Source organism: Camelus bactrianus, chromosome 26, assembly GCF_048773025.1.
Source record: "Camelus bactrianus isolate YW-2024 breed Bactrian camel chromosome 26, ASM4877302v1, whole genome shotgun sequence".
NCBI lineage: Eukaryota > Metazoa > Chordata > Mammalia > Artiodactyla > Camelidae > Camelus > Camelus bactrianus.
In genome coordinates, this window is record NC_133564.1 from 7,991,144 (window position 1) to 8,063,232 (window position 72,089).

Genomic DNA, 72,089 nt, shown 5'->3' on the forward strand with positions numbered 1-72,089 from the left:
GTTCTCACATTGAATGTTGTCAGTCTGGTCCGTGGAGGGGCTGGCTGTGCTTCCAGAGCCCACATTAGTCTGCTTCAGTGTGGGTTGTGCTGGGCAATTCTGGTGCTTTACAGCCTTTCTTGTTGTTGCTCAGAATGTTGCTAATTGTCTGAAACTTGTCCTATACAACTTTTAAATACTTTGAATATTATTCTTGCTTTTGAGCCTAAATATTACGCAGTGGGTAAAACTTCCCCAGCATTACATTAACTCTTCAGTTATATACACAGATGGAGGTGACACTGTCCCTGCTCAGACATAGGGATGATTTATGAGAATAATAATGCAAAAACAGATAAGAGCCCGCCAATGTCACCACGGTGGAATTTTCAGACTCTTAATAGTTCTCATCCAGCTGTGTAGAAAATGTTTTGTTTTGTTTTGTTTAAAGTTCTTTTTTTCACTCCAATGTATTCCCACTAAACTCTGTAAAAAACCCATAACATTGAAGTACAATTACCGTAAACCTCAATATAATACTGGCTAACTGTACCAACTGGCAGTTGCTGGGTGGCACTTCAGCATCTACAGAGCAAATGATGGTTTTCTCTGTCTTTGGAGGCCACAGAAAAGTTTGGCTCCTTTGAGAACCAGGGGAGTTCCATTTAATAAGCAGATTCAGCAAAGTTGCTGTACAAAATCAACACTCAGAAATCCCTTGTGTCTGTACTTGAACAGTGACCAATCTGAAAGGGAAATTAAGATGATAGTCCCACGCTCAATGCCGTCAAAAAGAACAAAATGCGTAGGAACAAATTTAACCAGGGCAGTAAAGATCTATACACCAAATCTATAAAATAGAGCAGAAAACGTTAAAGATGACAGTAAATAGAAGGACATCCCCTGTTCGTGAACTGGGAGACTTAATATTGCTCCGATGTCAGATCTACCCAAGACAGGTTTCAGACGCCATGCGATCTCTGTCAAGATTGCAGAGATTTTTTTTTTTTTTTAGAATAGAAGAATCATCCTAAAATTCACAAGGAATCTCAAAGGACCCCAAATAGCCAAATGGTCTTGTAAAAGAAGAAAGTTGGAGGCCTCACAGTTCCTGATTCTGAGACATATTACAAAGCTACGGTAGTTAAGACAGTGTGGTGCTGGCACAGGCAGACATAGGTGGAACAGAGCAGAGAGCCTGGAATGAACTCCTATGTAGACGATCAAATGAGTGTGATGTGTCAGGACTACACAATGGGGAGGAGACATTCTTTGCAATAGTACTGAGAAAACTGAATATTCACGTTTAAAAAAAATGAAATTGGAACTTTACCTTACATCATGTACAAAAATTACCTCACTGGAAAAGGAAAGCATAAATATCAGAGCTAAAACTCTTAAAAGAAATTATGGGGGAAAGCTTTAAGACATTGGTTTTGGCAATAATTTCTTGGATATGACACCTAAAGCACAGATAATAGAAAAATATATATAAGTTGGAATCCATCCAAATTAAAAACTTTTGTAAATCAAAGGACCCTGTCAATACAGTGAAATGCAACCCATGGGTTGGAAGAAAATAGTTTCAAATCATACATCTAATAAGAGGTTATGATTAGAATGTATAAATAACTCCTAAACTCAGTAATAGCAACAGCAAAATAAAGTTTAAATTGGCAAAGGACTTCAATAGACATTTTTCCAAACAAGATACACAAATGATCAATAATCACATGAAAAGATGCCCAAGAGAACAGGTCATTAGGGAATTTCAACTCAAAACCACAATGAGATACCGCTTCACACACACCGAGTATCTTATCAAAAACAAACAACCAAGAAACAACAAGTGCTGGAAAGGACATGGAGAAATTGGAAACCTCTGGTTGCTGGTAGAAATGCAAAATGGTGCTGCTGCTGTGGAAAATGGTATTGAAATTCCACAAAAAGTTAAACATAGAATTGCCATATGGTCCAGGAATTCCACTTCTGGTTATGCACCCAAGAAACTGAAAGCAGAAGCTTGAAGAAACATGCATGGCCACCCTGTTCACAGAAGCATATTCAGAGTGTTCATCAGCAGATGAGTGGGTCAACAAAAGGTGGTCCATACGTGCAATAGAATATTATTCACCTTATAAAGGAGTATCATTCATGCTTTAAAAGCATGACGCATGCTACAGTGGATGAACCTTGAGGGCACACGTTGTGCTAAGTGAAACAAGCCAGGCACAATAGGACAAACACTGTGATTCCGCTGGTGTTGAAGTCCCCACAGGAGTCAGATCCATAGAGACAGAAGGTAGCAGGTGGGTGCCGGGGCTGGGACTGACGGTGGGGAGTTAGTGCTTTGTGGGGACAGGGTGTTGTTTGGGGAAGATAAGAAAGTTCTGGAGATGGATGGTGGTAATTCAGAGGCATCAGAATCACTTCAAATATGATTATTTACCAAATTCTGAAAATACTACTAGCAGAAAATTGGGACACATTAAATTATTTTTAAAATAGAAATTTAATATTTCAGTCAAATTTAAAAAGATAAGACATTAGAGAATAGGAAAGGATGATTTGGAAAGTAATTAATTTAATAATGTCAGGAGTTAAGGATCATTGTGTTAAAATGAAATAAAAATTCTTTAAATGGGTAGCTAATTTTAAGTTATAAAATTGTCCCCTCCCAAAAAAAGGAGAAGAGAGATGAAAAAAGAAAAATACAAGAGCATTCAAAGAGAAATATTTAAAAGTAATGTGTTAGAAATCACTGAATGTATAGTTCTCTGAACAGTGGGGAGAAAGACACCCTGTCGTCTTTAACCAAAGAAAATCTGAAGTAGAAACGTGATTCTTTGGATACAGAAGTGAATATTATTGGGATGTTAATTAGGGGTGGGAGAGGAGATAAGAATAAACATGTAAAGAGAAAATCATAAATTTGGAAAGATTCTTTGAAAATATTTAAGTATTTATTTTCATACAGAGTATTCAGAATATGGAAATAAATCATATTTAGCATTTGGAGCATGGACATAAAACAGCATCTAAAAGGTGGAAATGATGGACAGAGATTCTCAGCAGACGTACCATTACCTACTAGGGGTCATGGCTGGAAACCAGTCAGCCTGCTGCCTAGGATTTTATGGAAAAGTGAGATGATCACAATACCAGGCTTCTACAGCAGGACCCTGCAGCTAGTTAGTGGGGTGGGGGGCAGTAACAGCAGGACCCCGCAGCTAGTTAGTGGGCCAGTGTGCGGGGGGGTGGGCAGTAACAGCAGGACCCCGCAGGTAGTTAGTGGGCCAGTGTGCGGGGGGCAGTAAAGATGATGAATAGTGATGAGCCGCCGGGTTAAGAGGAGGACATTGGTTAAGTAGCAGCCAAGTGCCGAGAGTGGTGGTTCCCAGGCAGTGAAGAGGCGGTTGAAGGTGCAGTCAGTGGAATCAGATAGCAGTGACTCAGGTGAAATCACGAGGCAGTCAGACGCAGTCAGGCTGCAGATGAACGGGCAGTCAGGAGAGCAGTAGGTAGCAGGCCTGGGCAGTCAGCCAGAGGAATCCAAATCAGGGCACGGTCGTGGGGAGCTGTCAGGTGTCCTCCCGCGGAGCAGGAAAGCACCAGGGGTCTGAGGGGTCACCTGGACACCCATCCCTGTGGTGCCTGAGGGCAGAGGGGACGCTTTGATGTTTCTTTCAGAGAGGACGTGACAAATGGTTTTTAAGGCACTAAGTACTTCTTTCTATTGATAGGACAGGTTTTTATGTAAGGAAAGATACCATTTTGCTTATTACGTTTTGATCCATAGCAACGAGTATTTCCTGAGATCTTTGTCAGCGTGAAGCACAGTCCAGGAATTTGCAAGCCTCTCTCAGGCCTTCCTCTCAGTAAGCGTACGAGGCAGGTACCGTCGTTGTTTCCACTTCTTGTTTGTGGACATTAAGACGGAGTTTAAGTAATTTTTTTGTAACTGTTCTGTGTATGGGTAAAGAGCTTTGTTCATTCCCAATGAAAGGCTTTTTGTTGAAAAAGAGCCTGTAATGCTACCACAATAAAATTTTTTAAATTTTAATTTTTTAAAAATATTTTTAGATCGAAATTGTTAGTATTTTAGTTGAGTGATTTCTAAACATGATTTAGAGCCAGAAACTATATATCTACATGCGTATTTATTAAACATAACTTTAATCAAAAAGATTTTTATAAAAATGAAATCTTAACATGAACAATCTATTTTTACCAATCTATTATATAAAGTAAAAAATCAGTTACATAAGTATGTTAAGTATTAATAAGAATATTTTAAAAATAATAGGTAAAAGCAAAAAAGCAAAGCAAATCAAGATGAAATAGTAATACATAATGATGGAGATTGGTGGTTGGCCATCCTCACTGTTTATATATGACGGTCGGAATAAAGACATTCATGATCTTTTCAGCGGGAGTTTAAGTTGCCACTGGAGGACAGACTGATGGTGATTTCTTTTTAAGTTAAGCTTTTTGTTTTGAGATACCTTAGAATCATTTACAGTTGTAAGAAATAATACATTGAGTTTCTGTATGTTCTTTACCTGTTTTCCCCCAGTGGTAACATCTGGCAGATCCAGGTACAGCAGCGTCACAACTAGGCAATTAACAGTGGCACAGCGTTCCCATCACCTTCTCTTTCTTCCCCTACTCCCCCAACTCCTGAACTCCTAGCAGCCACCAACCAGGTCTGTTCTTCATTTCCAGAATCTTGTCACACAAGAATGCTAATGGAATCAGAAGGCCTGTGACATTTGGGAATTGGGGTTTTTTTTCGTTTATTTTTGTTGTTTTTTTCACTCAGGTCAGTTTTCTGAGGATTCGCCCATGTTGCAGGTACCAACAGTTCATTCCTTTATATTGCTCGGTAGTGCCATTGAAAGACACCTGGATTGTTTCCAGGTTTGGGCTGTTGTGAGCAAAGCTGCCATGAATATTTGTGTAGAGCTTCTGTGGGAACGGAAGTCTTCGTTTCTTTGAGGGAAAGAAACACCCTAGGTACATTTGCTGGGCCATGTGGTAATTGCATGATTTGTGTTTAAAAACTGCCAGACCGTTGTCCAGAGTGGCTGTGTCAGTTGTGCTGCTGTGCAGGTGTGTCTGTGCCCTGGACTCTCTGCGTGCTCACCAGCATTTGGTGGTGTCGCTGTTTCACTGCAGCCATGCTGAAAGGTGTGTAGTGGTTTCTCGTGATGATTTAATTCGGATTTCCCCGATGGTGGATGATGTTGAACATATTTTCATGTAATTATTTGTCCTCTGTATAGCAGTCTTGGTGAAATGCCTTTTTGTGTCTGTTACTCATTTTCCAACTGGATTTTTTTTTTTACTGTGGAACTTTGAGATTCTTTGTAGGGTTTGGAAATTTTTTCTCCAGCTTTGTAACTTGTCTTTTAATCTTAACAGAGTCTTGCAGGGCAAAAATGTTTAATTTTGATGAAGTACAATCAATCAGTATTGTCGGCGTTGATTGTTTTTCAGTCAGTTCTAAGAACTCTGCCTCTCCCCTAGATTCCAAATGTTTTCTTCTGTGCCATTTTTTCCTAAAAGTTCTGTGATTTTACATTTTACATTTAAGGCTCTGTCTGTTTCATGTTACCTTTTGTAGAAGATGTAAAACATTTTTTTGGTTATAGATATTTAATTAATTGTTTAACACTGTTGTTAAAAAGACAGTCTTTCTTTCATTGAATTGCTTTTATATTTTTGTCAGAACCCAGCTCAGGACACGTTGTTGTGGGTCCGTTTCTGTTCAGTCCCTCTGTGTGCCCGCCCCTGCAGCAGCACCGCGCAGTCTGCATCACTGCGCTCTTATAACAAGCCTTGGAAATGGATGAACCGAGCTCCCTCTCTTTATTCTTTTTCAAAAGTGTTTTACCCATTCTACTTCCGTTGCCTTTCCATAAAGTTGTTAAAATAGTCTTGCCTGCGTGTAAAGAAAACATCTTTCTGGGATTTTCCCAGGAATTGCCTTGAACCTGTGGAAAATTAATCTTGATACCATGTTGAAACTTCCAGCCTATGAACATTTTCCAGTCCTCCATTTATTTAGATTTTCTTTGATCTCTTTTATCAGCGCTGCAGAATTTTCATCATACAACTCCTGTACGTCATGTTTTGTTAGCTTTACACCTAAGTATTTAGGGTTTTCTTAGAGCGATTATAAGTGGAATTGCATTTGTAGCTCTACGTGCTCACTGCCCGCGGAGAGAAGGGCCGTTGGTGTGTGCTCACGCTTTTCCTCGCAGCCTTGTTGAATTCACTTACTAGTCATAGGAGTTTTGTTTTGTTTTTATTTTTGTTTGTGTATTCCCTAGGAATATATTATAGACAATCTTCTACATACACACATCGGAAAATTTTCTATTTATTCTTCATTAGAATTTTCTATCCCTAATTTTTAATTGGAATTTGCTGTGTAGACATATTTGCACGCAGTGACAGTCTTATTGCTTCCTTTCTGGTACGTATGTGTTTGCTTCCTTGCTGGAAGTTCCGCGCTGGCTGGAACTTCCCAGACTAAGCAGATGGAAGGTGTGGGAACGCACACCGTTTCCTTCCTCCCGACCTGAAGGGGAAAGCAGCTAGTCTTTCAGACTCAACTGTAGTTAGCTGTGGGTTTCATAGAGGCTTTTTTGCAAGTTAGGAAATTTCCCTCTTTTCTTACTTTTTTCCTGAGAATTTTTATCATAAGTGAGTGTTAAATTCATCAAATGTTTTTTTCTGCATTAATTGATATGATCACGTGACTCTTCTTCTTTAACCTGTTAATTTAGTGGATGACACCGCATGTTTTAAATCTATGTCCAGCTTCGCATCTCTGACGTAAACCACACTTGGTCAAGGTGCATAATTCTTTTTATATATTACTGAATTTTAGTTGTTAATATTTAAAATATGTGTGCATGCATATCTATGAGGAATATTAGTCTGTTAGTTTTATTTTTTGTACTCTGTCTGGGTTTGGTATCAGGGCAACTTCAGCTCATAAAAGGAAATGGGAGCCCCCTCTTCTGTTACATGGATGAGATTATATAGAATTAATGTTAATTTTTCTTTTTATTTTTGGTATCATTTTCTGCTGAAATCATCTAGCTCTGTAGATTTATTGCCTTCTTAAAATTACAAATTAATTTTTTAAATATTTGTAGGGCTGTTTATCTATTTCATATTAGATCAGTTGGGATGATTTGTAATTTTCAAAGATGTGGCCCATTTCACCTAAGCTGACAAATTTATTTGTGTAGAGTTGATCATAGAATATATTCCATTATTATCCTTTGGAATTCCTTTGTAGGAGTAATGTTTCTTCTCTCTTTTTTTCCTTCTGTGCCTTCCTAGAGGTTCATTCCATTCATTGAAAAAAAATTCATTCTTAAAAAAAATAACTATTTGATTTTTCTCTATTGTTTTTCTTTTATCAACTTCACTGATGAATGTTTTTATCTTTATTTCCCCTTTACGGCTGCTTTGAGCTTATTTTGCTCTTCTTCCCAAAGTGGTGTAATTGATTTGAGACTTTTCCGCTCTTCTAGTGTTCATATTTGATCCTGCATTTAGTGCCATACAGATTCCTCTCAGGACTGTTTATCTGCATTTCACAAATTTTATTATGTTGCATTTTTAAAATTTTCACTTAGTTCAATATATTTTTAAATTTATCTTGAGACTTCCTCTTTGGCCCATGGATTAGTGAATTCTGATGAGAAATTTATTGTCATTTGAATTGTTTTTCACTAGCAGGATAGATGTGATATTTCTCTGGTTGCTTTCAAAATTGTTTGTTTTTCTTTAGTTTACAGAAATTTAATTCTGATGTTGGCATGGTGTGGATTTCCTGGGTCCATCCTGTTTGGGGTTTGCTCATCTCTTGAATCTGTAGGTTTGTGTGTCTTGTCACATTTGGGAGGTTTTCAGCCACTGTTGTCTCAAGTACTTCTTGAGGCCTGTCCCCCACTTCCTCTCCTCCTGGGACTTCAGTGATGTGGGTGTTAGATCATGGGGCTCTGTGCTGTCACTGCTCTGTCTGTTTTCTCTCTGTTGTTCAGATTGGGCTATTTCTGCTCTGTGTCCTGGGTCGCTGGTTCTCTCCTCTGTCCATTTGGTTCTGATCTTCAGCTCATCGACTGTACTCTTTATTTTGTTATTCTAGTTTCCACTTCTCAACTTCCCATTTGGTGCTTCTTTATGTTTCCTTTGTTGAGACCTTCTATTTCTTACCCGAAGCTTTCTATTTTTCATTTGTTTCAAATTTTTTTATAGCAGCTAATTGAAGCATTTTCATGGCCACTTTAAGGTCTCTGTTAGGTAATTCCAACACTCCTCTTATGGTGTTGTTATCTATTAATTGTCTCCTTTACAATTCAGTTTGAGAGCTTCCTGGTTCTTTGTATAAAGATTTTTAATTGAATCTTGGACACTTAAAGATGGTGTTAGGAGGCCCTGGATCTTATTCAAATCTGTTTCAGCTGTCTTCCTCTGACACTGCTCTGGCAGGAATGGGGACAGCCCCTCATTACTGTCTGATGGAGGTGGAAGACAGGTCCCCCCTCAGCTTCCACTGACCCCCAGGAGGCACGTGCCTCATTGCTGCTGGGGGTGGGGGTCTGGACATTGCGGCTGCCAGATGGTTCCCTCAGAACTGCAGTGGGCTGCTCTTGTTTCTGCTGGGTAATGACGAGCCCTGCGTGTCCACGGAGCCGCTTCAGTGGGAGGCGGAGTAGCTCCTTGTTGCTGCCAGCTGGGCTGCAGCCCCAGTGCCCGTCTGCGCGCCCTGACCCCACGGCGGTGGGGGCGTTTCCAGCTGGCGGGGGTGAGACTCCCAGCGCCCGCGGCGTTCTGCGGCACTGCCCTGGGGGGGCGTCCGGGCTCCTCAGCAGCTGTGCCGGTGTGGCCGTCTCGGCGTCCTGTGAGGTTTCTGCAGCGTGGGTGTGGGCACAGATTCTTTTCTGTGCTGTTTGGCTGGGGTAGGGCCATTGATGCCTGATGTTTTCCGTTTTTCTCAGATGCCCTTTTCCTTGCCTTGGCTTAGAGAGGCCAGGCTTTGGTTGAGCATTTTTGTCTGTACGCATCAGCACTTCTGGGCTCCAGCTTCTTCAGCTCCAATTCCTGGATACAAGAGGCAAAAAGAAATCACACAGAACTCACTACCACGTCACTCTTTGGTCCTGAGGCTCTTAGCTGGTCTGCCTTCTCTTCACCGTGCAGTCTGCTTGTATTTGTTTTCTATGTAATGCTCAGGGTTTTAGTTGAACTTTGTGGGAGAAATTGAAAAAGCACATCTACGCCACCTTCCTGGAGGTGGAAGTGGAGAGTAGTTACTTACAAACAGAAATGTTCAAACATTTTTGACCCAATGGCTCCAGTTCCTGAAATGTAACATCTGATACATGTGCAAAAATTTCACAAAGACTTTATTTTAATGATGGTGAAAGGTAGACATAAACAGTTACCAGTAGTAGGAGATTGATAACGTACGTACAGCAGAGTACAGTGCAACTGCATAAAGTAGTGCTGTCGCTCTAGCTTTCTTCACATCACACAGAAATACATTCAAGATGTGTTATTGACTGACTACAAAGTTATCACACTAGGACGATGTGATGCGTATATGTATGCACATTAGCAGTTTTGCATTTACTTATGCAAGGGATCCTCCTTAATCCAGTTCCCCATCCATTCCTTGGCTACAGCTGAGCAGAAGCTAAACTTGACTGAAGTCAAATCCGACTTGTCCTGAGCCTGTGTACTGAGCGCATATTCTGAGCGCCTGCAGAGGCCGCGTCCCTCACTGGGCTCCTGGGGTTGCCTGGCTGTCTCATTATTTACCCTGATCCTCGTAGTCATTCATTCCTCTTTAAAATGAAGATCTGAACAGTTTCCTCCTCTTCACTCTCTGCAGTTGACTTTGCTTCCAAGCTGCTCAGAGCAGGAAGCTCCCCATCGTCAGGTCTGCCCACGGCGTCGGCCCTCTTCTCACAGTGAGCTGTACCTTCTTCTCCGTCAGCTGGACTTTATCGCAGGACCCCGTGCTCTCTCATCTGCTCCAGACTCTTCCAGAAGTTGCCCATTTTTCTCACACGTTAGTCTCCTTCTCTGTAGTGAAGCCGTTCCCTCCAGACTTGATGGGTCTGTCTCTAAAATCCTCCTTCTGCCAGACCCTCAGGAGTCGTCCACCTCTGTCTCCCTGTCTTCACTTTCCATTTTTTCTCGCTGCTTTTCCAATCACACTTTCATCTGCATCGACACCATCACACATTTGCAGCCAGCGATACAGGTATCTCCACACATCATGTCAGCAACTCTCCCGCTGGCCCTCAAGTCCGCATCACACCGGTGATCGTCCACCTCCCAGCGCCCCGTCCTCATACTCATCCTGACTTTGGCTTTCAGGGAGGTGCACATCCTGGTTTTCCTCTTTCTGCATTTCTCACTCCTTTTCAGTGGGTGTTCACGAATTCAGCCTTTTTTCTCAATTCTGGGATGGTGGCCTATCCCAGGGACCATTCCTCAGAACTCTTCTCTGTGCCTTCACTAGCTTCTGGAAGACCCCTTTGGGTCCTGAGTCGTTCTTCCGGATCCAAGGTCCTAGACTGTAAGAGGATGAAATTACCCAGGCACGTGAGGTTCGACCCCACTGGGGTGCAGGGAAAACTCAGTTACCCAGGTGCGCCCTCCCGAGCGTTGGTCGGTGACATCGTGTGTACTGAAGTGAGAGTTAACACACTTCTGCCCGTCTCCGCACTTCTGTTTGTGAAACTGTGGTTCCTGCTTCATTCCACAGAGATACAGACAGCTAAACTCAGGGGGGCCTGATCCCTAAGCAAACCTTGGTTTGCATTCAGAACTTAGAATTTTTCATAAACCCCTGAACTAGAAAGCCCATGTGTGGTGTACAGTTTTATTTCAGAGAATAACACCTGTTTCAGTCTTCAGTAAAATCTGCTTCTCAGTGTATAGCATCTCTGTTCTTTTCATTTCAAATTTTTAATCTTTATGAGTCAAACTGAATTATTCCTAATTTTTAAAACAACATGATGCTTGAACATATTTGTTGTCATTTAAAGCAGCAATTTAGATGGAAAGAAAGCACTTCTCTTTATTCTTCATTTTAGCATACAAGTGCGCAATCAGTCTCGGTCTGGATTTTTATGACTGTTCAGTAGTGACACTTTCCCATCCAGTTACATGTTTAACTCAACACGCATTCTGTAATTTGTACTTTTACTTTTTTTTGTTAGAAATTTAGCCCTTGGGCAAAATAGGGGAAGTAATTACTTTTCGTCAGCATGTTGTAATACCGTAGCTCTGGGTTACAGAGGAGACACCCCAGGCCTGTGTGTCTTCGGTTCCTCCCATCTTTTTACTTGTCCCAAGAGCCCTTAGGAGATGGAGCTTGTTAATGGACCACCATTATATGCCTAGTCTTAACAGAAGGTTTGGATATATGGTGTTGCAAATGAGATACTTTATTTGAAAAAATACACAAGTGAAAAATCTCTGTAAACTCTCTCCTTGGTTATATTGTTGTTTAAACGGCTAATTTTATTAATGCGCAGAGGGACCATGGCCATACACATCTGACCATTAGTAACGGTACCTCTTAACTCAGCACAATGGAAATCCTGGCTTTAATGCGAAAACAGCCTTTTTAAAGCGTCTCTTCAGAAAGAGACTCGAAGTACGCTCATGCATTTCGATTTCTCTGCGGATGTAAGTCTGTATATCCTGGAGCTCAGGCTTCACCTTTCTACCATTTACCAGAGCTGGAAAGTGGAGGATGTGTTCCTACAGAAATTTAGACAAGTAATTTTGTCATGAGTTTTTCATAGTGTGACTTAGCATGTATTTATACTGTAGTGAAAATTACCTAGTCCCTGTGTAAAAGTCATCCAGAGCTCAAATTAATGAACTACGAAGCTTTCGTATGAAGAAGAATGTGACAGCAGTTAAAAATAATGTTACCACTGTCAATATTGATAATAACTAAAGAATCCACCGTGGTAGAAATTTTGCTTGAGCCAAGTTGAGACAAGACTGGATTGAAATAGGCCAAGGTGTGAAACAAGAGCTAGTCACAGGCACTGAAGAGCTTCCTCCTGCTCTGCTAGACTCTTCCTACATGCTTTTGGTACCTATTGTCTTCATTAGCAAAAAACCACATTTTTTTCAAGTGTCAGAGTTTGAAGTCCCAGGAATAAGCCTCTGACAAAGATGTTGTCAAAAAGCATGTACTTTTGTGTCAGTTCATGTGGAAGGGAGAGGGTGGAGCAGAATTGGGCAGAGGAGAAGTCGGGCTGCAGTCCAGGCTGACCGTCTCCAAGGGGGTCCAGGGTAGCTGACCCTTCAGAGGTGGCCCAGCCTGGTCGTTCTGGATCCCCGTTGACCTGTTGTGATACAAGGCTGCCCAGGGAGGAGCACATTCTTGGGAGAGGCCATTGTTTTCAGCTGAGGCGGTATCTGGGAAGATTTGTGAAGCCCCAAAAGATCTTGCTCTAAAGACCTTCAGCTGATGGGATGAGACCCATCCCCAGTACAGAAGGTAGTCAGCGCCACTCAGCCTACTGACTGTAAATGTCAGCCATTCCCAGGAGCATGGAGACTGCTGTGAGACCAAGCTGGTCCCCGTGGCCCGCCCACCCTGGTACCTAGAATAACCGTCACGGGCGTTGTTGCACCTGCTTGTGGTGAGGGCGCAGGGTCGGTCTCCCACCGTGTGCAGCCCATCTGTCGCACTGTGCCCTCCAGATGTGCATGCATCTGTCAGCACGACTCCCCCAATTTAGTGGGTTCACATGGTTCTCAGGAGGGTGTTCAGAAAAGTCATCTCCCTGGACGACATTACGGCAGAGGGTTGGATATTACACCTAGCCCTGGAGCAAAATTCTAAACGTGTTCTGTTGTGTTACTCATGTGGCTATAAACCTGCACTGGCCCTTTTCCTGATCACATCACAGCATCTGTTTAACCTGCTTTAGCAAAGATACAGCAACAGGCGTGGCAGCGGCTGCCCGGCTAGGTGTGCAGCGGTCCCCTGCCGCGCTCCAGGCCCACGTTCCTGTAGGACACTGGCCGGCATCACCGCCCTAACCCTTTACATCTGTCGGAGTGGCGCTGATTTTCACCGTCTCCAGGGGAAGAACTCTCCTGTTGATTTACAGTCTTGGCCACACGGGGGTGGAGGGAGGGCAAGTTCTAGAGGCTTCTACTTGGTCTTCTACATATGATGGCTTCTTTTTAAGTTGAAGTATAGTTGCTGTGCAATATTATATAAGTCACAGGTGTACAGTCTAGTGACCCACAATTTTAAAGGTTATGCTCCATTTATAGTTATTATAAAATATTGGCATATTCCCCGTGCTGCACACTGCATCCTTATTACTTGTTTTATAACTAACAGTTTGGACCTCTCAGTCCCCCATGCCCATATTGTGCCGCCTCCCCCTCCCCTCTCCCCGCCCGTAACCACTAGTCTGTTCTCTGTATCTGTGAGTCGGCTTCTTTTTTGTTATTTTCACTGGTTTGTTGTATTTTTTAGATTCCACATACAGGAGGTATCATACAGTGCTTGTCTTTCTCTGACTTATTTCACTTAGCACAGTGCCCTCCGAGTCCATCCATGATGCTGCAAATGGCAAAATTTTGATCTTTTAATGGCTGAGTGGTATTCCATTGTGTGCGTATGTACACACACCACATAATCTTTGCCCACACATCTGCTGATGGACCCTTAGGTTGCTTTATGTATGATAGTTTTTCAGCCACCAGGTAAAGACTCAACATGGAAAGGATGACATATTCAAAACATAGCTATTGTGTTTATTCATTTAGGAACTGAAGAAGTAGCCATTGGTTGGGTCTGTTGGCTGAGGGGGCCTGTGGCAGGTGGGGCTTGGCCAGGACTTTATCTGTTGTCTGGCCCCCATGTGCCCCCAGGTTAAAAGGGAGGCGTGGGGATGTTTCAGGTCTCCAAGCACGAGCCCGACACAGACCCACGTGTCCAGTTGTGCCCTCAGGTAATTGCCGGCTGCCCCCTTCTCCCCAGAGCTGGTAGCGTTTGCCTATGCAATTTCTCCCTGTCTTTCAAGAAATAATTTTAATCCTAAACTGTGCATGAATTTTGAAAATTCCTAGTGTATCTGAATCTTAGTTTCTTATCAGGTAGACGTGAACATTAGAGCAAGAAAACAGCTAGATTCCTTAGGCCTCTAACGCTCTAACCAACATTTTTGCACTGCCATCCTGTAGCTAGGTTAGTGCCGAGCACAGAGAACGCATCTGATAAATGTGTGATATTTTAAGAGCTTAGATTGTTAGGAGGTGCATTTAACTAGGTCGTCAACTTGAAAGATACAAATATTCCTCAAAATAATATAGTAAATGCTTAAAATCCTCATGAAATAGCACAGTACTTAGGGTTAAAGCATTCGTATAAGACAAGATTTGTCTCAATACCAGAAAAAAAAAAAAAGGAAAGGAAAGAAAATCTCTCTTCTGTGAATTTCCCAGTGATGGGGAAACAAATCCTCAGATACGCGGTTCATCTGCATTTAAGTTCCCCAGGTCAAAGCATGCAGTTCTGAAGATGTGGACACTTGTATATCATTTTCCCCTGAAACTAGCAGATCGTCCCCTAACAAATAAAGTATAAAAATGTAAAATTTATTCCCACTGGAAAAATAATGGGGGTGGGTGTGTAGAACCCCGTATTCCAAAAAGATGCCTTCAAACTACATTTTAAAAACCAAATTAACTTTGTAGAGCCTGGCAACCCTCTATTTACTACTCTTTGGGGGAACAGAATTTGTAATTTTTCGTACAAAGCCTCACAATTCATGTCAAGTTGGCTGTCATTCCAAAGTGCCAGATTTAATGGCAGATTCCACATTAGAGGAATTTCCTTACTTTAGAATAAATATTTCTGCTTTATTTTTTTCTCATAGATCCAGCAACAAATGTATTTTATGAAATCAAGTTACAATTCAGCAATATTTTTAGTTTATATAAAAACATTAAAACAATACTCCTTTCGCTCGAAGCTTGGGTTGTAAGTTATCAAGAATCCTTGTGACATTAAAGTATTCTTACATATACTGTGAAATCTAATCTTTTCTTGGAAACAGTGTCTGCGGTTTTGTAGGGCATCTCCAGTGATGGTTAATAGAAACAAATGCGGAAGGTTGGGTGATCCAGGTCCTCAGTATCATGAGTGACTTTACAAACACAAAGTCTTCTTTATTTTTTCAGGTGTGTATCTCAGTGCTTTCTTTCAGGAGTACCGGAGCCCAATGACACTCATAAGGATTATTGTAAATTTACCGTTGGATGCAGAGTGAAAAGCTGGCAGCATTTAGAAGGGTTGAGGCAGTATTTTTAACCTAGGATTTTCTACTTTTCCTTGAATATGGGTCCCAAAGGAAAATACACATGTCAAAACAGGCAGGTGGAAGCAAGGGAATTCACACACAAAGATTTTATTGCAGGGCAATTTGACACTGCCTCCAGACGTGTTCACAATGAGAGGATTGATGATGATGGGGTAAGAAACGGGCAAGAAGTGTTTGATGTGGTTCAAGGAGCAATAAAAGACTTGGAGAGAAACCTGCCTCAGCTCAGCAGAGGGGAGCAACTTATTTACCTACATGAATCTTCATACATTGCTATGTAAAGATTACAAGATCCCAGACAGAACACAGCACAGGAGAGGGGAGAAAATCAAACCAGAAGGAGCGATATGAGGTCACAGGGGCCTCCCGTGTGCTGACGTCCGGGCGCCTGCTGGGTGATGGTGCGCACGGCGTGGACTCCGTCCAGCGGCTGAACTGTGTTTGTCACTGACGCGCACACCCTTCGGTTCAGACATTTTCTAAATCTGCAACTTGAGATACACTTAGGCGTTAATCGAAAGCTGCAGTCCTTCTGCTGTATGATTGATCTTCAGATTTCTGAAACTGACTCACAAACGTTCCTTTCTCCTTCCTCGGCTTCTTCTGGAAGCGACACATCTCTAAGTGCTTACACCATCCTTCAGAGGTCATGATGTGGTCCGACCCGTGATAGTCCGCGTGGGCTCCTCGTCCACAGGGACTTGATGCTGGTGCTGGGAGCGCACCCCGTCAGATAGCTCCCCAAGGCTGTGGTCCCTCCCTCCCAGGGCTCCGCCCCACCCCCCAGCATTTCACATCTGCTCCTCATCAGTATGGAAATATAAAGGCTTGGCCGTCCTCCAGCCCTGGGCACTTCTGAAAGGCCGTTGGAATTCCAGAACTTCCGCTGGGTTTGCTTCAGGTTATTATTGGACCTGAATCACAGCCTGTCCTCTGCTGCTGCAGCTGGGGCCCTGAGCCAGGAGGAGTTGGGGGGTGGTAATAAAACGTGGTGTCCCTAGGACACATAAATGGGCCAGAAACAAGGGTATTACTACATTTGTTAAATTTGTTCCATCAAAAAAAAAAAAAAAAAGAAGAAGAAAAATCAATGATAGATGATCAAGAAGCTAATGGCAGTCCCCAAATTAAAATCAGGCCAGCCAACTACCACAAAATATATGAACACCAAGACACTGGATGCCAGGCAGTGAGGGGCAGTGATCCCTGAGAGATGGGCATAAATCAGGTGGACTGCACGGTTGCCCCAGGAGCCGTCTCAAGTGAGTCTCCAGTCTGTAGCACAGGGAGGGAGGAACCAGGCAGAGCTACAGGTCCAGAGGGAGCAAGGCAGCTAAAATTCACAGGACAGAGCAAAGGAGGGAGAGAGAAATATGAATTTCTGCAGACGGTCCTCTGGAGTGTCCATCCGGAGGCCGTGGAGCACAGGCATGTGAGTAAAGTGTGGGCCAGCGCCCACCACCACCGCTGTCCTCTCCATCTGTAGTGAAAGGACATCCAAAAATTTGCTCGGCACGGAACTTACAACAAAGCTGATGTTTTAAGCCGTCCCTCTGAGCGTTCAGCCCATGGAACCGATCCCCAATCCCTGAGACACACAGGAATGGGACTGCTGCTTCCGGGGGACCGTCCTTAATGGGAGAGGGCCCTTCCTCCCTCCACTTCTCTTCTCTTGCCGTTGGCATTGGAAGTGACGGCTGGAGCTGGAACACACACCTCAGACCATGAAGTCCCTTGATAATGAACGTCACACACAAAGAGGCCAAACACAAAAGACTAGAATCCTTGACCACGTGCTGCCATGCTCACCCAGGGCACGAAAGCCCGTGTTATTATCGGCGTCTTTTTCTTGTAACTCACTGCGGTCCTGATCAGTAGACCAAGACGAGGCATTTGTGATTTTTCCTTCAAGCAACAGGGAGCCGTTAAATCATTTCATTCAGAGAAACAGCAGAGACATATGTGTGTCTTAGCAAAATCACACTGAGCCGTGGAGGTCTGAGCAACTCAGTGGTCGGGCTCGCCCTCAGGAGGCGTTTGCAGCCATGCAGATGAGGGAGGTTGAGAGAAAGCTGAAGGAGGGGCTCGCGTGTGAACGTCCTGAGCTTAGGGACCTGTGGGTCCTTCTAACGGATCTTGTCACTGCGCACGCGAAGCTGCTTACTAGCATATTAGCCAGAGGTCAGAATAGGGGTGCGTGAAGGGGAAGAAATGGTGGAGATTGTGTCTGAAAACTGTAAGTAGCAATGAAATGCCCAAGCGTGTCCATTTTAAGTGATGGGCAAAAACAACAAAACACAGCAATTAAATGGCTGGGAAAGAAGCACAAAGCCTAGAAAACCGAGAAAGGCTGTGTTGAGTAAGTGAGGAGACGCAGGTAGTGGGAGAAAAAGAAGCGGGATATTCCAGTAGATGACGTCAACATGTCAGGTGTGATAGGAAGTTTGGTAACAAACAGAAACATATGCTGCTTGATTCTGGCAACGTGGAGACCGTGAGGGTGCCGCAGCAGAAGAACAGTTTCAGCATACTGGTGGCATAGAAGCCAGAAATTAGTAACTTCTTAGGCATTATAGTGTAACTGAGGGACCCGGGCAGGAAAAACACTGCTATCCACTAAAGTAAAGGTGACACTTTGAAGATGAGCTTTAAATTTTCCATCTTGGTGAAAGGTAGGTGGATCTTTCTATCATCTTTCTTGATGATAGATTTTATAAAACCACACATTTAATAATACAGGTGGTACTGCTGGTGACCAATGATTCGAAACGTACCTGAGAGCCTGGCAGAGGTCAGTATCGCACTAATACTGCTGGAGATGCAGGGGCTGAGACCATCAGGGTGGGCTGTGAAGAGAAGGGGGGCAGCCGTTTTCCTGGCCTCCTTCCCAGTGGGGGCAGGTTCCCCAGGAGTGGCAGGGCTGGCCTCTCACTGTGCCCCTCCCCATGGAGAACCAGGAGGGTGTTGGAAGCCAGGATACAGGTTGGCCCATGTCCGTCCAGTATCACAACCAGCCTCCTAAAGGACCGTGAGCACTGGGAGTTGTTGCCTTTCCTTCCTCTGTCCCAGAGCAGCCTGAGGAGACAGTCCTGATGAGCATGTCTGTTCTGCAGATTCACAGGTTTCCCTCTGTGTGCTCTCTGTGTGGCCTCCTGTAGGACGGGAGGAGGGGGGAGGGAGGAACATGAGCACAGATATCCGTGTTAATGACCGTGGATGGAACACTGACTCTGCTGGTCCTGAGCCCTGATCTCAGGGGTTTCCTGAGCAGAACGAGGAGCCGATGAGCAGGCAGGCGATGACAGCACCACGTGGGCAGCTCTGAGAGAGGGCGGCTGTTGACTGCGGTGCATGTCAGTCATGCTCTCTGCTTGAGCAGGACCTCTGAGCACCTGTAATATCTTGAGAGGATTTTCATCTTGATGAGTCCCAGCAGCCTCAGGTAGAACCTTGAGAACCTGCTCCTTCAGCCTTCTGAAAAATCAGGACTCGGGCCTTCATTCTGAGTTCCACCAATCCGAACAGTGATTACAAGGACCCAGTTGGAAGTGAGCAGCTTGAGGGGGAGTCTGTGTGGGGTTCACTGTGCAAGTGTGGACAGCAGTGGTGACCTCGCACACTCAGGTGTGGCAGCGGTTTCAAGGGAGCCTTCACAATCTGGACCTGAAGTCAGCGGGGGCAGAAGTGGTGGAGCAGTGGAGGCGGGTGTGTGGTCAGCACAAGGAACAGCGTCCAGTTTTCAAGGCAGCAGCCACAGCAACGGCGGTCTCTTCATCAGGCCATTTCTGTAGTGCTCTTCGGAGCCCTTTTCTTGGAAGCATGACCTTGAACCTGTTTCTCCACTCTCCAAATGAGGCCAAAAACATCTGTTGCTTAAAATAAAGGGTACTTACCGGCACAAAGTGTGTCACATCCAGGTGTTGGGGCTGAAAGTGACCTTCCTGGACGAAGTAGCAGCTAAGCTGAAAGCTGAGTTGAAACTTAAGCAAATGGCAGAGGTAAGAGGAACGTGCCTGCAGGCAGGGAACACGGGCTGTGAAGGCCAAGAAGCCAGAAAGACGCGACGGCCTCCTCAGAGTGGAAGGCTGTCAGTGTCATGAGGGGGAAGGGAGTAAGACTGGACGGTGAAAGCAGGTAAACCTTGTAAGCCACAATGACGGTATTTATAAAGGGAAGGTAAATGTGAACCCACCAAAGAGTGTTACCAATAGTGACATGCTGAGATGCTTAAAAAGATCTCCAGAACCCTTGGGAAGAGCATTGCTGAAGAAGCAGAAGGTGGGTAAGAGAATGTAGTTGCAGTTTAATCAAGAAAAGAAGGCAGCACGAGCTGGGCCATGGAAGTGGGTACAGAAGTGGGTTGATTTAGGAGCTTTTTGGAGCTCATAGGAAACAGGTGTCGGTGATTGGTTAGGTGTGTTGAAGGAGAGAAAGGATATAAAACAGGTCCCCAAGATATCAGCAGGGATTATTGGGTGGTTACGTGGTGGGTACTGACATTTTTAACGTTGCAGGAGGGAATGGATCACGTTTGGAAAGGAAATGACAATTTAATTATGTGATATGCAAGCCTCTGTGATATCCAAGTGAGGGTGGGCATGTGAGCACCAGAGAGGTCTAGACCTGCATTATAGTCTTTGTTTCTGTCTTCCTATAAATAGCAACAGAAGGCATCACAGTTTCATGGAAAATGAGGACGTTATAAAGGGGCAAAACTCTGAGGAGCATATATCCTTAATACATGACAAACGGGAGGGGATTTCAGAACATAGGCGAAAGAGGTGACTGGAGAAGGTGGAGGCAGCCAGGAAGTTGGTGGTCCCAGAAGCCAAGGGAGGGAACTGCTTTAAGAAAGCTGGTGATGCAGGGAGATGAGCAACGGCCAGCCAGTGAAAGCAGCCTCTGTGGGGTGCTGGGGACAGCGCTGGGCTGCAGTTTGTGCACAGCTGTGGGAAGTGAGTGCATGGGAACACTGGTCGCTGACAGGTTTTAAGAAATTTGGCTGTTGGGATGAAGGTAGAGACAGCTTTTGGAGTGGCAGTGTGGAACTGAATGTAGTACTGAAAAGGGTTCTATTTTTTCCCCATTCTTTTTTTTCAAGAATGAGATAGAATTAAATCTATTTAAAACCTGATTGAAAGGATTCATGTAAAGGGAAAGAGAAAAAGTAGAAATTAAAGAAGAGAATAGGGCATGATAAATTACTGTCTGCGTTATAAAACACTCTGTAACCTACTTTCAACTACTGTGATTGGCACTACAGACCACATAGTCTGTAAATGTGGAGTTTCTTACAAGAAAAGCTTAACAATTAAGTGTGTTTGTCTTTCTTAAAATCCCATAGAAATGTCCTAAAGCATAAAAGAGTCAAATTATTTATATATGCAATCTTGTGATATAAAATATGAACTAAGTTGTAAAATGACAATAGTGAAGAATTATGTTAAATTGTCAGTCTTCAGTGGAGTAGCATAAAGAAACAATATATAGTTTAAGGCTGTAATTAAAATTTCATGACATCCAGTTGGGGCCTGAAACAACTAAGACAGTGTAGAATTTTTTTTTTAAGTCCAAAATCTCACAGGTATCCTCTAAATTTCCAAAGGAGATAGAATATTTCTTAGCCAGAGAATATAATTTTCAACAGGAACACTGGGACCAAGTCTGCAGCCTACTGATAAGGACAATGAGTGCAGTACAGCTGAAAGCGGTTCCAGGGAATGTGAACTCCTTAAATTGAACACAGTGTAAAATCTCAGACTATGTCAGCACATCATAAGAAAATTACTTTAGAATGTATATGCAGAGGAGCTTAGGAAATAAGGTTGATGTAGTAGGGGAACTAACAGAATTCAGAAGTGTAGAATAAGGTTCGAGTATCTTAAAGTGACGCTTCTATTGTCCAAATATTGTCATTGAAGTGAAATAACTTGAAGCAGTAATGTGACTGTGAAATTGGAAATGAAATCAAGTCTTTCCCTTCTATAAAGTAAATGCATTCAGAAAGGTATATTTAACAACATGAGGAGTGAGTCCCTGGGAAAAGTAAGATGTTTGGGTTAAATAGATGATGGTGTCATCAGAATCATTCTAGTTTTGAAATGCAGTTACTCAGCCAGCATATGTTATCTACATTTATTCACAGCTTCTTTGGTGGAAGTTTAAAGTAAAATGTAATCTTGAACTATTTCAATGTCCAATACAGCTAATAGTTGAGAGATGCTTTAACTAAGTCTCAGAAATTTTACCTGGATAACTATGCTTCTAAAATGTAGACAGTTCCAGAAATAAAGTGAGTTTCATGAGGAAGGTGGCTAATTATTTATCATCAGGAGAAAATCTGTCCCTTATTTCCCTATTCCTCACATTTGTGTTCAAATTTAGGAACCCATATGAAATGCTACTCTATTTTATATCTGAAACTGCTGGTTTCAAGAGCTAATTTGTGAACACAAATATATAAATTTTACTTGTTAAGTGATGTCATCAGGAATGGTGGGGTAAAGACCTATAAAAATTACCTCCTTCACAGAAGACTGGAGGGTACTGGCAAAACTTGACAAAACCAATGTTTTCAGGTATCTGGAAATTAACCAAAGGATAATCTGGAGAATTACTTATTTCAGAAGAACAACTGAGTCACTGTAAAAACTTGAGTTTTGCAGCATTTTAACTTGCTTTATTTCCATCCCCTCCTCTAGTAAGATGATATCCTTAAAAATAAATTTTCTCTAATTATTGTGCAGACTAGGAACCGAATTGCCTTTAGAGCAGTAAAAACAAAGTTGAATGCCTTTCAAAATCCCATTCTGAGAGCACTGCTGTTACCTGACCTGTCTGATAGTTCCCTGGAAGATCTACTTTCAAGGCTTGTCAGTTACTTGGCCTGACTTAGCTTTTACCCCATAGAATAGCCTTTTCCTCCAGGGCATTGCTCAAAACAGTTAGCAGCAGTGGTTTAGCACTGCAGCTGCCTGACACTGAGGTAACAGTGGGAGCAAAAAATAAGCTAACCATTAAACTTAAAAGTAGAAGCTAGGGAATGAGCTGTCCGTAAGAGCTTTGAAAAGTTCTGACATATACCTGGACATCTAGAAGGCTTTGTCCATGCCAGATGCCACGTGCATGTGCAGGGATGTGCACATGCTCAAGAAAGACCTGAGAGTGCCCTGGCCCCTCAACTGTGGCTGAACACAAAGCTCTGTACAAGCAGACAGTAAAGACCAGGGCAGAGTGGTAAGCTGCCTGAGTGTCGGAGGTGCCCCACCACGCACACGAGACTCCGTGGCACAGATGGGGAGGCTTTATGGTTCCAGGTGTGCGAGGAACACAGCCACTAGCTGACTAGTAAGCTAACCACGGAGAGTCTTCAGCGGTCAAACACACAAAGAATTCAAACTTCCCAGAATTAGTCTCGAAGCTCACTGAACTAACAGAACAACAAATCCTGGGGAGAGAGGTGAATCTAATTTCTTAAGTGGCCACATTATATTATTAAAATGTCTAGTTTTCAACAAAAAAATTATGAGACATGCAAAGAAAATGAGTTATACACACACACACACACACACACACACACAAATAATCTGTAGAAATTGTCCTCAAGGAAGCCCATACCTTAGACCTGTGCCTTTTTAAAGCTGCTATTTTCAGTATCTTTATATAAATAAAGGAAACCATACCTGAAGTATATCAATAAAGAAATGGAGATTTAATGACGAAAGATCCAAATAGAAATTGTAGACTTAAAATGCAATATCTGAAATTTAAAAAAATCATCAGAAGGACTTGATAGCAAATTTGAGCAGGTAGAAGAAAAAAAATAATGAACTCAAAGATAGGTCAATTGATATTCTCTAATTTGAAGAACAGAAAAAAAGAATAAAATGAGAAACATAGGCCTAATAGGAGTCCCACAGAGAGGGGAGAGAGAGAAAAGGGCAGAGCAAATATTCGAAGGAAAGTGTCCAAAATGTATCCAGATTTGATGAAAAACATTAATATTACATGTAAGAAGCACAGTGATCTCGAGGTGGATAAACTTAAAGAGATCCACACCTAACACATCATAGTCAAACTGTCAAAACACTAAAAGACTCTTAAAAGTAGCAAGCAACAACTCATCATGTATGAAGGGTATTCAAAAGATTAATAGCTGACTTCTCACCAGGAACTGCGGAGGCCAAAAGGCAGTGGGATGATATGTTCAAAGAGCCAAAAGAATAACACTAGTCAACCAGGAATTCTGTGCCCAGCAGAACAGCCCTTCACAAATGAAGGAGAAATAAGGACATTCATTGTATGGATCCAGGAAGATACTGACATTCTCAGATAAACAGAACTGAGAGGATTTGTCACTAGCATATCCACCCTACAAGAAATACTAAATGCAGCCCTTCAGACGTAAATGAAAGGGCACTGACAGTAATGCCAATCCACATGAGGAAATAAAGAGCAATTACGAAGGAAGCTGCATAGTTAGAATTTTTTTTTTTTTTGGTTTGTATTACTTTTTCCCCTCTTTTCTGACTTAAGAACTAATGCATAAAACAATAATTAGAAACTGTAACAGTGTGCACTTAATGTATAAGGGTGTAATTTGTAAGGCAGTAACAGCACAAAGAAAGGGAAAGGAAACAGAGCTATATGGGAGAAGAATTTTTGTAAACCACTCAAATTTATTTGGTATTAACTCAAATTGAATATTTATAAATTAAAATTTTACGTATAAACCCGAAGTGACCAGTAAGAAAATAACTCCAAAAATATAATAAAAGTAAAGCAAGAATATTAAATCAGCATATGAGGAAAAAAGAACATTCAGCACAACAGGCAGCAATGAAGGAGCAGAGAATCACAAGGACACAGAAGAAATAGAAGCCAAATAACATAACGACAGATGTAAACTCTGCCTTATCGGAAGTGGCACTAAATGCAAATGAGCTCAACACCGCATCAAAGGACAGATAAGCAGACGGATAAAAAGCATGACTATAAGCTGTTTACAAGAGACATATCTTAGTTTCAAAGTGACAGGTCTGTAGAAAGAATGAAGACGGAAAAGATACACCACAGATGGGCATTTCCGGGGAGCTGGAAGTGGCTATGTTGGTACCAGACACAGTGGACTGGACTTGAGACAAGAACTGGCCCTACAGACAAGGATGCAGCTCTTAAGAGGATGAAAGGGCCAGTCTGTCAAGTAGACGTAACAATTACAAATGTAAGGAGTGGTGAGAGGGAGATTTATAGCTGCAAACAACTATATTAAAAATAAGCAAGACCTCTCAATCAGTAGCCTCCCCTACCACTCTAAGAAACTATTAAAAGACAAACAAACTGAAACCAAAGCAAGAAAAAGGAAGAGTTAGAAATGCAGATTCTCAGGCCACAGCTTGAGGATCTCCGGGGGCCCGACATCCTGTGTTTGGCAAACCCTCCAGGTGACTGCTGCTCAGTCCCACGCGAGAGGCCCTGCTGTGAAGTGACAATTCCCAGTTACCTTTTGCAAACATAAGTTTATTCCCCCTTATCATAGCGCTGTGAATTGGACAGCAGATGTTTTAGAGTTTCTAATTTAGCAATGGCACACTGGGGCTCTGTGGTTCAGTGGCATGCCCAGGTGGACGAGCTGGACTTCAGCTGAAACCTGGGCTTTAGCTGAAACCGTCGTCTTGGTGTCATAAATCAGAGGCTCCTCGGAAGGTGTAGGACAGTTCACATCGAGTCGGGCCCATCCCCAGCGTTTGTCCAGAGGCCCCGCATTTTCTAGGTTTTTCTGTTAATTCCATATGCATTAGTTTTTGTCTAGTAGGCTTGTTTTTCAGAAAAGGAATAGATAAATGACAGATCCAGAGATAACCATTAGATACTAACTTACTCCATCTGAGATGTGGAATTTTGACTAAAAACTGCAAATTTTTGCAAATAATTTTCTGATTATTTTTCCTTATGATGGCCTGCATTAGTTAGCGTAGTGGCTTAACTGGTATAAAAATTTTAATATTTATTTTCTGAAAAAAAAATAGAAAAAAATTTCCTCTCGAGGCGCAGTCCCAGCGAAGGCTACTCAGGCTGTGAATTTCTTTCTCTGGTTCAAGGCAGCTGCTTTAAAACTTCTCAGCAACTCCCAGCCAGTAGAAAGAAAGCAAGGCAAGCATATCTATTCCTTTATAAATGACCTAGCCCAGAAACAGTGGTCATAGCCATCCTGGTCCTGTCCCACTGACAAGAACTTTGTCACGTGCCACACCCGGTGCCTCACACACTGTGAGGTGTGGTCCCGGACTGTGTGTGTGTCCTCAGCTCAACCATCTAATGCTACAGGAAGTGAGCTATTAGACCAGTTGAAATTTGTATATATCCTACCTCATAAATATGTAGCAGTAGCTGCCAAAATAAGATTAAGTAGGTAAAACTGAATTCAGTCTAATTGAATAAACATTTATTGAGCATTTGCCACTTATATTTCAGATTACTATCTGAGACATACAGATGTTTAAGATGGAGCCTGTGTATTCGAAATCTCAGTCCCTAAGGCAGATGAACGTTCAGAATGCAAATCATGAAGCCAAGTAAGAAGTAAAAATTCTGAGAAGGAAAGTTCAAAGCACGAGCATTAAGAAAAGCAGCAGACGTGTTTGATTTAAAAAAAAAAAACAAACAATAATCCAATTTAAATGACGCATGGGCCCTGATAGGGAAGCAGCGGACCGTTAAGTCTGGAAACGTACGTTGTACTGAGGAGTGTCTTGAGTTCCTGTTTGAAGAATACAGACGTTATTTAGCAAACGTGAAGGCGTATGAGCGTTTTCGCGCAGCCGAGTAGCAGAATGAAGTTGCACCGCAGGCCGTCTGCGGCCGAGAGGTGTCTGCGGGAGCTGTGCGCGCGCGCGCCGTGTGCAGAGCCGCCCGGCGGCCGGGGCGGCAGCACCCGCACGCTCGCTGCCCTTCGGCGCGCAGGCCTGCCGGAGGGCAGGAGGCAGGCTCTGAGATTCCAGGCCAGGCACCCTTCGTCAGCACGCGTCCACGGAGCAGCGTGGTGTCGAGACGAAGAATGCGGCCCTGAGCGGACACAGGAGTTTCCTGGGCGCGTGCTCACGGGACGCGTGATGAGAGCGCCTGCCTCAGCATCCGCAGCGCGAGGCGGGCGACGAACAGCCGGGAGGCGTGCAGGCGGGAATGACGGGCGAGTCCCGGAGAGGGAAGGCGCGGCTGGCGCCGCCCACACGAGGAGCGAAGGGAGGAGGAGGGAGGGAGGAGCTGCCGCCAGAGCTGCAGCACGCGGGATCGGAGACGCGGGCGCACGTGCAGGGCCGCAGCAGCAGGCAGTGCTCCGCGAGGAGAAAGCGGCCGCGGCGCCCTCCGCCCTCCCAGGGGAGGCGGTGTGGCCCGCGCCGCTGGACGAGGGGTCTCGGCGGGGGTGCGTGGGCGCCCGGCCCGGGCCCTCCCTGCGCCGGTGCCGGCCGGCCCCTCCGGGCGGATGCAGGCCGAGCGTCTGAGGAGTGAGTCAGTGTGAGGGAGAAAGAGAAAAATGTTATTCTGAGGGAAAATCAGGATCGATGGAAGCAGCCTTCATTTTGTTTTTCTTTGAAATGGAGTATTTTAAATTTAAAAAATCTTACCAGAAAATGCTAAAATTCTCTTAAAACTGGTTTTCTAAATGCTGGAAAGGATCTTAGGTGGAAGGTGAGGAAACATGTTAGACACTGAGGAAATGGGTCTCAGATCCAAGTCAGCAAAAGAGATATAACTAAGGCTGCATGTTAAAAAAAAAAAAAGAAAGAAAAAAGGAGAAATTAGGGATGGACGTGTAGGGAGGAAGAAGCGAAGAGAGAAAGAAGAGGCAGGTGCAGCCAGATAAAATCTGTGTGGAGGGAAGGTGGCTCGGGGCGGTTAGCATCGCTCTTCTGTGGCTTTGGCAGCACAGAGCATCACGCACCACCCGACCTGTGAGAAGTCAGCAGAGGGCCTGCCCTCCAGTTAGTGAGACACAGGGTGGCCCTGGGGGTTGAGAGACGTCCGTGCCGTGAACTATCTAAGAAGCTGCTTGGCTCTGTAGGAGACCGTCTGAATGTAAGTTTCAAATGAATGCCTTAGTCGAAAACGGGGTTCATTCCAGCATCACATGGAGGTCAAGGGCGGATAGACTTGGCTGTGTACCTCGGCAAATTGCCATGGGTTTCCACTACTTTTACGTTGTGGACACAAGTGGATGCAACTGAAAATTAGACTGTGGAAAGTCAGAAGATCAGAACTGTGGGGAGGATGAGAAAACTGATAGCAAATGACACGAAGGGCAGAGACGAACCACACGAGACCCTGCTCTGCTCGGCTTCCAGAGAAGCAGTTTTATTTATTTGCTTATTTGTCTGTTTAAGGCTGTGAATTAAAAGACAGAGCTTTCGGCTTAAAGTTCACAGCCGACTGGCTGCTTTCTACGTGGCATCAAGCTGTTTGCCCAATTTGATTCCCAAATAATTAGCTCTATCTAGAGAATGATACGAAAAGTCCCGTTTTACAGATCAATAGCACAGACCCAGAGGCTAAGCCCCTGGCCCCGCGTCACACCACCTTGTAGGTGACGATGGCGGGGTGCACACAGAGCGCAGGGCTCTCGCACTGTGAGAGGCTTGATCTTGACTCTAATCTAAACGTGCCTTAGTCTGAACTATGTGGGCCACAGTCCACAAGTTCAAAAACTGCATTAAAAAGTTAACTCAGCTCTCACTAGACGTCTGCTCCTCTTTGCTTTAAGTCCAGTCAGTCATTAGTGTCTTCATGGGTCCACGCGTCATGAAAAATGACCGTTGTGTTCTTTGTGCTATTCAGTAAAGTATTTTAGGAGATTAAGGGAATGAGGGTAGATTGTGAACAGGGACTTTTCTTGGTCACTGTTTTATGCATTACCTTTAACACATTCAAAGTAAAATTTCAAGCTTTGTTCACGTGTGGCCTGACTTACAAGCCCGTACGGACCTTGGTGGTGGTGACAGCGCTCTGTCTGCGAAGTCGTTTGTCTTCATTTCCTGTGAGCTTCAGAGCATTTAGATCCTTTAGATTTTTCTTTTAATTATTAAAACACAAAGAATGAACCCTACTTTCTACCAAAAGCCTATAAAACCCCCCTGAGGAAATCTTTAAAAATTTGACAGATTAAATGTATTTGAATTCTGTTTATTATTCATCATATTCACTTTTAAGTGGCAGGAGAGCGTAGGTTAGATTTCAAATCCCAGCCCTGCATATTAACAGTGTGATCCTGGGCAAGTTAGTTAACTTTTCTGTACTGCAGCTTCGTCATCTTGAATGGGGATGAAAATTATACTTACCTCTAAGGGTTCCTATGAGGATTAAACGAGTTAATAAAAGCAAAACATTTGGAATAGTGTCTAGTAAGGAGAAGATAGATCAGTTGATCTAAACCTAACCAAGACTGGCACAGACATCAGAATTACCAGTCTAATATAGTGAGTTACTACAATTGTACTCTATATTTCAAAAAAAATAGGTAGAGACGTGAAAAATATTCTTTTAAAAACTCAAAATTTTATTGATAAAAACTACAATGTGTCAGATGAGAAATACCTTGGTTGAGATTCATGATTAATTAGGCATTTCAGAATAAAAGATTAGTGAATTTGAAGACATAGCAATACAGACTATTTAGAATGAGTCAGAAGGAGTTAATAAAAATTCAAAAGAGCCTCAGTAAAAAGTGAAACAATTTGAGTTGAGGTGTCATGGATGTCTCCAACAAAGAGAAGAGAGGAGGGGACAGAAGAAGTATTTGAAAATACAAAGATCAATTATTTTCTAAATTGGATTAATGCAAAAGAAACGAAAACATCAATCAAATTGCTCAAAAACAGTAATAAAGAAAAAAATCATAAAAGCAGTCAGAAACAAGGCACGTGACATGTACGGAGGAGCAAATGTAAGAATCACAGCAGATCTCTCGTAAGAATCAAGTCACAAAATGCTCTTTGATAAAAATGAATTTAAATTATAAATCAGTAACATGAAGATCTCTGGAAAACTCCCAAATATTTGGAAACTAAGCAACACAATTTATAAATAATTCATGGTACAAAGAAGAAGTCGACAAGAAAATATAAAAATATTCTAAACAGAATGAATAAAAAAATACAATATATTGAAGTAGGTGGGATGACACTAAAGCAATTGAGTCAAAATTATAGTACTATCTGTCACTGTTAGAAAAAATAATATTGTCAACCTAATGACCCATTTTCCTAGGGGCACACTAGAGAAACAAACAAATGTAACTAAATGCATTAGACAAAAGAAAATAATCATCACAGTAGAAAACAAACAATATAAAAAGTTAATAAAACCAAAAATATTTGAGAAGAAAAAACTGATGAAACTCAGACTGGTCAGGAAGAAAAGGAGAAAGCACAAAATATGAGGAAGACGGACGGTATCGTTAGAGAACATATCTACAAATATTAGAATAATAAGAAAATATGAGAAAATTTATGCTAATCAATTCAACAACTTAGATGACTGGACAAATACATAAATATTATAAAAAATACAAAGTTTCAAATTTCATTCAAGAAGTAGTAAATAAACTGAATAGTCCTATAGCTATTAAATAAGTTGGATTTGTACTTTAAAATATACCTCAAAAATGACAAAGTTAACTTCAGGACCTGAGGCATCTGATGATAGCCAAATAATCTTAATTTGAATTAACTTCAAACATTTCATTTTGGTAGGTGACGTTTGGTGACAAATTCAAAAATTCTTCAGACACCCTCTATGGTTTGTATTCAGGTTAATGTGAAGTAGTGACATCTAGTGGCCAATTAGCTAAAATGCAGAACAACTGCAGGTAAACAGCATCTAGACAAAAACTTCTTCCTTGGAAGTAGCACAGTTTCAAAGAGAAATCAAACTCTTTCTATTGTTTCTTTCAGAATGTAATTTATCTGTTACGGTTTGCAATTAACTGAACAAGTTGCATGCGGCTTATTTTATGCTTTATATTTCATAGTGACATCTCAGCATATGCTTCCTACAAACTTCCTACAAACTTCCTAGATACTCAGACACTCAAAATTCTGTTTTGTTTTATTCTGTTACATAAAAGCTCTTCCATCCAGCTCTCCCCGACCCGCTGACCAAAATGACCTTCACAAGACACTTACCCTGTGTGCTGGACGGCCAGGCTGTCCATCTGTGAGGGATGTGGGTCCTCTACCGCGCAGTCTCGGACTCCGTCTGTTCCTCTCCTCCCGCTTCTGTCTCCAGAGCACTCACAGCCAGGAGGCACTCTGATTTGAATCTGTCCTGTATGAACATCTGTCTTCAGCTACAGCTCTGTAGATCTAATTAGTTCCTACATAGATATTTTCTTTAACCTGTGCAGCGGACGTGTATGAATTTATCCACTGTTCAGTTTTTCCCAAGTAAAGCAGTGTTTCACTTTTGCATGACAGTGTTCTTTTGGAGGCTTTTTCTTCTCAGGCAGATAACAAGTTGGGAAAAGAAAGAGTTATTGTTGCAGAATCTCACTGACTCTTCTACAAGAAAATGTCACAGACTTAGTGTATAATAAATGTGCCACAGATCTGCCACAAAACATTGGGCTACTATATCACTAAAACCTTAGAAATATGAAGATGACCTTTCAACAGAGATGAGCCATTAGCCAGAATTAATTTGTAAACTGTGGGAGCCTTTGTAAATATACTAGTTAAAATGCTGACAGGTATTTTAATGCCTGACAGGGGCACTCCATTTAAAAATAATTGGCTTTGATCAGATTAACTTTTTGAATTCGGGTTTTAACTGTGTAGCATGAACTACTTCTTTATAATTAGCATGTTTAAGTTGATAAGGCAAGAATTACAAATAATTTCTAGATATAAAATTTAAAGGGTAAGTAATGTTTTTAATGTTCTAGTAAAATGGTTTCTTGGGTTATGTATATTTTCCTATGTAATGTGCATTTTGCATCTAAGAGGTTGAATGATAGATGAAAGAAGAATTTAATAATCTGTTTTTACTTAGGTGTTATTTTTGACCTTTAGAATTATGTTATTTTAATATGGCATTCTCAGTTTCCTAGATTTATTTTGAAGGTGACTGGATTCATATTAAGCAGAATATATTATTTAACACCGTGTTTTAGCAAGACAGGGAAAAGACAATGGTATTCTTGGGGAGTGCATGGTGGAGAACAGAAACCTAAAGCCCTCCTCTTGGAATTCTGGATTGATGCGATCTTTCTGGAGGATAAATTTGCTATATTTCAAAAACCTTAAGGTGCATACCCTTTGATTCAGTGAATCTACTTCTAAAATTTTATTATGGAGAGAAAAATGTATATGGATGTCAGTTGATTCTCATTGATCCTGGTAATCATGTTCTGTAAACTGCCACTGACAGTGAGTCAGTGCACATGACCTGACACTCTTGGGGAGCATCTTATTAATTCAGTAATGCTCTTGGTAAAAATAAGGACCTGGTGTACCCCACACATTTACTAAGTGATGGTTCGTGTTAAGAGTTTGGGTAAAATTATAAAATACTCCTGGCATCATAGTCCCAGTCTCTGGCGAACAGGGCAGACTGACCACTGGTGACAGAGGTGATACCGTGATTCTCTGTGAAGAGCTGTGCTGTGACTGGCGGGTACATAAGAACAGGTCCTGAAATGGTGACGTTCTGATCTCGTGGGGATTACATAGAGATAAACATGCAGTGAGTTATGCATCTGCTATGATAGCACTTAGATACTTCGTGTATCTGTGGGATATTTTAATAAAATAATTAAAAATCATAGCATTGGATTTTAGATATTAGCTGCTTGTGTCTGTGAAGAGACCAAAAACCAGAGAAGTTAGCAGACACTTCTCCAGACGGGAGGAGCCAGGTCAAGCCTCTGGCGGACCCTTCCAGCCCAGCAGCCTCCTGTTCAGCACGTTCTTTAGCTTCCCTCTGAGTAAATCCATCCAGAAACAGTCGACACTGGTTTTCCTCCCTTGGCAGAGGCATTGAATGGCTAAGTTCTCTTTCGAATAAACACAAGACCTTGAATTAAATTTTGAATGATTTCTAAGGCCTTGTGAGGTTGCCATACGTAAGGAGGTAAATCCCAAACAGTGATCATTTGTAGGACCCCAGTATTCTGTGGACTCAGTCCTCACCCTTATCCCCTCAGCTTGCTGAAGCCCTAAACTTTATCACATACCTTCAGCCATTTCCCCATCGACTCACAGAGGACACCTGACTCCCGGGGTTCATTTCAGTGGAACAGCTTGAGTGTTAGCTGTAGGCACAGTTTGTGCTGTATATAGCATCGCCTTTAATCCTTTTGAAGTGAAGGAAATTGTACCTTTCTTACTCCTTCTGCAGTCATTACTGAGTCTGTATTTTCATTTTGTAATCTTTAAGAATTATTTTAAATTGTTCGCCTTCTGGGTAACGATATTTATTTATTTATCTGTTTTTTAGTGGACGTGCTGGGGGATGAACCCAGGACCAGGTGCGTGCTAAGCACGTGCCCTGCCACTGAGCTGTTCCCTCCCCACCCCTCGACATTTAAAGTTGGATACTAATTTTTAAGCCGTGAATGTTGAGTGGAACTTTAAGTCCTTCACCAGAGCTTGTGAAGTCGAGGTTTATTTACAGCAAATAAGGCTGGTTTATAACGAAGCTTGCAGTGGCCTCGGTGTGCTTTAATCGGTTATGCTGGTTTGTCTTCTTCCTTAACTTTCTCTAAGATCTGTAACCTGCTGGTTTTTACTTAAAATATTAAAATCATCCCATTAAAACTATTTTTTTAGCTTATATCAATGTAGGAGATGTTCATTTATTCTTCCTATGTTAAATGAATAGCTTCAAATTTTAATTGAGTGATAAATCATTCCCCAAACCCTAAAATTTGCCCAGCAGTCTGAGCACATGGCCTTTAGAGACTTTCTTGGCCTGATGAAACTGTGAAGCCAGGTCCTTTTCCTCGGACAGCTCACTGATTTTCCCCGTCTAGCTGGCACTCAGAGAGGTTAGAAAGCAGGCACAGATAGCCAAGCAGCAGAGTCAGGTCAGGTCCCGAGTCTGACCCAGACGTGCCCCCCTCTGCATCCCGGGACAGGTAGGAGAGAGGTCATGTGATCTCGTGCAGAAGAACATAAACACGAGTTGACACCATTTGCTTCATGGAGAGGGTGGGAAGTGCTGTGCTGGAGGCCAGCATGCTCGTCCCTGAGACACAGCCGCAAGGCAGCTCCGCGACCTCCATCAAAATGTTTGTCTTTGAAACTGAGACAGTTTCAGCCGCAGTTTTTCAGTCTCAGGAATATTTACCTGAGAGGCGGTGGCACATGCGGATTCACAAGCACTCAGTTCTCCAGGGTGTTGCAGGATCCTCTGAGATGAGCGATGGGGTGGTGGCCGCCCCTACTCTTATGTTAGCCACATGACTGGCATCATATTGACTGGATGTCGCTGACCCCGGCATCCTTCAGAGGTGCCTCCCTCTGGTAGTCTTTAGATTCCCTTAACATTCGAAGAATGACGCTACTTCCACCTCAGACCAGCTGCCTGAGGGTGAGAGGTGTGCCGTGCGCAGTCTGTTGGCAGGAGAGCGCCCAGTGCTCGTTCTGGAACACTCTGCAGTTGGCGGGCCCTCCCTGTAAGGGGATACGGGCTGCTGGGCACCACGTCTTCTTCCTTATTAGAATAGTCGTCAGACTGATTAATGTGTGTGCATTTCTTCTGTTTTTTTACAGAGAAGACATAAATTTGTTTAACACTGAGCTGTTTAACTAAGGGGTAACAAAGATCAAAACAGAAAATTCAGTGTATCGAGATGTTAAAAAACAAAAGTCAGAAAATGACAAGGTGGAACAGTCTTCCAACGTCCAGTTAAAGAGCTCAGTGATTGTCCCGGATTCTTAAACACAAAGCCCAGCCCCAGTGAGGTGCCTGCCAGGCCCCCGTAAGCTCTGGCAGCCCTTCGGGAACTGGGGACGTCACTTGCCGACCATGTCCTCTCTTCCCTACCCACGTCGGCTGGCTCCTTGTTTTTATTGAGTCTTCTTGTCTCTTTCCTGGAAAAAGCCTAACCTTGGTTTGGAAAGAAATGGAGAAATACTCTCCCGACGGTTCCAGAGTGAGGAAAACTGCGGCAGCTCCATCCTTAAATGACTCTGACTGATTACACACAGCCTGCCAGGCTGGCGGCTGGCCTCCGCCCTAGACCCCCGGCGCCTGGATGAGCCCTCTGACCTGAGGCTGGAAGTGCCACTGGCCCTGGGCCGCTCTCGCCTTGGAGATGCCGTTGGTGGCAGGAGAGACGGTTTTGCCTGCCCAGTTTGCCGTTCCACAGCAATTTTCCTCCAGGTCCCCTCCGCCAGTTCCTTTGTAAGCTGTGATTTAAGGAAGGCACTTACTAATACACGTCTGGAGGGGAAAAATGAGGACACCTTTTTACTTTTTTCCCCCCATTTGGTCCAAGTGGAGTTTCTCTGACTTTTTCGAAGGGCTGATGTGTGCACAGCTGCCTGATTTCCAGCACTGCAGCCGCTCCCCTCCAGGGTGAAGTTAGCCAGCCTATATGTCCCCTTGTATTTGCACAGTCACTCAGCGTGGCCCACAGAGCACGGCGGGACCCTCACCTGCAGGGCTGTTATGTTTCCGAGTATTGGGAGCTCTTCCTGGGTGCCGCTGAGAAGATGTCCATTTCACACAAGCCAGGGCTTTGCCCGCGTCCCTGAGAAGCGTTTCCCTTCCCCTGGCTGATGGGCCAGCTCCTTAGCTATGCTCATTGGTACCTTGGAAATCTTTGACCTTTGCTGAAGGGTAAACGGCAGCCTTGGGAAGGGACTCAGGGGACGTGAGCATCCCCCCCCCCCAGTGGGAGCCCCGTGGCCCTCGGCCAGCAGCCGGCTCTGCACACACACAGCAGGGTGGGGTGGGGGCTCGCGGCCGGAGCGCATGTGACGGGCACACAGCACTGCGGAGAGACGTGCCCAGCCCAGGTGCTGCTGCGTGAGCTCAGCCAGCTCGCAGTAACCCTGATCCGCTCCCGGGAGGTACCTTCTTTTCAGACAGGGAAGGACTTCTAGGAGGGAGGGCGGTTCCTGCCCGTGGGGAAGGGAACCGGCCTCTTCCATGCGGATGGAGTCAGTGAGGCCATGGGACGGCACTGAGTGGCTTTTTATGAAGAATCTGACACTTGGTTTGTTCAAGCTAAAATCCCTTATTTTCCTCTTGTCTTGTGATTGTACTTTGCTTAAATGCCGGGGAGGTGGTGACTGATTTCCCTAAGGCAGAGTTAACAAAGGTTGGGAGAACTTGGCCTGAGATGTTATTAAGCACTCAAGCATTATTTAATTTGTATCCCCTAACATAACAATATTTAGCTATCCACCTCTCCCCACCAATCCCAGCGTTAAACTTGCGTGACTTTAGGCAAAACAATTAACCTCAGTATTCTCAGCTGCAAAATAACAGGCTTAGAAAAAATAAATTTCATCGATCCAACCCAGTGAGAAAATGACAAATCATTCTTGCTCAGCAGAAAAACACAAAATTTCAGCTTTTAATTTATATTTCACTGTTTAGTGTAAGTAGCTTCACTTTCCCCAAAACTCAGTGGCATCCTCTAAGACTTATAGAAATATTATCCTGTCCCTCTTGCTCCAAAGTCAGAAGCCTGAGGGGGATATCGCCCTGCTTGAGCCCAGCAGCTTAGACTGGGACCAGCGGAGCAGCTGTGGGCATACACAGTTGCAGGCCGTTCTGGCTCTGAGACGCTTAAAAGGCTTAATGCACCTGTGCACCCGGGGCGCTGCTTCTCTGCTGGAAAGCCCCACGTCTCTGGCTGTTCCTTCTGGCCGTCGAGACCTTAATTAGGAGTTGAATGTACGACGTGGCTGATCGCTTTGTCTGTGACCACCTTCCAGCTCTCCCTGGCAGGACCCAGAGAAACAACTTGCTCCCCAACACCTCCTTCTGCTCTGGATTTTTCTCTGTTTTGTTTCTTCCAGTCTGAACAGGAAATTAAAATATAGGACAAAAATGAGTAAACTGGCATTTGCACTCTGGCGTTTTCATTTCTACTGCTGATCGTATTTCCTCTTCCATACGAGCAACTAGCTCATTTTACCTGCCCCTGCCCTCCATTTTCCCATCAAATTGATCATGCCACGTTTGTTCTATAATTTTTTGGACCATTGGCCAATCAGTTTGGCAAAAATTCCTCTTTCCTTCTTACTTGCATGGCACTGTGTTCGTCTATCTTTGGAATCCTGCCTTTGTGCTTTGGGTTCTGAATCTGAAACTAAGTTTTTTAAGGTCATATTTGTTTAGTTTATCTTTCTTCATTTCCCTGTACACTGAAGGCTAACAGGCAAAATTGGGTGCATATCTCAATTTTCTGTGTTTTAATTTTTATCTCTGATGAATGAGTTCCAAAATTGTGGATCGATGAAAACACAACAATATGGTAGAGTACATAATGAATACACCAGTGTGAACTGGAGGTAAGAAGTCAAGCAGGTAGGTAGGTAGTTGGGTATTTGGATCCGTAAATCAGGAATTAAAATTTCACAATAAGTAGCCAGTGTACTAATCTCTAGAATTCACTTAATAATATGGCAGCCAGCCCAACAATACAGATAATTTTCTGCTGCTGTGAATAAAAATAATACTAGCATGACCCTCCAAAGAATTCAGTAATTAGATCACATTTATTTTTGGTATGGATGAAGTAACATGGAAGGTTAGGAAGGAAGGCAAGGCATGATTTTAACTTTTTGCACCTATTTCCCTCTATTTTTTAAAAATAAGTTGGACTTTGTGGTATTATTTCCATACTTCCATGTTTATATGTAGAGGAATTTTGATATGTGTGCACAGAGGTATAACTAACAGTTTAATCAAGATGCAGAGTATTTCTGTCCCTCCAGGGAGTCCTCGTATGCTCCCTTGTAATTAATCTCTCTCCCCGCGGGAGCCTTGCCGCTGCTAACGTGCTTCCTGTCCTTCTGGTTCTGCCTTTCCCGGATGTTGTAAATGGGATCAGACAGGGCGTGTCTTCCACTTAGCACAGTTCTTTCCTGTCCATCCTGGTTGTGATTCTTTATATTGCTCTGTTCCTTTTTATTGCTGCCAGAGTCTCCTGTCTAGGTGGACCACAGCCTGCTAATCCACTCAGTAGTTCAGACATTAGATTTGCTCCTTCAGTATTTGACCACTGTGAATAAAATAATTGTGTGCGTATTTGTGTGCAGATCTCTGTAGAAAATATCCAGGAGTAGGGCTGCTTATTCAGGAAAAAGCTGCCAAACAGTTTAAGTGTGGTGAACCATCTGTAGGATTTACCAGGGGTGGGTGAGAGTTCCAGTTGCTCCAAATCTGTACCAGCATTTGATGTCATCAGTGTGTTGTTTGCTGCTTTTGTTCTCAGCTGTTCTAGTAGGCGTGAAGTACTATTTTATTTGTTGTTTGAGTTTGAATTTCCCATTGGATAAAGATACTGAGTATCTTTTTGTTCTCTTCTTTAGCTTTTTTTTTGGTGAAACATCTCTTCATATGTCATGCCCTACTTCTTAATTTGTTTTGTTTTGGTTTGGTTTTGGCTTCTGATTATTCAGTTAGTATTATTGAATGGGTACTTTATAAGTTATGAGTTTTAAAAACAATTTCTCACAGAATAGATGGACTTTTTATTTTCTTAACAGTGCCTTTCAAAGGGCAGAACTTTGCAATTTTAAGTCCCTGCTTTCTTGTATATTTTATGATGTATTTTTTGTGTCCTTTCTAAAAAAATGTAAATGTAACCCAAGATTGTAAAGAATATTCTGTGTTTTGTGACAGAATTTTAAATTTGGGGCATTTATAATCCATGAGATGATCTAGTTCAAGTTAGTTTTATATAAGGTGTGAGGGAAAGGTAGCGTTTTCAATTTTATTTCATTTTTTTATACCAGCATCATTTATTGCAAAGACAATCCTTTCTGTAATGAATTACCTTGTCAACACTGACAAAAATGAACTCAGTAAGATTTTACCTTTATTTCTGTACTTTTGATTCTGTTCCTTTTTATATGTCTGTCCAACACCAGCACACTGTCTTGATTGGTGTACTGTTACTGTTATATTACATCTTAAAATCGGGCTATTTTGTTTATTTCATGATGTTCATTTTTCCATTCAGTTTTACAATTTTCTTTTCATTTACTCAAAATGCCTGCTGCATGAGGAATGGGGAATATAGACGAACCTGAGGATAACTGACCCATTAAAAACATAGAGTCTTCAGATCCATGACCAAAATGAATCTCTGAATTTATTTCTTCCTTATTTAATGTATCCCATCAATGTTTTATAATTCTCAGCATATGAAACTCATATGTACTTACTTAGATTTATCACCATGCATTTCATGCTTTCTGATTACATGGTGTCAGTATTTCTTAGATTCAGTATCAAAATGTTGATTGCTAATCCTGCAACCTTGCTAAACTCATTTATTACTTCTAGCAGGTATTTTGCAGATTCCTTGGGATTTTCTGTATTAACACAATAGGTTATTTCTGCAAAAATGTGTTTTTTACCTCTTCCTTTATATTTCAAACAATTTTAGTCTGTTTTTCCCTCATTATTCCGGCTGGAACACCTGGTACAATGTTGAGTAGGAGTGATAAGAGTAGACATCCTTGAGATTCCCAGCCTCAGGGGAAATCTTTCAGTTCTTCAGTATTAAATATGGTATTTACTGTAGACTTTGTGTGTGTACATGTATCAGACTGGGTGAGTTTACCATGATTTTATATGAATAGATACTGATTTTATTAAGAGACTTTTTGGCATCTGTTGAGATAATCGTATGTGCATATATACAATAACTTATTTGTATTGAATTTGCTAATACGGTGAAAAATACCAGTGTTGAGAAAAGTTTACCTTTCTGGAACAAACTCCCAATTGGTCTTGATATAATATTTAGTACATATGTAGATGGATTTGATTTGATAATATTTTGTTAGGGGCATTTATATATATGTTCATCAGGGAGATTAGCTGAAGTTTTCTTTTTTGTGATATCTTTGGTTTTGATATAGGAGTGATTCTGGTCTCATAAAGTTAGTTGAGAAATACTCCCTTCAATTCTATTTTCTGGAAGAACTTGAATTAAATTGGTATTATTTACCCCTTAAGTAGTTGACAGAATCACCAACTAAGCCGTCTGGGACTAGAGTTTGCTTTAAAAGAAGGTTTTTTCACTAAAATTTTGTTCATTTAGTAAATAAAGGGTAGTTTGGGTTGTTTATGTCTTCTTGCGTAAGCTTTGAAGCCTGCGTCTTTCACGTACTTGGTTCATTCCTTCCACGGCGGTCCGCTGCCACTTACGTCTGTGGGGAGCGCAGGGGCAGCGTGTCTTCACGTTAATACCGGTGGCTTGTGTTTCCATCGATTTCTCTGTTGTTCTCTTTTCTGCTTCACTGGTTTCTGCCCTTTTTGGCTTCATCTGGTTTCACAATACAGAAGCTTAGACTATGATTCAAAGCTTTTCTTTTTTATAATCATGATGGTTAATGTTATATGTCAACTTGGCTGGATCACAGGAGGCCTGGGCACTTGGATAAATATGATTTCTGGATGTGTCTGTGAGGGTGTTTCTGGATAAAATTAGCATTTGGCTCTGTGGGCTCCTGAAGAACCTTGCCCTCCCCAGTGTGCGTGGGCATCCTCCCACCCACTGAGGGTCTGACTCCAACAGAAAGACAGAAGGAGGAGGAATGAATTCAGCCTTTCCTGCACACGCCCTTGAGCAGGGCCATTGAACTTTTCATGCACAGCCAGCGCCCAATTCTCAGGCTCCATCCTGGGCCCAGTCACACCTGCAGCTGCCCTGGGTCTCCAGCTGGCAGACGGCAGGTTGTGGGATTCCCAGCCTCCATACTGGTGCGAGTCAGTTCTTTATATTAAATCTCTGCAGAGTCACCTTCTGCTGGTCCAGTTTAACTAGAGAACCTTGACTGTTACAATACAAGCATTTAATGCTGTGAATTTCCCTCTATGCACTGCTATTGGATGTGTCTTAAAATTTCTGATGTTTTGTGTTTTAATTTTATTCAATTCAAAATATTTTCTAACATACCTTTTGCTGTTTAATTTACAGTGATTCCAGATATTTTCCTGTAACTAATTCCTAATTTCATTCTTTTTGGACAAAGACTACATTATACAACTTCATTTTTTTTCCTATCCTGGTAAAAGTTCAGTGTGACCCTGAAAAAAAAACGTGTCCTCTGCTCTTGTTCAGTGAGCAGTTCTGAAAATCCCAATTAGGTGAACTTGGCTAATAGGACTATTCAGACTTGATTTTTCTGTTCTCTTGTTTTATTAATTACTGAGAGAGGTCTGTTGAATTGTCCAACTTTAACTATAGATTTGTCTCTTTCTACTTTCAGTTCTGTTAGTTTTTGGTTCGGTTTCTTACTGCTGGTTGTTTTGTGCTTCCCCCACAGGGCTGTCCTGTTCTTGTCCTTACGCAGTATTCTCTGTACCCTGATAGGTTCTGCTCTGAGCTCTGTGTGTCTCATGAATAGAGCCACTCCAGCTTTCTTTCGATTAGTGTTTGCATGCGATACATTTATTTCTAACGTGTCCACATATTTAATATAACATGAGTTTCACAGAGACAGCATATAATTGGACATTATGTTGTTATTCAAACTGACAGTCTCCGCCTTTTAATTGATACGCTTTGACCGTTCAACATTAATGTAGTTCTTGCTATGGTTGGATGTAAATCTGCCCCCACCTGCTGCCTTCAGTTCTTCCTGTCTCTCTCTCTCTGACCCTTTTTCTTCTTTTCTCCTGTCTCCTGTTAGTATGTTTATGTATTTTTTCCATGATTTTATTTTATCTCCCCTTTTGGAGTGATTATGGACCAAAGAATTCATCAGAGGAAAGAGGCTGGTGTTGGAAGTAACCACTAGATCACAGCTCTTCATGGGATCCCACAGAAATCCTGATTAGGTTACCAGACTTTCCCTAATTTAGGTAACCACTGGCGCCAGTCACATCCACCCTCTGCAGGCACGGGGACCCCACCTGATACCTGCTGACAAATGAAGTCCAGCGAGCTTCCCAGCCCTCACTGTACTGGGAGAGGGAGCATTACTAAACAAGGCGTGAGGAACCAGCTGCAGTCCCAACTCTGCTGTGAGCCTTTGTCATGTTGTGAAGACTGGGTTTTCCCTGCTCTGCATCTTGACACCCAGCCCTCGTGTTCTGGCACTGCCTGTGCTTGGGCCAGCACAGAAGTCACCTCCCGCTGTCCGCTGCGAGCATCTCAGGGACACACAGCATCCAGGTCAGGTGCTATTTTAATCTAATGATCTTTAATGGAAGCAAATTCCGTGGAGAGATTCAGGATATAGTGGCCAAAAAAATGCAGTTCATCCTTCCTTCAAGCTTTACCTAAACAGACAAATAGGATTTGAGATATTTATGTTAAAAAATAGTCATAGGCCTTTACTAGGCACAGAGTCTGTGCTACATGGAGAGAAGAATTAAATTGTTTGCATAACTTTGAGAAATATTTAATCTTTCTGTCTTTCTCCTTCTCTCCCTGGAGACAGACAGACAGACAGACAGGCAGATGGGTGGTAGATGGCTAGATCGGTAACCTGGAATGACAGGATGTCCAGACTCATTGTGGAGGTTTAACCGTATTCAATAAGGTTTGCATTAATCCTCCTTTAATGTAGTCTGTTTCTTGAAATTTGATGCTGAATGTGTAGATCTTGATTAGAATAGCTAATGAGTATATGTGTTTATCAGAATATCCAACAGGTATGTGCAGAGCACATGGACGAGTCACTGTCCTTTCTTGTGCACATACTGAACGTTGAGCAGGTAGAAGGCACATCACTGAGTATGTTGGATTCTTACTCATTAGTGCCTTTATGCTGAGAATCAATTAAACATTACACTAAATTATGGGTAGGGAAACGTAATATATGTTGTTACATATTATCATCAAGAAACAGTGTGAAAGAGTGAGCACTAGGCAGAAAAAAGAGGGAACTCCTGAAAAAGTATTCCCTGACACGTTCTTTTCCTGGTATTAACACGTGGGACAAAATGGAGACTGGAAATAAACATCCTCTGTTTCTGGCAATAGGTCTGAAAACCGTACCCGAAATACTAAGAGATGTAATGGACGGTGTACCAGTGAGGAAGCCTGATCTGACTGACTTCCACGTGGCTTTTCTTACTAATACATCATGGGGCTGAAAAGTGTGGTGACTTGACTGTAATATTCAGGCAAGATGAGAGTTTTAATAAGGTTTTAATATTTGCTTCAATTACTCATGTCAGTGGTAAACGCATCTTTTCACTCTAGAGGTCAGTTTTTTTAATACCGAAAACACAGTATTTTAAAGGTATTTCTCAAATGAATTAAAATGAAAAGAGCACATAGTCGAGAACTAGCATAAAGACCTAATTTCACAAGATTAAATTAAAATTAGAAACTTGTTTGGAACAAAGACACCAAACTCTGCACTGCCAGAGCTAAAGAAACAGCTCGCAGGAAACAGCACAGCCCTCTCCCGCGTGGTGCAAAGAAGCGATTGTTCATGGCAGTAAGCCCGATGCTTATGATGGACTTATTTTTTTTACTCTGATAGTTAAAGGATTTTGACACATGTATGCTTCTCTCACTAAGTGATAGACCAAGGGGGCTGGATTCTGATACTGAAGAAATGTTTAAAGTACGTTATCACACTGCATCTAATGGAAGCTTTCAGACTCCCTCTACCAGTAATTATTAGAGACTAAACATTACTTTCAAACACATACAGAGCGTGGGCTTTGCTTCCAGATCCTAGGGATCAGTGCGGTTTCTCCTGCCGAGTTCTGCCACAGGATACATGCAGAGTGATTTCTTATTCTGGAGCTTATTAAAAACTGGCAGCCTTTGCTGATTATCAGCTGCCATTTGGATGTGGTGTATGCATCGTTACCAGAATTCATATAGAGTCCAGCAAAGTGTTGCTCACGTTGGAGGGCACACTCCAGCACACTTAACTCAATCCTAGAGTTAGGATTCCTTCAACTTTATCAACTGGCAAGTCCATAAATGTTTTCACATTAATCTCCCCTTCTTGTCAGCGAGTCTTCCTAAGCCCCCTGGAAAGTGTGCTAATGGTCGCGTCCCCAGTCCCATCAGTCTGAGCTCTGCGGTGCATAGTGTCAGAGCGGGTGCTGAGGGGTGTTCAGGTATGATCAGCTTTGCGGTCTGGATCAGGAGTCAGCGGATCTGCCGGGCAGTCGGGCTGCCTGCGATTGTAAGTGCGGCTTTATTGGAGCGCGTTGTCTGTGTCACTTTAGAGCAATGGCAGCAGGTTGACAGGTTGACTAGCTTGTGGCCTGCAGCCCCGAAATACTTAGAATCTGATGCTTTACGAAGTAAGTGTGTTGACCTCGAGTCTGCCTTGTGACACGGAGCACAAGGGTTTGTACTCCCCCAGGCAAAATGTGAAGGAGCACCGTGGCCTCTGCCAAGTGGAGGGAAACTGCCCGACAGTCCTCACGGCCGGACAGAGCAGAAACGGTGCTCCCCTCGTCGGTAGCCCCGTGCCAGGTCCCAGGGGCTACGCTGCTGGCTGCTGGTTTGCTTCGGTAAAGTCATCACACGCGACGGCTCCTGCCACTGAAGTGATCGCCTGTCTGAGCTTAAGAGCCCTAGTAGTTACTCCCCGGTGCTCGGCAGCCTCTGCACCGCCTTAGCGTCTGGTTAATGGAGAGGCTCCGCCTACGTCTTGGAAGCCCGGGAGGTGGCACTCATCTCTGATTCCTGGAGGATGCAGCCCCTCCCTGCTTTACCATTCGAGCTGAGGGAAGTTCAGTCCACTTTCGCTTGATTTCACATCTAACAGTCGTCACTCCGGGCCTGGGGGGCAGTGGGAGAACTCTGCTCCCTGCCACGTACATCAGCTCTGTTTCCCAGTCAGAAGCCAGGGCACTTGCACATGGAAGGTCTCCAGGCTGCTTAGGCCCCGTGGTGTGAACTCGGACCAAAGTCGCATGTGCCTCATAGTCACCTGAGTCCTCTCTTTGACTTTGGAAACCTGGAACAAGATCACAAAGGCGTTCTTTAAGTCTTCCCCAAACAAACCTACATCCAGTTACTAGGGTAAGCAAACACTGGGGAAAAGGAATGCCTGGGCCGCTTAGGGACTGTAATATTTGAAACAGGTTGGTGTTAATTCCTGGAGACCCCAAGTCAAATTAAGGAATAAATGTGGTCAGAGACAAATGAAAGTTTGACCCAAGTGCATGGACCTCATGGTCCCAGCCGGTATGAAAGGGCATTTTGTCCGAAGCAAACACAGATGTGATCATTGTGACATCAGACCAAGGTATGAATGACCTGTGTTCTGTTTTCCAGCAGGAAGGGACTTGGAGACACATTAAAGGCCAAGGACGGACCCATGACAACCCCAGAACCCCTCTTCTGACCTCTGTTTCCTTTCCTGGTGCCCACGCTGCCAGTTAGGAGAACAGAGAACATTACGTATTTTGGACTGAAGGAGTTAACACAAGGGCTGGTTTTCAGAGGTGTTAGAAGGCTAAAAAACCTGAGAAAGGCTATCACGGAGACAACCCAAAGTAGTAAGTGCAGGAAGCGGCTATCTCTAAGGTCTGGGGGCAGTTGGGATTAAGACAACCTAAGCTCACGGGAGAGGCAGCCACAGAGTTGATGCCCAGGCTCCCGCGGGGGCTGCTCAGGTGTCTGGTGGAGGCGCAGCCCGTGCTCCTGATGCTTCTGTGGGGTCTTGATCCTCGTTCTGCTGCCGGGGCTGCGCTGGAGAGACAGGAAACTGGGAAGGAGCAGCTTCTCCCCTCCGTCTGCCTGTCACTCCCTCCTGCTGAAAGAACCACCTGGGAAAGCCGTCGGGGAATGCGGTTCGCAGAGGTCACATGTTGTCGGCAGCTCAGGGAAACAGGAATTCATCCGTAGGCGCTCGTTTTGCTGTGTGGAGACCCGAGAGCAAAGGGCAGAAGCGGAAGAAAGAAGGCCATTCATGGAGTCACCGCGGGGGCGCCCAGACGATTTAATGGAGCGCGGCGGCGGGGGGCGGGACTCAGCAGCGCTTTAGACGGACTCGCGTGGGAAGTGGCTCCGGCAGGCAGAGGCCGAGGCCAGATGCACACGGGCTGCCCACGACTGCCTTTGCCGCGTGTCAGCGGAGGGCGGCGGTGCCGCGGAGCTGTCTGTCTGTCCTTTCCGCACTGAAGGGCGTCTGAAGACTGTCCGCACGGTGAAGGCCGCGCGTTACTGTTTGCTGAGGAGGCCGGACGGCGGCGCCCGCGGCGTTAACACGCCGCAGAGAGCCGGGAAAGCGCCGCGTGCGGCGGAGCGGCAGCTGGGCCCTGCGCTCAGACAGCGAGGAGCCCAGTCCGAGTCTGGCGCGTGCGGCCCCGGGGCCCGGCCCGTCTGCACGCGCAGCGCTCCGAGGGTTGGCTGCGCCAGCCACGCGCTTCCAGGAAGTGGAGAGAATTCGTCACAAAGAAGAACGTTCAAACCCTAAGCACTGGACTCAGTAACAGTGGTTAAAATACCTTTGAGCCCTTATTACGTGGTGTGCTCTCTGCTGAGTGCTTACTACGCGGTGTTGTATGCAATCCTCCTCTTAACTAGCCGCTGTGATGAGGCCTAATTTAGAGGTAAGAGTGAGGCTCAGGGAGTTTAAGTGACTTGTCCAGAATCACACATACTTTAAGCGTCAAGAGCCAGAACTTGAACCTAGCTTTACTCCAACATCACTGATTGAAGCACGATAACAAAGCCTCCTGCAGGCTGTCGCACAGTGTGCCCGCATCTCCCTGCACTCACACCCCCGGGAGCCCCTCCCACACGTGACTCTGTGACTTGCATTGGCCACTAGCACAGTAACACAAGTGACAGAAGTAAAGACTACAGCATGCTTGCCCAGGGACCCCTCCTATCTCTGGAAGCACACAGACAGCCTTGAGAAAAACGCGTTTCACCTGCATATCTAGGAGTTTACGCTAAGGAAAGAAAGTGTGGAGTTTCCAAGGGTGTAACTACAAGGGGGGTTCTTCCTTCTGTTTTCCGTTAGGGAAGTGTCAGAAATGAAACAAAGGCCAAAAAAGAGTGACTAGTCAGACAGAACTTGCCAAATCTACACAACAAAGTGCTGTTTAATCATTAAAAGTTTTTGTTGTAGAAAGTATTTAATAAAATATAAAGATACTTGAAATATACTGAATAAAACATAGGCTTAAAAATAAAACACGGTTTGGGCCCAAATACCAGACTTATATTATTGCCCTGAATTACGTTCTGGAGAGTTGCTTACCAGTTCCAATTAAAAACTTCTCATATATATGTTGCTCTGCCAGTCACGTCAGTATCTTGAAGCACCATTTTGTAAAGCCATGTTATTATGAACAATGCAAGTTTAAATGCTTCTAGAGATTAGGGGACAGAAACACACACATACACAAAGGGCAAAAAAAAAATGTAACATAGATCTGGTAATTATTTCCAGTTGTGTGAAATAGCGTTTAATGCCACTATAAAGGAGACTTTTAAAGACCTGAAAAGGAGAGAGGCAACTGGCTGCACTGTAGGGGTCTTCAGACCATGACTCTGTGTCCACAGTGGAGTGAGAGCAAACAGGCTGATGTTCTGTAACTGGGACCTTTGGACTTGAGATAAAATTTCCAATGATAGCATCTTATGTGCTCAAAAAGTGTTGTAATTTTAAGATTTTAGATGGATGTGAGGATGACGTGTTCTGGAAGACTGTGATAGGTAACTCAGAAACCAGCTGTCAAAGTCAGGAACGCATAAATGTCAAAAATGCACGTGGAGATTTTGAATGAAATTGTTTCATGCAACCTAAGAGTGGAAAAATTTAATCTTTATAAATTATTTATTCTGTATAGTGTGAGAAATTGTATATTGGTAACTAAATTAAATGGTAAATACTGTGAGTAGACACGTGACTATTTCTGCTGTTTTTCTTACATGTTTATGTATTTAAGTTGCCCACCATGTGTTTGGATATATTCATTGGGAAGTATGTAATTACCTTATATACACACATTATTATAAGTATACACAAGCTCATAGGAAAAATGCAAACTGGAATATTTACATTGAATTCATAGAGTTAAGGTTGTTATCATTCTGGAAATGGGATTACATTTCTGGTTATTTATCCAAAGAAAACAAAAAGACTAATTCAAAAAGATATCTGCACCCCATGTTCATTGCAGTGTTATTTACAATAACCAAGATAATGGAAACAACCTAAGTGTCCACGAATGGATGAATTGGTGAAGAAGATACGGTGTACATACAACGGAATATTACTCAGCTGTGAAAAAGAAAGAACTCTTGCCAATTGTGACATGGGTGGACTTTGAGGGCATTATTCTAAGAGAAATAAATCAAGCAGAGAAAGACAAATATGATGTGTTCTCTCTTATATGTGAAATTTAACAAAACAAAGCAAAAACCAAAGTTCATAAATACAGAGAAAAGATATCTGGTTACCTGAGGTGGAGGTTGTGGAGTGAGCGAAATGGATAAAGGAGGTCAAAGGTACAAACCTCCCGTCATAAAATAAGTCCTGGGGATGTAATGTACAGCATGGCGACATAGTTAATGGTACTGGACTGCATATTTGAAAGTTGCCAAGAGAATAAATCTTAAAAATTCTCATGACAAGAAAAAAATCTGTAATTATGTATGGTGACAGATGTTACCTAGATTTATTGCGGTGATCATTTCACAGTATAAACAAATACCAAAGCATTATGTTGAACACCTGGAATTAATGTATTTATTATACTTCAATCAAAAGGAAATGCTCAGGACCAATGCCCACAACAGACAGTGTGGGAAGCCGGCACTCCGGAGACTGGCGAGCAGAATGCATCTCCTAGCTTTGTAGTAGCTAAACCACCTTCCCTATGTTTTCAAAAAAATAAAAACTTATGTTCAAACCAAAACCTGTATACAAATGTTCATAGTAACGCTATTTTAATAGCCCCAAACTGGAAACAATCCAGATACCCTTCAGCAGGTAAGTGGTTAACCGACCGTGGCACATTCAGACCCTGGAGCACGGCTCAGCAGGACAGAGGAACACACTCGTCTACAGCAGGGATGAATCTCCGCAGAATTCTGCTGAGTGAGAAGAGCCAGTCTCACAAGGTAACTGTGTGTTTCCATTTATGCCACAGTCTTGACAGGACAGAGATATAGAGAAAGAGAACAGATGGATGCTCTCTCAGGGTTACGGAGGAAGGAAGGAAGGCAGGCAGGTGAAAATACAATAACCTGTATATTACCCATCACCTGTAACCAGGGGAACCGCTCCAGGACAGGCTTCATTTTCTTTGTTCAAGAGATGAATGTTGACACTTCAGCAAAGAGACTTACCCTGAGCGTTGAATATATATAATTATAAATCTAAGAATAAAACAAAGGAAGGTGAGTAAATGTAAAAATAACGTGTAAATGCCGTACTTTCCTACAAATGTCATACTTTCCTACAAAGTAAAAATAGCAAAGATTTTAAAAAATTTAATGAGAAGATGGAAAGTTTGCTTGCTGATTTTTTGTGTGTGTACTGGTAGATTTGAAAACAGAAAACTTAAAGCTGATAAACTGAAGAGTAGAAGCTTAACTACTTTCCCTGTATTTTCAAAAAAAATAAAAATAAGGAAAATAAGGATGTTAATAGAGCAGAATATAAAAATAACCACTGGAAAAGGAAATGAAAACCTTCCTAAATACCAAAAGAAAAAGCGCAGTGAAAAAGAGGAGTGAAAAATACAGGCTACTCGTATGAAATAAAAGAAATGACAGGAGGAAATCAAATTGAAACATATTTTTTGGAAAATATTAACGTGATACTTTGCATAATTATGCACAGACAGCGTGGAAATCAGATGGATCACTTAGAGGTGTGTTCCAGGCTGACTCACGGAAGGCAAGTGTCTGTTAAGGAAATGCGCCCTGTCCACATTGTCTGGGAAGCAGGAGGAGCCCGACGGGAGGGGACAGCCACAGAGGAGGTCAAGTTAGCGTTGAGCAGAGGTAAAGCAGGCCGCGCAGCCCCAGACAGCCCTCTGCCGCAGGCGTCCAGGGCCTGGGGGAGGAGTCTGTGAAGAGGAGCTGGGTGGAACACCTGCGGTCTGTCCTGCGCGGGTGGGTGTCTGGGCACCCGGGCCCTGCTGCCCCACGAGGAGAGTGGCGGCGTCGTGCCGCAGGGGCAGCTGAACTTTTCCTGGCATACCTGGATGCCTGAAACACATCACCATATCCCTCTTAGGAGATGACACACTGACTTACTTCCACAGAGGATAACGTAGACTTCATCAGATGCCAACATCTGTATTCGTTTAAAATGTTCAATGAAGTGAAAATTGAATACTTTGATAACATCTTAATGCACCTTTATCTCAGTCTTAAAGTAGGGGTCTTACTTAATGGGGCAAAAAGTGGCTGAATTCCTAAATCAGAAACAGTATGAAGATGCCTAGTCCCGCTCCTGTCTGACGCACTGCAAGTGTCCAGACAGGGTGATGCCGTTTTATGGCTCATGAATTCACTTACAGATAAAATGAAGTCCAAAAATAGACCACATGGCTTGCTGACAGTGATTTGAAATCAAAGTACAATAAAAACTGTTGGTAAATTCAAATTTTCTAAAAAGTTGGTTATTAAAAAAATAATAGAGTTGATAAATATAAACTGAAAACAAAAATATACCAAGAAAACGCAGAAGTAACTTAGAAAACTGGAAGAAGCTGTTTTCAGTGTCTAATAGTTTCTAGTTCCCTGTATTGTAACACTTACAAATTTTAATCGAGAAATACAAGACACACACAGAGATAGTTAATGTGATGAATTACAGACAGCAGACCCATCAGTGTAACCACCATCTAGGAAAAAAAAAAGAGATTGCTAGCAGTCAGAAGAACCCCTGCTCCCTCTGTTCATCACTAACCTCTCTAGTTCCCTCAAAGGAAACAATAATTATGACCTTAACAGTAATCCCTCCTTACACTGAAAAAACTTTCTAGCTAAACACACAGCCCAAAAAAATACAGATTTGTTGTGTTTTAATTTTTGACCTTATTTGAAGGGAATCACGCAGCTGTGTTTATTCACGCTTTGCTTGTCGTGTGTGGCCGTGTTAGTTCAGATTCAGACATGCCATTGCTGACACACCACTAATTCATCTCTGCTGCCATACAGACTTCCGCTGTGGGGACAGGCAGTGACTCATCTGTCCCCTCCGCTTCCGACGGTAGTTTGTCCCCCACCTGGGACAGCATCACGCCTCCTCACCGGGGCGCCTGCATCCTTCACTGGGTTTTCCGTCCTCTTGTCTCCGTGTGTGACGCTGGGGCTTTTCTTCTCCCAGCCGCCAATTCAGTAACTCTCCTTCAGTTGCATCTAATCTGCTACTAAACCGTCTCACTGAGACTTTAAGTTACTGTTTTTCAGTTTTAGAGTTCTGCTTGGCCCTCTTTGTTTTCACTTCATTTCTGAAAGTTTCTTTTTTTCCCTCGAATAGATTAAGTGTGGGCACGGAGAAGTCTGATCATTTCATGATTCAGATCTCCTGTCAGTTTACTGCCACTGTCTGTCGTTTTATTTTTGACTTTCAGTATCGTGGTAATTCCTTATACGCCTGCTTATTTTCTGATTCCATGCTGTTCATTGTATATAGAAAGGTTTAGGGATAATTTAAGGCATAGGAAAACATGATCATTCTCAAAGAAAGATTGAAATTTGCTTCTGCTTGAAACAAAAGGACACCAGGTGGGGGCCAGTCCTGATTCGAGACTGCAGTGGGCAGCTAATTCGACATTGATTTAACTCATCTCTCCACCCCCTTTCTTCCTGTCATCTGTTCTTGCCTGTCATTAGGAATGCTTACAGAGCTCAGATAATTATCACCCATTATCTTTGTAAACAAGAACAGAATGAAATTTTGTGTTGTGTCTATGTGGGTCAGAAGCTAATTTCTAAATGCTACCACGTGGGACATGCATGCAAATAATCAAAGCATTTTGATTACCTGTAATTTCATACTAAAAGTGACTCACACATTTGAAGCATCCTTAAAAGGATATTTTCAATTAAATTTGGAGATAATGAAAAATTCGTCACATGGGTCAACATTAGTAATGTGTAGCTTGCTGTTGTTTCCCTCATAATGTAATATGCCTATTAGCTGTTACTCAAAGGTAACTTGTAGCAGCATGATTTTAGAATGCTGTTGAAATAAGTCGTTCCTTGCCACTTCGTTGCTGATTGACAGTGCTGTGTTCTTAAGCTCCAAAGTCAGTCACAACTTTTTTTTTTTTTGTGCCTGCAGTTTTAGTGACCTTAGAATTTAGTGACATTAGGAATTCCTCTATTAGACAGCAAAAGGTCTTTAAACCTATGTAGTAAACATAAGCTGGGGGTCACTTTGTGATATGAACATCATTAAACAGTATTATTGCAGTTTGTAAAGTTACGTAAAATCCACAGCCTCAGATAATGCTTCTGGGTTTCCGTGCTCTCCTGGAGCTCCAGCCAGATACTGTAGTTAGTTTGTGTTGGTCTTTGAAAACGTAATCCTCTGTCATTCAGCTTTGGAGGTATGAAGTCACGTGATGTACCCTTGTCCTCAACCCGTTATTTGGTGACACTTCTACTCTTTCAACACTGGTCAGTGCTTGGCTCTGGCCATTAGTGCTGCCCAGCTGATGACTGTCAGGAATCTGGAGGCAGGGGGATCAGGGTATCTGAAGACCTCAGCATCTCATACAATGACCACGAAACCCTTACATTCTTAATTGACCTGCCCTTGTTTATGTACTCAAGCCCGTTTCCTTCTCACAGTGATTGCCTCCCGTGGACCCTGCTGACACTGTCTTCCAGCTCTCTGTGTGGTTTGACCTGAGATTTGACTCTGTTTCTTTGCAGTCAATCAGCGGCCAGAGAAGGCAAAACAAAATGAGAACCTGATTGATTTGTCCCTGGTCAGTCAATTAAGAAGTTTTTATATTGAACGCTTTGCACAAAATCAGTGAAACAAAAATGTAGAATGAGTGCTGATTAAATTTGTTCAGTTGCAGAATTTAGAGACGGCTAAATCCTTCACCAAACATTTATTTGCTAAATAGAATCTAGCAAGCATGGTGAATGGCCGCCTGCTGCCTGAGAAAAGAAACACAATGTTTCATTCGCTTATTATTAGAATGTTGGGGAGGTTGGCAGATGGGAGACCTAGCAGAATGGGGATTGTTTGGGTTGATTTATAGTGTCATCGACGTAAACAGATGTAGGCAGTTTCGCAGAGCAGTCAGTCCCGTGGAGGTCACAGTGACGCATCGGTGTGCTCAGTTGTAACTATGGCCGCCTGAAATAAATTTGGATCCAGAAGCCCGGTTTGGATAGCACAGTAACTTCCTGTATCGCCTAAAAGACAGTGTGATCCAGGAATATGAACGTTTCCCCAGGAAGCACCTATTTAGATGGGTAGAAACACTCATAATATATTGGTACTAATTGATAATAAAAGATGAGTAGCATTATTGCCAAGGAAAATCACTGGACTCACATTAGCCAGAAAAAATGCTGTCATGTGACTGAGCCCAAATGCGTCGGATTTGGTAGGCTCCATGTCTTACTTTTGACACAAAGTATTTGGTTAACACGTTCATAACTCTGAGTGTCACAGGAAAAGGGCTGACTTTTACTGCGATACTAAAGCATTTTGACATGTGTTAGTGAAGGTAATTCTAGGTGCTGTAACAGATCAACCTTAGAATCTCAGTGACTTAAAACACTGGGGGCCTATTTTTGCAATTCACTGGGAATAAACATGCAAACGTACGTGGTTCTGAAGACGGCTGCAGATGAACTGGAAGTAAAACAAAGTTGTTGCAGCAGTGCGTGTGTGCCTTCAGATGCAAGGGAAAAGCTTACCAAGAGTATCAGAATTGCCCCAGGGCTGCGTCTTGGACGAGAAGGTGCTCCCTCTTGGGTTGGGTGGTCTTCCCACACGTAAGGCAGGAGAGCGTTCCACGTCTGTGGCTGCGGAGGGTTCTCCTGAAAACAGGGAGAGGCGTGAGGATGATGTGAACACCGTAAGTAACTGAAGTCAAAGACAAAGGAATATAGATGAACAAGCGAAAACTCTGCTGACCCTGCCTGTTCCCTGCTACGTCATTAGAACACCCTCACGCAGTCTACCAGGGTATGTTGTCATCCAGCAGATGAAACAGATGTCTTTCTTCTCAATAGCAATGTGGTTGAAAATAGCTTCTTTTCATAGCCTTGGATTTCTGCATCGTTTCCTGCAAGACATCAGCTGTGCTTTGCCCTCTGGTTCCTGAATCCTGCACGGGCAGATCAGATGCCGCAGGTCTCTCTGAGTATGTTGAACAGGAATCTTTCCAGAGGAAGTAAATGTTTTTTGGCGGAATCATCTCCACCTACATGGCTCTCTAATCCACTGAGTAAGTTCTTAAATCTACGGGAAGAACCACCAGCTCTGAGTATGTGTCATGTCAGTGTCTTTGAAAATTAGGGCTTTTTGGCTTGAAAACCACAAGAAACCTAACTAGGACGAGCTTCAGGGAAAGAAGAGTCTGCAGGCAGGCCCTGTGAAGACCTGGCGGGAGCCGCACAGCTCGACCTGCAGGAACCCGGAGGTCGGCCCGCCCGGCTCCTGTCCCCGCGCGCCCCTGTGTCCATGGCGTCCTCCCCTTGACCAGCCCCGCCCTGGTTCCCGGCACGCGTGGTGGACAGTAACTGGTGCTGGGAGCACCTCACAAGTCCTACGGTCTGCTCCCCAGGGAGAAAGAACAGACTGTCCCTCTCAGACCTAGCGTCCTGCCCTGGGCTGATCAGCAAAGCGACCCGCGGCTCCCGGCGCGGGAGCGCGTCAGCTCTGCGGCGCTGAGACGAGGCGCAGAGCTGCAGCTGCAGGAAGCGAGGGCCGGGAAGACCATTCCCGAGTTTTGCCACAATTCCCAGACTGAACATGTTAAATATATTTTTAAATTTTTAAAACATTATAGGAAGCTTTGCTCTGGTGTTACTTGAACAGGGCGGACGGTCTAGGAAATGTGGGTTTCTTTCATGCTGTCGAAGGGTGGGGCGTCGGCTGGGGCGCCAGAGTCCTCACCTGAGTCAGACGCGCCCGGTTTGCGGCTACAGGCACTTGGGATGATCCTGTGCAAGCCTGTTTCTCCTGCCCGTGCGCCTGCCTCAGCCCCAGCTGCCGACTGTTAGCTACAGCAGAGGGTTGCTCTCCTCTGACCAATTTCCGTCTGCTGTTCAGGACTAATTCTGAGGAGAAGTACAAGTCATGTTTACGGAGGGTTAATTGTTTACTCAGCCCCCCTATTTCTGTTCCATCTTACTTGTTTTTGCAAAATATTTTCCATAATGTTTCCCCAAGTTGATGAGCTTGCCGCACTGTGTCAAACACTGCAGGAATGAGCAGTCAAATATCCTAGCGTGAGAAGAAGACAGTTTCCGTCGCCTGTGAATCTGAAGGCATTATCACGGCAGTCTTTTATGAGGTAGACTGTGAGATAAAAATCTCGGTAGATTTGAAGATAGGAATTCTGATTAGAGCACAGTAATTCTTAATAAGAAGCTCTGTCAGGAAGGAGAGAGCCTTTTGGAACAGATGGATTTTTATGGAACGTGCTGCGGGGAAAGGTATTCTGGACTTGGCCGTGCAAAGACATTTTAAGTGGTAGTCACTCACGGACTGAATTGTAGAGCCGAGGTTAGTGAAGGGGAATTGAGAAGATAAGACTTGAGTCGACAGTCAGGACAGAAGTACAGAGGACACCGAACTCTGATGACGATCTTCATTCTCCAGGCTCTAGGAAGCCCGTCGAATTTCGTGAGCACAGAAATGCTGTCTTACAGAGTGTTTGCTGCTTCCAAAACATCTCCAAAATAAATATCCGTGGCTTAACAACAACAAATGTTTATGTTCTTAGTTGGACGTTCTAGGCAGATGTCTGGGCACCGCTTAAGTTGCTAGTCTTGGCTCCAGAAGTCAAGGCAGGTTTACGGAGCCGACTAGCAGCTGCCCACTGCTTAGTGGAGGTACCCAAAGACTGGGAGAGAGACGAAAAACACACAGAGCCACTTAACATCGTGGCTGGAAACTGGCGTGCAAGGCGTCGGTCCACTCCTGCTGGTCAGGCAAGTCACGTGGCGGAGTCCCTACTCTCGTGGGAGGTACTGCAGTCAGAGGACACGGGTCCAGGGTGAGCATGAAGGCCTGGGAGCAGCGAGCCAGCCCGCCGCACGCGCTACAATCAGAGCAGTGCCTCGGGGGGTTCTTGGTCGCTGCGACGCCTCAGAGACACCATGAGCCGTGGGATGGCGTGGAGCAGCCGGGGAAGCCAGCAGCCGTGTTGCAGGGAGGAGTTCCATTTCTGGAAGAACTTTCTGAATTTATTTCAGAGTTCTTAAACGACTCAGGCTTTCTAATACCCATTATTCAGTGCCAGCCATATCCTTGTCGAGAACCTAACACAACATTGTAAATTAATTACACTTCAGTTAAAAAAATAAGTAAATAAAACAGGCAAACATACAAAGAACCATGAAAGGCCGGAGACTACCCTACTAAAGAGTCACCACACCAGAGCCTTGGGGATGCTGGCCGAAGGCCTGAGACCCTTGCAACAAAGACAAGAACGTACGACTCATGGCTCAGCAGAAACATCGTCCAGTCCCGTGCGTGGTGCATGCAGATAAAACACATGAATACATTACAAATTAGATCAAAATTTACCGTGTTCGGACCTCTACACCTTATTGGAAACATGCTTGCTTTACTGGTGGTTGAGGGAGCTGTGGAAACGTCTCCCACTGTGTTTGTAGACTGTTCTCTCTCTTGTGGTCCGTCAGCTTTGCTTCACGTGTCCTGAAGCTGTGGTGTAACGTGTGTATCATTTAAACCTGTGACATCTTCCTGGTGGGTTGACCTTCTCATCATGAAATGTCCTCTTAATCTTCAGGAGCGTTCCTTGCCTGGCAGTCTGATGTTAATAGGACACCCTGGCTTTGCTTTTGTTCAGGATTCACAGGGTCTGTCTTTTTTCATGTTTTTATTTTCAACTTTAATCTCCTAAGTTCTCATTTTTCTTTTTGTTAGCTTGCTGGTGATACACGCCCCTTATATTATGGGCATTTATTCATACTCTAAAAATACAGTGTGGGCATGGCTTTGTGGATCAGTCATCACTCAGTCTCCCCGTCTGTCACTCCTCCCTCCTCCTACACAGGTGGGGATGCGTCCTCAGACGGGGCAGTGCTAATGAGGCCCCACGTCCCCCGGTTCCTGAACTCAAACAAAAAGCCCCCAGTTTTGTGAGGGTGCCAGAAGGCCTGCTCTCCCTGGACCAGCTCAGTGCGGCTGAAATACTCAGCACTTGCCCGAAATTCAAACCTTTGAGTGTGTGTCCAGCTCTGCCCCCGCTTCTCACCCGGGGGGGCCTCCGAGTCCTGGCGGCCTGGGGTCCCATCTCTGATGTTTCTTCTCCGGCCCGGGGTGTTTCCCAGGGTCCCGCCAACGTGTTGACTTCTTAGAAGCCTCTCCGCGCAGAGCTGCGACTCGGCAAGAGACCAGACGCGAACAGCGGGTGTTCTGATGCAAGCTCTCCTCTGTGTAGTTAGTCCTCTTTTATCACTCAGGCCCTTGAGACCTGGCTGCTCTAAAAGATCTCATTGCTTTCGAAGAGATGTTTTATTTTTGTAGACTATCTGGATTTTCTGTTTCTTCTCAGCAGGCACGTTGTTTGCCACAAGCCAGAACTGTGTTTGTGCTTGTGTTTGCACGCACATATGTGCATGTGCACACGCGTTTCGTTTATTCTGTAAGGGGAAGCTTAGAAAAGGCACATCAGACACTGACGGTTTGATGTCACGGTGACACGAAAACACGAGAACATTCGAGTTTTTCAAATTATCTTGAAGAAATTCTTAAAAGTTTTCTGAAGCCTCTTTTAACGTATTTATAACACACATTAATGAAAGTATTCTAAAGATGCTTTGGAAGCTACAAGCAGACCAGGCTTATTTGGAACAGTCTGCATATCTGTGTTTGTGTGATACAGAAAGAAGAAAACACAGAGTGCCGTGGAGAGACACGCCTGCGGCGCACGTCCTGCGCTGGCGGCCCGGTCCCGCTGTCCCCCACCCACCCCCTGTGCCCGCCCCGCCCTGCTTTGTCTGGACTGAACATGGATTTGCTGAGCCAGCCCCTCTGGCCATGCCCATCTCAGATTTCTTCCAGAGGCTTCGGTCTCAGCAGCCAGCCTCCGTCTGTGTGCAACACCTCGAGGGAAGTGTCTGTGCCCCGAGATGTGGGTGGGGACGCGTCCCGTCTCATAGCTGCGGCTTCCTGTGCTGTGGCCTCAGCCCTCACAGACCGCCGTGTGTTGTATCAGAATCCATTCCAAATATTTAGTTCATAATGTGACTTTCTCTTTGGGTTTTTCACTAAACACACGTTAGATACACGTATAATATAAACAAGTGCGCGTACATGACAGCCGTGAACTTAGAGGCAGCAGTGAGTACGTGGGAGAATGTTGTGCTGAGAACACAGAGTAAATGGGTGGATGTGTTTGCAGCGGTCGGCTTTTTCCTTCAGTTCTAATATTTCACTCCAGTAATGACGTGCCCTGTGCTTGGTAGATGTCAGAGTGTCACCACTTTCCTTGAGGGAAGGAATCAAAGTCAAATACTATTAAATATTAATAATAAAAAGTAAAAATAATAGAAGTAACAGTCTCCGAGATCTTCAGACGCAATCTGGGCGATACTGTGCTAGTGAGAAGTGGGCCATATAAGCAGGCACCCTGCCCACTGGGCGGGAAGGACTGAGACACTCAGAAGAGTGAGCACTCAGTATGTCCCAGCCCGTCCCCCCTCCCCCCCGCCCCTCGTCTGCCGCTCCAGGTGAACAAAGGAAAAGCCTCCACGTGTGCTCGGCTGAGTCTGATGTTGTTTGTATTGACCGCTGGGCACTCTTCTAAAATACGTAGTAAGAATGATTGATGGTTTTCAGGCTTCCTTGGTACCCTAAGCTCGAGTGTTTGGTGCTGCTTTTGTCCTGGGTATTTCTGAAGGTTCTAGACTATTTGACCCTAGAAGTTCAGGGAAGTAACCAGCGAGTCAGGAAGGCACGGCTCTGCCAGCTGCGTCTCCGGATGCGCAGGGCTGGGCACCTCTGTCTGGTGGACTTTGTCCCTTGTCAGCACTGCCCTTGGTTGTAGTAATGCCTGGGGGTAGCGAGGGGCTTGCTGGGGACACAGGTGGGAAGAGGTGACCCTATTTAGATGCTGCCGGCATCGGTACTCTGGCTGTGGGTGGCAATGGGGAAGGAGGGGTGTTTCACCTGCTAAAGTATGTGATTTAGATGCATGTTTGTCAGAAGAGATCGGAGACTGATGAAGGGTTCCTCAGCGTTTGGGTGGGTGTGTGCTCAGCTCTTTACCTGCTGGCTGGTACCTGTCACACCAGTAAATGACCCGGACCTGCTGAGGAAAAATGGAGTCAAAGCTGTTGCCTTGCTTTCTGGGCGTATTTGGAAATCACAGGAAACCCAAATGTGTGTTTGTAAGTTTCCACCGTATCAACCAATTCAGATCCGTAAAGGAAGAAATATCTGAAACTACTTCCTCATGATTTTAAGCAAACAAAAAAATTAAGAAAAGGATAAAGATGTTATGAAAGTTATATGGTTTGGGCTCAAAAAAAAGTGTACAAAGTATTTATGATGTCAATATCAAACTTCAAAAACCCACTTCCAGAAATGTGGTTCTGTCCTATTTTATTGTGGTATAAAAAGTCATAATCATACTTGCAGATTTCCTCTTTGTGATCACTAAAATAATAAAACGTTTACTGAAAATTATAGTGTTTTTTAATACCATTGTTTATTGGTGTATGTTTCTCTTGAAAGAAATGTTGTAGGTTTGGGGTGTTTACCAAGAGACATTGTTTCCTTTTAAAATCATCTTTATTAGCATGAGGTATGTTTTATAGCTATGTTTTTCTCTTGCAAATCACCTTACAACTCTGTCTTTCTTGGGATGATTTTCCAGATCTGATTTGTAATAAATTTGAAGAAAACCTATGAGTGGAAATTGGACATCTGCTTCCTCCCAATGTGGATTCTGAGAACAAAGAGTCAGGAACCAGATTTCCAGGATTCAAACCCGAGACCCACCATGTCCTGGCTGTGCGGCCAGAGGCAAGTGGCTCCGCCCATGTGCGCCCCTGTGAGTTCGGATACTCACAGCATGTGACCCACAGAGTTTTGTGGGGACAAAGTGAACGACTGTGTGTGGAGGCGCTTGGCGTGGTGCCTGGGGCGCCGTGTTGTGTCACGTCTGCTGTCGTTTCTGCCACCACCCATCGGTTGACGTGGCGTCACACATGGAGGGTGGGACACTGACTTCACGGGCTGCACCATCAGGAGGTGCGGGAAACTCCGCCGGCTGACCTCAGCCAGCCGCAGGAGGAAGGATTGAAGTACGTTTCTTCAGTATTTTTTTAAGGAAACAGTGGGTGTAGCAGGCACAGCCGTGTCTTCCCCCGTCGTAACAGCCAGACTGTGAGCCAGCCTCGGGGTAGTGTGGCCCTTCGCTGTGGTCACACCTGCACTGGACGCTTCTAGTGCTGCTGGCATGAACGTGTGTGGCTGGTGCAGCCCAGGGTGTCCTGACGGCTCCCGGAGTCCACGCTCTGTCTCCAGACTTCGTAAAGGGTCGCATAAACTGAGCTTTTCCCTTATAGAGATGTGTGTCGCTCAGGACTTTTGTGGGTTCTTTAAGGAGATAGTATTGTTTTGGTTTGGACTCAGGCCACTTCGTGCCAAGTAATACTATACATGTGTTTGTTTTTTTTTTTTTTTTCTGGGGGGCATTTGATTTTTATTTGAGCATTTGATCACCGGAGATTAGGGACAGAAGAGATGAACACCACACCAGGGATTTACAGGCCAATCTCCCTACCGCAGACCAAGGGAACGCCAGCAGACCCGGAGTGAATCTGGACACTCAGTGCACATGGCCCTGGCCTGTTTCCTGCAGCTGAAATTACGTGGCACCAAGTAACTCAAACCCCAGGAAGGGAACTGCTGTTGCGTGTGAGATCTGATGCCTTGGAGAGGCCAAGGGGTAAGCTGCCGTTGTGTCTGAGGTGGGTTAGGTGTTTCCTAAAAGGAACTGACGTAGTTACTGTTGATTTCTGAGAAACGGTCAATCCTGGGCAAGAAAGAAATGAAGGGATAGAAAGGCAGGAATTAGGCAAGGATGTGGAAAATGATTTTCTTGTTCAAACGCTCATGTGTTTTCTGCTGGGATCCAATGATGGAGAACCGCCGAGCACGGCTGATGGGGTGGGGCATCTGTACCACCTCCTCCCTGGTGAAGGGCCTGAGACTGGCCACGCTGGAGGCCCACAAAGCGCTCAGCCACGTGGGATCAAGTCCCCTCTGAGCCTCAGGCCATCGTCCAGAGCCCCGGGGTCCCCAAGGTCGTAACAGGTTCAGTAATGATACCAAGACACCGTTGCCCCTTCAGCTCTGCCCCTCTGCCCCACTCTACCCCGAGGGCCCAGTGCGTTTTCCCGGAGGCCACGCGGCTCCTGATGCCACGGCAGTTTGCTCACAGAAACAAACACGAAGCTCCCAGCTGCTGTCAAGGTGGGCATTGGAGGGACTCGGAAAATGGTAAAATCCTCTCCTTGCTATTTTTTTTTCTTTGCTTTGGAAAGTATTTTTCACAAAAATACATTATTTATGTTAATACACAATGGATTTGTCGTATTTCAAAATGAGTACATATTTTAGAAGTTCTTAGTTATTTCCTGATATGGTAAAATTCCATAGATTTAGCCCATGTAATCCAAAGCTGTTTTGGATCCTCAGTGATCCTTCTTCATGAAAGATCCCGAGACTGGGACATTTGAGAGCTGTTTCTCTACATCAGTCTCCTTGTGGGCTGGCCCTTCTTTCACTGTAAACTGTCCTGCAGCGCCGAGCACAGAGCCTGCTCGTGCCTTGCACGTGTGTTCTGCAGTAGGGGCTGGCTCTGCACTTGACCTGTGGTGCCTCGTGGAGATGTGGCCTTACCTCCCCGTAAATTCAGTTGTGGACACGTCACTGCTGCTCCTGACGTGACTGTGTGGAGCCCGCATCGGGTGTCGGGTGCCACACGCCAGGCAGGAAGCGGGCCGGCAGCCACAGGTGCACCTCGTTGTTGGCTCTGCAGGTGCTGCGTTTTCACAAGTGAAGGTTTGCCACAACCCTGCTTTGTCAGATGATGGTCAGTGTTTTTAGGAATAAAGTATTTTAATTAAGGTATGTACATTATTTAGACAATACTGTTGCATACTTACTGGACTATGCTGCAGTGGAAACAACTGTAGCCTGTGCCGGGAAATCAGAGATGTCCGTGTGACGCACTTCCTTGCAGTGGTCAGCAGCCAGACCTCCGAGGTGTGCCTGTGATGAAATGCTGGCCTCGCTACCACGTACGCAGCACTCAGGGAATGCCAGCTGCAGGGATGGACGTGGGTGGGACACTGTGTGGGATGCTGGGGAGTCAGACAGGCGCGTGAGGGGCGTGAGGTGGGGAGGTCCCTCAGCTCCGGCCGTGGGTGTGTTGTCTGCCTCACCGCAGACCGTCCTGGTTTTACCGACAGGATTCTGCACCGGGTTTTCATGTGTGTACATAGAGAAGTCTTGGTAGCAAGAAAGTAACTTCTGTTCCAACTGAAACAGCTGTGTTACAGCAGTTGTGTGGGCAGGATGAAGTGAAAAAGTAGGTTAAAATCAGTATGTGTAGCAAAATAACTTTTTTTAGAAAGAGAGCACAGCCTGTAGGAATCTATTTTAGAATTTCTGTTATTTTTGAGTGCTATTAATGTGGATAATTGTTCTTCAGAATTCTTCCCACACTGAAAATGCTCTAATGAAATTAGGGGCAATATGGATTATTTAAATACAGTTGTCTCTCAGTATCTACGGAGGAGTGATTCTGGGGCCCATGGATACCAAAATCCATGAGTTCTCAAGTCCCATAGTAGGCCCTCCGTATCAGCAGTTCTGTGTCCTTGGATTCAGCCAACCCTGGATTGTGTGGTAACACAGGTACCTATTGAAGAAAATATGTTTATAAACGGACCCCAGAAGCTCAAACCCGTGTTGTTCAGGGGTCAACCATATTTAAACTGTCTCTGTATTTTCTTTCAGAAACTTTTCCTTTAATCTCATAAATCCAAAAGTGTCTTACACTTAACCACTCATCAATATTTTGTATGTAATTAATTGAAAATGTTTCACTTGTTTATTCATACAGTATTCATCAGTTATTCTCTGTGTCACAGCACAGAAGATAAAAGAACGTGTCGTGACCAGGCCTCACGGGACAGAGGTGCGTGTGCAGGTGCTTGGCTGTGTGGGCCGGAGTGTGTGTCACTGCCGGTGGGGATGGGCGTCCCCGGAGGGGAGTCATGTCCAGTCCTGGGGAACCAGGACGGTCAACAGCCAAATGCAGGGTGTTAAAGTTCCGAGATACAGACGCAGCCGTGAGAGCAGGTCAGGAGAGGAGCTGTCATGAGAGAACAAAGTATGAAGAGACCACCTGAAGCTGAGAAAAAATTAAGCCAAACTTGTGTGAATGTGAGACGTGTGCAATATGTTGCCACCTTTTTGAGGCTGTTTTCTGAAACTATCAGATATTCCCATGGGCTTTTCCCTCTGTGTCCAGTTTTACTGCCAGTGAGTGAGCCGGCGTTTGCGACTCCGAAACCTGAGAACTTGATGGCATGTCTGCTGTGCTCTCAGAGGTTCCTTGGAGAGGATTCTCATATCCCCTAACAACTTTTTTCTCTAGGCAGGATCTTTGCAAGGTCTTCTAACAGATTTTCCGCCAGCCACTTCGGAGCGGCTTGGTCAGGACAGGAGGCAGGAACCTGCCTTTGACAACCTGCCCGTCTCTCTCTCTCCTGTCGTTCCCGATCAGACTGCAGTAGCTTTCCGTAAAGAAGAGGTGTAACACGCACATATTTAATTTCAAATCCATGCGTAAGAGCTGAAACTAGGTGTTAGAATCACAAGAAGAATAAACAGTTATCAGTTCTTTTCTGGCTGCCGAACTCAGCGATCAAATTATTTACTGATGTGTTACTGACATTCCTAAAACCATCTTCATCAGAGCCCAGACACACAGCTCCTTTGCGGAAAATGCTTCATTTCAGTGTTCTCTTGTTTAAAAGGAGAAGATTTCTTGCATCAATATTGCTAAGTTTATGCTTGTATGAGACAGTGAAAATTGCTGGCTGATTGCTGAAGAGGGTTTTATACGTGTCCTGAGAGAGTTCTGCTTGGTGCTAATCAACCAGAGGATGTTTACTGAGTACTTCCTGTGAGCGAGACATTACTGCTGGGGGAGCCATAAAGGAAATTGGGAGGCACGTGACGTAGGGTTGACCTCAAAAAGCTCACGAAAGTGTCGCAGCTGTAAGCCATGAACCATCAACTCATAGATATAACTGAAAATGAAAACACATACATAGAGGAGCAATGAAAGTAGAGCATTAATATGTGCCAAGAGTATTGGCCAAAGTTACACGTGAAGCACAGTATCAATCACCGAAGTCAGAATGGTGGAAACGTGATTGTGACGCAGATGGGTGCTGTCCGTGGTGCTAGATGTTCCATGTCATTCCGCTCTTTCTCAGTGGTACCTGTACATACAACAAAAAGATGTGGTGACCTCAGCTCATCTGGCTTCTGGAGATGGCATAAATACAAAGTCAGTGGTATTTTGGGGACAGATAGCTTTAAAAAGAGGTAGCCTCAGCCCTGACATTCCTAATAGAGACAATTGTCTGAATAGCTTCCATTTGCGAATATTGTTGAAGTGATGTCAAGGATTAACTGGCTAACAATTAGCAAGTAAATTTTGAGTTGTCATTACTAGGTAAAGGGATTGGTGATCTCCCTCACTGAGTATCCAGAAGAGCCCTGGAGAGAATGGTTTCCAGTTCACCTAGTATAAACATCAGTAAAGGAAACATCTGGAGGAGAAATTGCCTGAAGCAGCCTCTGTCCGAGGGCATGGGGCGCGGGGGAGTGGGAGGGCAGCACAGGGAATGAGATGGCGACTTCTCGCAGGGGATGCTGTGGTTGTGCCCAGGCCCAACCTCGTTCATATTCTGAGCTCACACGAGCAAACGAGGACTTCTGAAGGATCGCTTGTGCCCCATTGGGGTCTAGCACCTGTGACTAGTCTTAGCATCCTGGGAATGTGGCTGAACAGAGACAAGTGCAATTAGTGGCCCCACCCGCCACATTGGTCCATGGGAGGACAGATGCGGGAGGTCATTAGGTGTTTTCCCAGGGCCAGAGGTCAGAATGCAGCCGGGTAATCACTGCGCATTTACATCACACGGATAACCTTTTGTCCTAAACAGTCAGGAAGCATGAGTTAGTTCAAAGCCAAGTTTGCACCTTGCCCAGAATTATGAGAAGGAGCTGGAGGCCCCTTTTCAGGAGGGCATGATGACAACTTTGAATCTTTATCCAAAGAAAAGCCAGTGTGTGTGCAAAAGTGTGGAAAGCAATAGCAAAGGCAATTCATGGGGGGATGGCGGGGAGGCAGGAAGAACACACACTGACGGGCAGCTGACAGGATGAAATTCAAATTGTGTTATTTTTGAAAGTGTGGAGAAGCATCTAGCCTGGCAGAAGGGGCCCTGCGCCTGGGGGTGATGACCAGAGAGGCCTTCCTCCCAAGGCTCCCAGTTCCGACCCCAGGATAGCCCGCTGCGGTTGGAATTATCAGTGCTGACGGGCACCTTGAAACGGCCTCTCCTCCAGCTTCATCACTGCAGCTGTGGACGAGAGTGCTTCTGGCAAGGACAGGTGCAAAATCCTACAGCAGCTCCAGTCCCTTTGTTCGTTTCCCGGGAAGTGTGAATGGTGTGGGGCACAGTGTTTGCAAAGTGCACGTCCCAGGAGAAAGGCCCCAGCTGCGTTCTCCTGTTTGTCAGGAAGAGCAGCTGGTGGAGTGACTCCGGGGTGTCAAAGGTAGGGACCCACCTTGAATCACCAACGTTAACATCTCATTTAAGATGCAGAGTTGGGCTCTTCAGAATCACTGGGGCTCACCTCCCTTAGGAGCACAAGTCAGTGGAGAACCTCCCTCAGAAAGCTTGGGAAGACCCTGACCGGGGGAGAGGGTGGTGAACAGACTCTTCTTATTCTGATGGTTTAAAAGAAAAGCTGCCCAGCCTCCTGGGTATTGACGACTGTCCCAAAGGGGACAGTTAATCCAAGGCTGCTGATTGACCAGATTAGCTGTTAACCACTCGATTAATGAGTGGGCAGAGTTGGACTAGGTCCTGTCCCAACACTGCTGGTATATGAAATTTAAGAGCTAATCAAAAAAGATCTGTAGATTTTGGGTCCAAGGTGGGATGTGTGCTTGCCTAGCTTACCATTATGAGTGTGAGATCTTGAGGATTGAAGATCGTCTTGAAGGTTCATTTCACAGCCTTTGATAGGAACCTGGACTCATGAAACCAGCAAAACCCTCAACAGAATTTTCCATTTACGCAGCGACACCTGGTGGCAGAAGGAGAAGCAGCACCCGCAGGTTGATAGCCTGCTCGTGACGGGACTCTGACAGGAGGCCTGCTCTGGGGCCTGGGGACCCTCCAAGGGGGGAGAGGTCGCGGAGACTCCAGCAATTAGGCCGGAAAGCTGAAAGATACATCCAGATTCCATAATGAGTCTGGGGAGCAGTCTGTCCCGTCTGTATGCAGAGTGTCCTTTCAGGAGTGTTTCTCTAATTATAAGCACTTGAGAACTTCTTCCTATAAAGGCTGCTCTAACTGTGCATGTGATTTGACGGTAAGTTAGTGAGTTTCAGAAGCAAAATAATAGACATCCAACTGAATGACCTTATTAATAAAACCAGACAGAAATATTTTAAATTTGTTTCATAATCAAATTTAATTACAGCATTTGCTTGGAGTTCAGTAATAACAATTAGTAATCACTTAGACGGAAGCTAAATTAGCCTTGCATTACCTATAACAGCAAAATGTTTCCTAAGCAAATGGGTAAACTCTCAGAGGGAAAATGTTCACAATGCTTAGGATAAATGGTTGCAAGTGTTTTTAGATGTGAACGTTTTCACAGAAATCCCGAACAATTTTTAAATCTGGTATACACACACACACACCAAAAAATCCATTTACTGAATTATTTAAATGCCCTTGGTTTTGTGTTAGTTCTTGATATTGGTACGTGAGAAAGTTTTTAACTTTACTTGGAAAAATTAAAGGGTAAGATGTTAAAAATTTTTGGAAATACCTTTTAAACAATTTAACAACTGATAATTGCAAACTGTATACCAGGACACAAAATTCAATAATGCAACCCCTACTTTCGTGGTGTTTGTAGCTTTTTGAAGACATAATAAATAACCAGTTCACTACCGGAAATTAAAACATTGAAACAAAATTGGTAGTTTTTCAGAAGTAGGGTACAAGTAAGTTTCATTTAAAGGAGTGAAACAGTCCTGAAAACTAGTTCTGCAACATGGTAACTGACTCTCTGTCAGAAAGTCGCCATCCTGAGCCACCGGGATAGAAACACTTATCTGAGAAATAGTATTAGGACAGCTGATTTGGAGGAGGAAAGCCAGGTAGAGTCCTCATCGAGACTCACAGCTTTCCATGCGGTGGATTGAAAAATTAAGTACGAAAAGTCAACTCACACATTAATAGATCTGTAAAAATTAAACTTGTGGAAGGTAAGGACTTCAGTCTTAAAGGGCAATAGGAGAAATCACAGGGGGAAGTGCAGTGCTATTGGCATTTGGAGCAGATAACTCTTTGTTGTGAGGAAGGGATCTGTCCTGTGCCTTCTGGATATTTTGTAGTGTCCTGGGCCCCACCCACTAGGTTCCAGGAACAAACATCTTATACCCTGGTTGTGACAACCAGAAACGTCTCAGATATTCCCACAGTCCCCCGTGTGATAACATTGCCCCTGGTTGAGAACCTTTGCTTTGTGAGAATTAAATCATTTGCAAGTTAAAAAGGAATCTTTGAGGTTTTCGCTGTCACCATCCCCATCTATTAAGAGATGGAAAAAAAAAAACCCCTGAAAATGAAGTAGGTGAACTAGACGGTGAATAGATGCGCAAGGATTATAAACTGAATGTGGATGAATCTAGAAAACTAAGCCCAAGATTTCTACTGCATCGCTAGTGTTTTGTTGTATTCATTCCGTCCTGAATGCAACTCCTGTGATCTGGTCCTGAGTCCTGCCCCTGACGCGGGGAAGCAGCGCTGACACTGCGGCAGGAGGCCCCGATGGGGCTCCGGGTCCCAAGACGATGGGGTCATGGCGGCGCGTCCCCTTCCTGCAGAGCTGGCTTCACCCAGCCCCGATCCTTCCCTGCAGCCGCCGTGGGGTGGGGGTGCACTTGTGTGTAGGAGCCTTTAAATCGCTCCTTTCTCCCGTATGACTGACTGAGGTGTGACATGTGCAGTGAGAGGCACCCATGAATGTGCTGTTTGGTTGGTTTGGACAGATCTGCACACCGTAGGGGACAAAACGCAGAACTCTTCAGTCAGGCCCCTTTCCAGCCAGCACCGGCTTTGCCTGATCCCACCACCGCAAGGTAGTTCCGCTCGTTGTGCTGCTTTGTAAAACAGGCCCCACGGCAGGCCCTCCCCTGCGCCTGGCTTCCGTGCTCGTCAGAATGCTGCGGAAGCTCCCTTGCGTGCCTGTTGCGCGTACTCGCAGTGACACCCCTTTTGTTACAAACTCCTGTTCGCCGCCCGGAAGCGCAGCGGCTGGCTCATCCACCCCTGGTGGTGAGCATGCAGGGGCTTCCCAGCGTGAGGCTGCTGTGTGCCAGGCTTCTGGGCACCTTCCTGCTCCAGTCCTTTCTGGACATGCTTCCACTTCTGGATGGACCCTGGGAGTGGGGTTGCAGGGTGTTAGGGGAGATGAGTGAGTGAGTAATTTTATAGAAAACTGTGGCAGTTTCCAAAGTAACTGACCGTCTCAAGGGCAACACGTGAGAATTCTGTTTGCTCTCCATCCTCATCAACTACTGATATTTCCTGTCATTTTGACTTTAACCTTTATAAATATGAGCTGTTACTTCACCGTGGCTTAATTTGTCCCTTCTCGTTTACTTCTTGGCTGTTTCTACACCTTCTTGTGACGTCCTGTTCAAGTAGTTTACCCATTTCCTGTTTGTAGGGCTTTCTTTTATTGATTTGTGGTTTTTAGATAACAGATTTCCCCTGCTGACCAAAACTAGAGCATTCTTAGGAAACTTTTCCTAAGTTGAAATGGCCAACGGTGAAGAAACAATTACGTGAGAACGTATCTTGCTAACAGATGCACAGAATCAATCCAAGTGAAGCACAGATGCTCAGAGACAGCAGGTCAAAGCCTTGGCAGCTAAACGCTGAAGTGCTGAGTGAATTCAGTTTCTTTATCAGGTAGAGACATTCAGATTTTTCTCTTCCTTCTTGAATCATTTTTGATAAATTATTGTTTTTAAGGACATCACCCATTTTATCTAATAAAAATTCATAATTTGTCATAATTTTTAATAGTATCATTCTGTTGTTTAAGGCTACGTGATTTCTGGAAATTTGCTTTTTTATATTCTGATATTTGTAATTTGCATTTTCTGTTTGTCTTGATCAATCTCACTGGGAGTTAATCAGTTTTATAATATTTTCAATACTTAATGTATTCTAAAATATACTTTATTAATGTCTGTTTTCCATTTCATTGATTTATGGGGTTTTTTTTCCCTGTCTTTTTTAGTTTAATTTGCTCCATTTTTTTAGCTTCTCCAGATGGAAACATAGTTTATTCATTTTACATCTCTCTTCTTTAAGTAGGCATTTAAAACTCTATTTTTTTTCTGAGCACTGCTTTAACTACTTCCAAAAACTTTCATAAGCTGTGCTTATTGTTGGGATCAAAATATTTTATTTTTTCTTGTGTGGCTTCTCCTTTGGCTTGCGGACTGTTCTCTGCTACTGCTTTTTAAATATAATAACTGTAATACATTTCTGACTCAATTCAGTAGCATCAGACATTATTCTTTGTGAATTCTATATTTTGAAATTTATTGAGAGTTGTTATATGACCCACAATAAAGTTGATATTCCACAAGCCTTTCAAATAAAACTCCATCGTACAGTTGTTTGTCATGTTCTATAAAGTTCAAAGAGACCAAGTTGGTTCAAAGTAATGTCATTTCTTGTTTACCTGTTCTATCAATTGCTGGGACAGATTTTAAATCTCCAACTATTTTGGAATTTCATCCTTTTTTCTTTACTATTTTATAAATTTGTATTTCAGTTATTTTGCAATTCCCTTTTAGGTGCATACATGTTAATCCTATGATAACCTGATAGTCACCTGTGAGACATTCAATTTTTAAAATACAGTTTTCATGAAAAGCAATTTTATTGCCAAATTCAGTGAAAATAGTCCATGTTAGAAAGACATATCAATATAATTGACATTCTGATAAATGCAACTTTTTTTAAAAGGTATTGTATAAACTACCAGATTTTAAGTATCATACCACAGCATTCGTCTGTCTTTTTATTTAAAGTGAGTGTCTTATAAACAGCATGCACGTGTGCTTATTAGCTTTTCATCCAGTCTGACAGTCTCTGCCCTTCAGTAGGAGGTTTCCATTCCTTTACGTTGATTATGTTCATGGTGGGGTTGGAAGTTCATCGTGACGTGTTTTCTGTTTGTCGTGGCCCTTCTGTTCCTCTGTTTCTCTACTCCTGCCTTCTGTCAGTGTCCTTTCTCCTCCTCTGTTGATTTGTTTGCTCTCTGAACTCCCCTGACTGTGTTAGCCTGCCCCCAACCTCCAGCCTGCTAGGTGGGCGCCGAGAGGGGGCGGGGGGGGGAGGTCGGGGTAAGGGCAGACTCCCTCCGGGCTGATGTTTAAACATAAAGGTAAATATAATAGAACTCTGTTCACCCTTGAGTTTTCTAAGTTATTTTTAACATTTGAAACAAAATTTATAGTATTGTCTACTGTGATTCCTAATGTGTTTAGAGGAAATATTTAAGAGACTTGTATTAAAATGAGGAAAGGCAAAGGAATATAAAGAGGAATAATGCCTCTGCATTTCACGCGTGCTGGTGAAAGGTGCCCTGACAGGTTGTGGTGAGCTCTGTGTGTACAGCACCTAGAGCGAGGGCTACAAGCAATGCAGACGTAAACTCAAGTGCGTAACACAAATGAAAATCTAAAAATGTTGTCAGAAACCCAAAGGCAGGCACAAATGAGGAAACAGGAAATCATAAAGTGGAGAGATACACAGAAAACAGAACATGAGACAATCAAATCAAAAGCTTTTTAAAAATTTGCTCTGCAAAATATTCTGTGAATAAATTAAGAGAAAAAAGTAAGCCAGGGACTGAGAGAAAATATTTGCAAACCGCGTATAAGACAGAGGACTCGCATCTTGAATATTTAAAGATGTTTCAAAGGTTCAACATGAAGAAACAAAATTTAAAAAGAAAAATGGCGACATGAGCCTGTTACTGAAGAGGATGGCTGCCTGGCAGACGAGCACTTGGAAAGGTGTCCCACACCAGCAGCTGTAAAGCACGCGTGCGCCACCGCCGTGGCTCGGTGTCTCTGCACGTCTGCAAGGACGCTGGCGTTAGACCCGGGCGACGGCAGCGCTGGTGAAGGGGAAGGCCGCTGGGGCTTCCACACTCGCTGGTGGGGATGTAAGGTGGTGGGGTGACTGGAAAAATCTGTGGGCAATTTCTTAAAAATAACAAATACACACTTCCCATGCAACCAGGCGGTTGAACGCTCCAGTATGTGCCCCAGAGAAACGAAAACTCGTATCCAGAGAAGAGCCTCACAGCAGCTGTATTTTAACAGCCCAAACCTGAAAACCTCAAAAACAGGCGAGTGGTCGATAGAGCGGTCGTAGATTCACACCGTGGAGCGCTGCCCGGCAGTGAGAAGAAACCGACTGTTGCGAGATGCTGCTTGGGTGTCAGGGCGTCGGGCTCAGTGGAGAGTCAGAGGCTGCACACTCTGTGATGCCATTCAGATAACTTTCTTGAACTAACACCATGATGGAGGTGGAGAACAAAAATGAGTGGCTCCGAGGACTCGGAGATGACGAGGCAGAGAGGTACAGGTAGGGCCGTAAAGGGGTAACAGCAGAGAAGCCGTGGTCACGGAGTGGTTCTGTCTGCGGAGCGCAGTGGTGGCTGCACAAGCTTACGCGTGTGACGAGATGGCCCGAGGTTGTGCACGCGCGCCGTGCCCACACCAGCGCCCTGGTTTGGGCCCTGCATTGCTCAGAGTGCCGGTCCTCGAGGGAGGCAAGGCGGGCGTGCACAGCTCTCACCCCACTGTCTGTGCAGCTACTTCCTGGGGGCGTCCGCTACTCCAAAATAAAAAAGTTAAAGGAATATTTTTGAAATAAATTTTAAAAACTACTTTCAACTATCCAACTGACTTTTTGGCACAACTGCCCAAATTGTGATACTTTTGATAAAACAA